At 40.8% G+C, this 60,948-nt stretch overlaps 6 protein-coding genes and 1 pseudogene across 8 annotated transcripts; 4 read left to right on the forward strand and 3 right to left on the reverse strand.

Annotated features, from left to right (window-relative positions):
- The first annotated feature begins 3,937 nt into the window (after positions 1-3,937).
- LOC144701073 (hypersensitive-induced response protein 1) lies at positions 3,938-6,831 on the forward strand. Its single transcript, XM_078572761.1, has 5 exons — positions 3,938-4,027; positions 5,031-5,228; positions 5,309-5,429; positions 5,499-5,687; positions 6,365-6,831. Exons 2-5 carry the CDS (start codon positions 5,040-5,042, stop codon positions 6,721-6,723), a joined length of 858 nt encoding a protein of 285 aa, XP_078428887.1. The 5' UTR covers positions 3,938-4,027; positions 5,031-5,039; the 3' UTR covers positions 6,724-6,831.
- An 18,060-nt stretch (positions 6,832-24,891) lies between these two features.
- Positions 24,892-28,619, forward strand: LOC144701077 (serine/threonine-protein kinase PBL34-like). 2 transcript variants are annotated; one of them, XM_078572767.1, is made up of 6 exons: positions 24,892-25,604; positions 26,092-26,432; positions 26,518-26,653; positions 27,281-27,417; positions 27,491-27,614; positions 27,955-28,619. In XM_078572767.1, exons 1-6 carry the CDS (start codon positions 25,442-25,444, stop codon positions 28,488-28,490), a joined length of 1,437 nt encoding a protein of 478 aa, XP_078428893.1. In that variant the 5' UTR covers positions 24,892-25,441; the 3' UTR covers positions 28,491-28,619. The 2 variants fall into 2 exon arrangements, with proteins under 2 accessions (XP_078428893.1, XP_078428892.1); XM_078572766.1 differs by having other exon boundaries at positions 24,893-25,604; positions 27,278-27,417.
- Positions 28,620-28,995: 376 nt separating this feature from the next.
- On the forward strand, positions 28,996-34,243 carry LOC144701075 (FACT complex subunit SSRP1-like). Of its 2 annotated transcripts, none has more exons than XM_078572763.1 (15): positions 28,996-29,195; positions 29,512-29,697; positions 29,987-30,092; positions 30,315-30,451; positions 30,937-31,020; positions 31,304-31,398; positions 31,484-31,592; positions 31,669-31,755; positions 32,647-32,739; positions 32,808-33,005; positions 33,069-33,214; positions 33,305-33,449; positions 33,518-33,769; positions 33,853-33,931; positions 34,010-34,243. In XM_078572763.1, the coding sequence occupies exons 1-15, from the start codon at positions 29,142-29,144 to the stop codon at positions 34,120-34,122; spliced, it is 1,884 nt and encodes a 627-aa protein (XP_078428889.1). In that variant the 5' UTR covers positions 28,996-29,141; the 3' UTR covers positions 34,123-34,243. The 2 variants fall into 2 exon arrangements, with proteins under 2 accessions (XP_078428889.1, XP_078428890.1); XM_078572764.1 differs by having other exon boundaries at positions 29,031-29,195; positions 29,336-29,697.
- A 34-nt stretch (positions 34,244-34,277) lies between these two features.
- On the forward strand, positions 34,278-38,312 carry LOC144701076 (isochorismate synthase 2, chloroplastic-like). Its single transcript, XM_078572765.1, has 15 exons — positions 34,278-34,572; positions 34,690-34,884; positions 35,397-35,623; positions 35,724-35,841; positions 35,931-36,047; positions 36,160-36,306; positions 36,381-36,455; positions 36,548-36,616; positions 36,774-36,892; positions 36,967-37,024; positions 37,108-37,218; positions 37,326-37,410; positions 37,585-37,682; positions 37,920-38,012; positions 38,132-38,312. Exons 1-15 carry the CDS (start codon positions 34,432-34,434, stop codon positions 38,240-38,242), a joined length of 1,764 nt encoding a protein of 587 aa, XP_078428891.1. The 5' UTR covers positions 34,278-34,431; the 3' UTR covers positions 38,243-38,312.
- Positions 38,313-38,384: 72 nt separating this feature from the next.
- Positions 38,385-48,240, reverse strand: AMY3 (alpha-amylase-like 3). The gene is made up of 13 exons (XM_078572762.1): positions 47,796-48,240; positions 47,543-47,679; positions 47,341-47,395; positions 47,144-47,266; positions 46,758-46,872; positions 46,111-46,460; positions 44,052-44,761; positions 43,120-43,309; positions 42,596-42,702; positions 42,050-42,299; positions 41,159-41,281; positions 39,390-39,557; positions 38,385-38,668 (listed from the first exon to the last, which is right to left on the reverse strand). Exons 1-13 carry the CDS (start codon positions 48,081-48,083, stop codon positions 38,513-38,515), a joined length of 2,772 nt encoding a protein of 923 aa, XP_078428888.1. The 5' UTR covers positions 48,084-48,240; the 3' UTR covers positions 38,385-38,512.
- A 1,695-nt stretch (positions 48,241-49,935) lies between these two features.
- On the reverse strand, positions 49,936-51,422 carry LOC144701079 (nuclear ribonuclease Z-like). The gene is made up of 8 exons (XM_078572768.1): positions 51,240-51,422; positions 50,993-51,155; positions 50,859-50,929; positions 50,685-50,780; positions 50,497-50,610; positions 50,351-50,419; positions 50,198-50,272; positions 49,936-50,128 (listed from the first exon to the last, which is right to left on the reverse strand). The coding sequence occupies exons 1-8, from the start codon at positions 51,405-51,407 to the stop codon at positions 50,048-50,050; spliced, it is 837 nt and encodes a 278-aa protein (XP_078428894.1). The 5' UTR covers positions 51,408-51,422; the 3' UTR covers positions 49,936-50,047.
- Positions 51,423-59,466: 8,044 nt separating this feature from the next.
- On the reverse strand, positions 59,467-60,201 carry LOC144701420 (glutathione S-transferase U18 pseudogene; annotated as a pseudogene).
- Between the last annotated feature and the right edge of the window lie 747 nt (positions 60,202-60,948).

Raw genomic sequence — 60,948 nt, forward strand, 5'->3', positions numbered from 1 at the left:
GGAGGGTAGTAACAGGAGTCCGGTGATGGCTTTTGTTGATTTTGGATTCATGCAGTAGATCCCTCATCAGCAATATTGTCACTCGTGAGGGATTTAGACGGCCGACTCAAACTGGCGATTTGAATGATTGATCAAAAAAATCAGAAGAACAGTCGAGAGAAAAGAAGCTGATCAATTTTTTTGCATCTGATAGTTTCTCCTTTGACGGGGAACGTTGCCTATAGCTGTTTTCTTTGGTAAGTCCTGACCGATGATCCCTCTGGAGCTAGATGGATGAGCAATCCGTTATTCAGCAGCTATCAGGCTTGATAAATAACAGTGAAGGAACATTCTTCCTTCGACAAATGGATCGGTAGAATACTCCAAGAGTCAGCAGAACGTTTGGTTGCGTCAGGGTCTTCTATCCGCAGATATGAATAAACAAACAATGTCATTCGTTTTCTCCAACAGAAGATGAATGAAGACAGCAACAGAAAACCCAATGAGACGAGAAAAGAGATATGACTTTCTTTTCCCTCTATGTTAGGCCTCCGATTCTTCTTCTCCGGTGATTTCCTTCCTCTCCCTCAGAAACAACATAGAACAATGAACACCAAAATAATTGTCAATAAGAACAACGAGATCTGGTTTCCTGAACAATGACTTCTCCTTCCCCCTCCACGTCCACTCTTCCCTTTTTTTATATTGGGGAAGTGGTAGTTGTGGAGGGGGGGGGGTGGGCCTTTTTGGGCCCCTCCTCTTAAGGGAGAGCCTATTGGGCTCCCCTTAACTGGATTCTTAAGGGGGAGAAGAAGTCCAACATGGATTTCCTCCCCCTAAAGACGACATTTAAATGTAATTAAAAATAAAACACGCACGAGGGGAGGCCGGTGCTCACGCAAGAGAGGCCTCTCGATAATCCAAAGACGATAAAAGAATGAAAAACATAAAGATACACGACGCAAAGCAATAAGACAATGTCGGTTCTCAAGCTTGGTAGCAAAATTGTAGATTCTTCGCGTCCGCTCGAGCTTCACGACGTGGCTGGCGACGGATCAGGGCGTGGTCGACTGGATGGTCCTCCATCAATGCGCCATAGAGCGAGGTTATGAAGTCAATCACGTACGAGGTAATGAAGACAAGGAAAGATGCGAGTTTATGAGTGATGAATCACATTCTGAAAGAGAAGAAACAATGACTGTCAGAAATAATAAGAATAACAATTTTTTTGAAGAAAAGCCAGTACTATTGTGAGACTGATACTTGGTGGCTCATGAAGAACAACCTATCGATTGGGTCAAATAGATCCTTAATTAATTTATATGTTGACACATTGAATTAATGAGGTTGGTGAATAATTATTATTGGGTCACTAAAGTTAATAACTAGAATGATACATGGCCCTAGAGGGTCACATGCATAAGATCATAGGGGTATTGGTGAATATGTTTTACTTATAGGCCAACCAGATTTGAGAACCCCCCCCCTTCTCCACTCTTTTCTCTTCTCTCCTCAACTAAGAGAGTGTCTTTCTGATGAGAAGATCTTCAAGATTTTCAAGGAGAGTTGAAGAAAAAGAAGTGGAGATTCAAGCACCAAGTGATCGCGTGGATATTTATGGATGTTGGATGCATTAACTGCTTCAAAACAATCTCAACTAGAGTAGGTTAAGGATGGAAAAAGTTCCCCAAAAGGTACATTTGATGTATTGATTTTAAAGATTGATTTTGAATCGATTATGGAATCATGTTTTACATGAGTGAACCAATACAAATAACCCAACACTACAAGCCTCGATCTTGATGAAGACGATGATTTCACGTAGCGAGAGACACATAACAGAATCATAACAACATCATTAAAATTATTAAACAAGGAACTTGTGCATGGGATCACATATGTGATTTCTTGTATCTTAGAGTGAGACGAGTCAAGATGTTCAAGTGTCTAGGAACTAGACCTATCCACAAGATCGGGGGCACGTCGAATATCCTCCTTCACCCGTGCGAACTTTGTTCACCCATTGTCGTCGTCCTTATGCCATCCTGATCATATCGAGAAAGTCAAAAATGTGTGTGGAGAAGGGAGAAGAAGGGAAAGGCCCCCTAAAAATTATTGGTTTGGGGGAGTTTCGTTCAGGGCATTCCCCTATTTGTACTAAGTTGGCATTTTTTATAAAAACCCTTCAAAACTAAGTAAAACGTCTGACATCCAAAATAATATTTGTGTGTGAATGATTCGAGGGTATGGTCCTTGTATCAGTGTAATTAACAACTTGAGCGACTGATTAACCTTTATTGGTCTTCCAAATTTATTAATTATATCATCATATAAATTAATTAAAGTCAGAAAGTATTCAACCTAATCGATTGGTTGAATATCCAACGTGTAGGGTGCCTAGCTACACCTTGAGATCTAGACGATACACAAGAATTTTGCATCAACTCACTTGTGGTACCTTTTTACCATCAATTATCGTACACATATTGTCCATCGTCCACATGATGCTCCTAAGAAGACTTAGAGTATGGTCAACTATCAACCCTTGATTGGTCATCCGAGTTAGTACTGGTGCATTTTGAAATCATCGAAGAACTATTCTTTAATATTTCACTACCTTGGCCAAGGACTTCATCTCATCAACTTTCTATAGTTGTCACCACTTATACCAAGGGTGGACGATTTTATCTTGACCTTTCAATCGTCTTCGTGAACTTCTTGATGCTCCTGAACTAAGACTATTTAGAATCTCATGATTAATGACATGTAAGTCATAGTCAAAGTAAAATTGTCCGTCCACAATACGTCTTTGGTGTCACAAGTCTAAGGATCACTTACACAACCGTGACGTGAATCAACCTAATTGACAATTTGGTATAATATCATTTAGGGATTCGTTTGGATCAATCTTGTAAACTCTTTCCACTAAAGGGCACCAACTGTATATATTTTGTGCCTCCATACTAATGGTTAAGGAAACTGTTATACTCATCATATGAGTGAGACTAAATTATGTTATTATATCTGAAATTTTGATGTCTTTTTTAGTATCATTCGAATATGAATATTTGGAACACATGTTTAAAGAATACCGATCTCCATATTACTATCTCATCATGATTCACTAAGTTCAATCATGTATTCATGGAATTCATGATAAGCATCATACATGCACTATAATGAATATATTCTATTAATGAACATGAAACGAGATGTGGAATGTGTGATCGGCTTGCCGACCACATATATTTTTATTGAATATAATTATTTAGAGGGAAACTCAAACAGTCAGCATTATCATACAGAAAATGAGAATGAATTAGAACACAAATTTGAGCTAAGAAGGCGAGTTAGTGATCAGTATTATATCAATTCAGAGTTTGTAATTCTTGGTAAAGATTTTATGTGTTTTAGCGTGTATCTATTTGAATTGAGTATATGTATTATGTTCATTGTCTGTGTATTGCCAAAGGTTTGGTTGTAGTATGATTGCCTAAATATTGTAAGAATTGTTGTGTCATATCCTGGAGATTCGATAGTATAAAACAAGAAAAAGAGATGCATCCTATAAACTAGGCCATACAACCGTGAAAACTAATACACAATATTGAGTTTATCTTATTCTCTCCATCCTATTCTATTTGGGAAATATTTTACTTCACCGGCGAATCATATTTTTATGAAAATTAGAATTAACATTAGAATAATATAGGAATACCTAATTAAGCCTTTCGCTTGAAGTGTTTAGACTGTTCATCATGCAATGTCCGCTACTATGTACAATGAAATGTACATGGGGGAGATATCATTATATAATGTGACGAAAAACCCACCCGTGACGGGTGGGTCGTTCCGTTCCGTTTCGTTACAAACCATCTTCCGTCAGCAAAAACTGATCTGAACCGTTCATCTAGTGTACCCGAAGATCCACGGATTAGGAATGTACGGGGTCCACTTTCCTTGTGCTTATCTGGCTATTTTGTCAGTAAAACGCGGGTTTGAAGGTTTGGAATCGGAGTAGCGGGGTGGGTGGTTGCAGCCGAGGAAGGTGAATGATCCTCTCTGATTTCGTCTTGATATTATTGCATGGGAAAATTCTACTGCTTGATTTTCGTTTAATCGACGAATTTTCATGTTCCTACAAGTTTTTTGTCTTGAAATTTCATTCCCCAGTTTTTGTTTCCTCGTGTCATCAAGATCGCGTGTTTAATTGAGTATGCGATCAAATTTTAAGGTGATATCACTTTCTATCTGCTATTGTGGTCGGATGATTCCTAATTTTTTCGATGTCCTCCTCTTCGTTTTTGCGTAATTTGAACCCATCCTTGCATATGTTCCGGATGATATGATGCACTTCCTGGCTTCATGATCTAGGTTTTCTCTTCGTTTTTTTGAGTTTTACTTGATTTACTTAGAATTGAACATGAACATCTGAGTTGCTAGTTTCGGTTGGGGACAGACGCAATCATTTTCGGAAATTTTCTGTTCGTGAATTATGAGTTGTACTGCCCTAAACCATTTTTTCTTCAGCAATTAGAGTTTGGTCTGTCCTAGTGTTCTTCCTGTCCTGTGGAACCGACGATTCTTGTGTTTGACTTGGCCAAGCTCTCGTGTCGCTTTCTATTCGCCCCTTGTGAACAAGCATAACAATTCAATGGAAATTTTATTGCGGAAAGTATTGCTGGATACGCTAGATTTGGCCTCTGACTTTTCTAATTTTCTTGCTTGCATCGTCGAACATCTGGTCCTTCTTGTCAAAGGAAGCCCTTTCACACCTTAACTTAACCGGGAAGATTTCTTCCTAATGAAGGGTCCCATCCTCCAATAACTTCCCTTATTTCGAAATTTCCCTTTAGTTTCTAAAAATATTGTTCATATTGATACATAAAATATCTCGTCCTATTTTTCTAAATAAAAGCTGCCTATGCACGAGACTTTCTTGTCGTATTATTCATGTTGATATCCGAGGGAAATCTTGGGATGGGGTTTCTGGGTTGCTTGATTTCTAATAACCCGAAACCAAAAACTTGTGTTCTCGACTGATTTCACAGTTAAAAACGATGGGGAATCTATTCTGCTGCATACAAGTCGATCAATCCACCGTCGCTATAAAGGAGACTTTCGGCAAGTTTGAAGAGGTGCTGGAGCCAGGATGCCACTGCCTGCCTTGGTTCCTCGGCAGCCAACTCGCGGGCCAACTCTCCCTCAGAGTACAACAACTGGATGTCAGATGCGAGACAAAAACCAAGGTTTGCTCCCCACCCATCATCATCATCATCATCAACAACAACAACAACAACATCATGATCATGATCATGATCATAATCAGGATGATGTGTTCGTCAACGTGGTGGCATCCATTCAATATCGAGCCTTGGCGGAGCGAGCCAATGATGCGTTCTACAAACTGAGCAACACAAGGGGGCAAATCCAAGCCTACGTCTTCGACGGTATGGCTAGAATTTAGATCAATCTCATCGTTTTTGATCTCTGATCAAGATAGCTGGGTCCTCTCTCAGTGATCAGGGCCAGCGTGCCGAAGCTCAAACTCGACGACGCCTTCGAGCAGAAGAACGAGATAGCGAAAGCCGTGGAAGAGGAGCTGGAGAAGGCCATGTCCAACTACGGCTACGAGATAGTGCAGACGCTCATCGTGGACATCGAGCCGGACGAGCACGTCAAGCGGGCGATGAACGAGATCAACGCTGGTACGCTGTTCTCCCCAGTGCTTATCCTGATCCATCAGCCATAGTGTTTGTCCAACCAATATCTGGTATTGGACAACCGATATCTGATATCCGGAAAAACTGGGATGGTGTCTGATATCGGATATCGGACGATATCCGTCCTTTAGGTGTAGACGGATATCGAAGACGGATATCAGAGGGGTAAGGATGTTCCGGATATCTGATACTGGATATCGGAATCGGTTATCGGATATTGATAGAAAAAATAATATTAATCATCACATTCGATGATTTAGGTGCATCCAACGCCATATACTTTTGATATATTTTCAACCTCGGTTAATATATACAGTGCAAGATTTTTATTTTCTTCCATACGGGATAACAGGATTCGGAGTTTACAATAAACTTTGAATCCTGTTATCCCATATGGAAGAAAGTAGAAATCGTGCGCTGTATATATTAAACAAGGTATAATATTTATTAAACAATATAGTAACATATTAATAAAAATTCACTATATTTTAAGCCAGTTATATATGTAATATATTTAAGATATTAATAACTCGTCCAATACATTACATTTGATTTTTGGTATCCAGTACAGCATCCGTTCCGATACCGTAATCTGATATTGGTATCGAGACGGGCGAATACTAATCAGCAACCTCTGACCTTGGGTGGATTTCGGGGTGCAGCGCAGAGGCTGAGGATGGCGGCGAACGAGAAGGCGGAGGCGGAGAAGATACTTCAGATTAAGAGGGCGGAGGGGGAGGCGGAGGCTAAGTACTTGTCGGGGTTGGGGATAGCGAGGCAGAGACAGGCGATAGTGGAGGGGCTGCGAGACAGCGTACTGGGCTTCGCCGTTAACGTGCCCGGCACCACCGCCAAAGACGTTATGGACATGGTTCTCGTCACTCAGTACTTTGACACGATGAAGGAGATCGGCGCGTCTGCCAAGTCGTCCGCCGTCTTCATCCCCCACGGCCCCGGCGCCGTCCGCGACATCGCGTCTCAGATCCGCGAGGGCCTCCTCCAGGCGTCGTCCGTCCCCTGATCCGTCGTCGCTTATTTATTTATATATATTTGAATAAATCTAAGTCGGAGATTGGATTGGATATTATTGTGGATTGAATAATGTCCAGGTGTTGGGGATTTGCTCGGATGGTTTGAATTGTCAAAGGGGGAGGAGATTGGCGCGGGGTATAAAAGAGGGGTTTGTCGTTGGTTTGAAGGACGGGGGAGGATGGGAGGAGAGGAGAAGGATCTTCCGCCGGCTCTTCGGCCTCCGGCTGAGGTTATCGCGAGGGTTTTCTCGCAGCTTGACTGCGTCGATCTTCTCCGCTGCTCTCTTGTCTGCAAGTAAGATTTCTTGGCTGCGGTTGAGGCTGCCGATCGGTTGAATTTTTCTTCGCCTTTTCCTGTATTGATCGGTTTGGAGCATTGGATGATCGGTTTTTCGTTCAAATTTTGGCTTGATTGAACGAATTGTTTCGAGATGACGTGTGAGGCTCAGTTGTCCGCAAGTAAGATTTCGTGGCTGCGGTTGAGGTTGTCGATCGCTTGATTTGTCCTCGCCTTTTCTCTACCGATTGAAGCATTGGATTATCGGTTTTTCGACCAAATTTTGGCTTGATTGAACATTGTTTCGAGATGACGTGTGAGGCTCAGTTGTCTGCAAGTAAGATTTCTCGGCTGCGGTTGAGGTTGTCGATCGCTTGATTTGTCCTCGCCTTTTTCTCTACTGATTGGAGCATCGGATGATCGGTTTTTCCACTCTTTCGCCCAAATTTTCGCTTGATCGAACGAATTATTTCGAGATGACGAATGAGACTGACTTGTGGGCAAGTAAGATTTCTGGACTGCGGTTGAGGTCGCCGACTGCTTGATTTTTCTTCACCGTTTCTTGTACTGGTTACAGCATCGGATCGAGTTTTTCTAATCTTTCGTACATCTTTTAGCGTGATTGAACGAATTATTTCGAGATGACGAATGAGGTTCTCTTGTCTGCTAGTAAGATTTCATGGCTGCGGGCGAGGTTGCCGATCGCTTGTTTTGTACTCGCCTTTTCTTGTATTGATCGGTTTGGAGCGTTGGATTATCGGTTTTTTCCAATCTTTCGTCCAACTCTTAGCTTGATTGGACGAAATATTTCTGGATGATCGGCTCTCTTGTCTGCTAGTAAAGATTTCTCATCCGCGGTTGAGGTCGCCGATCGCTTGATTTGTCCTCGCCTTTTCTTTGATTGATTGGAAGCACTGGATGATCGGTTTTTCCCAATTTTTCGTCAAACTTTTAGCTTGATCGAACGAATACTTTCGAAATAACTTGTTTTTTCGAGAAACTCGTGAACGCTTCGTCTCTGTCATCTTTCGACCAGATCCTTTGGATTCGATCGGTGAAATTCATCGGGTTTTGTCTTCTACTTGAGGGAGTCGGATATGAATTTCCGATTATCCGAGAACTAAGACTAGATATTATAATTTCTTCAAATTTTTCTTTCGTATAAAGTTTTTGATCTGCGGATGAGATGTGTGGGGACAAAGATATATGAGAAATTCGTATGTATATACTTGAAAACGACCCTGTACAGGCAGTGGTACAGAGACTCGGCAGAACTCAGAGAGGAGTGGAAGAACGAGTGCAGAGAAAGGCTGTACTTTTATGGGATGTGCTTTACAAGGGAGACGTGTCAACCATCATCCGCGTACTCTAAAATAGGTACACGTACCTGGTGTCCTTAACTTATGAATCAACTGCTGTGATCCTAAATAAGGGCTTGTATGTGTATAGAAACTCGTGTATATACCTATTTCTATAGATCATATGAAAACATAATCTACTCGTAGCTTGGTCCTTGGGTGTCATAATTTTATTTTGGGTGTCCAATTATTTTTTGTTTTCATAAGATAATCGACTACTCTTTGGCCGGTTGGGTACAAACTATCTTAGGAATTTGAGGCATGGGGATAATATTCTCTCATTGAACTGGACCTAATTTCCTTTTCATTGACTGTCCTTTGTTGATGTAGCCTTATTAAAATCTTAGACTTATAATTCCCTGTATAGTGTTATATTTCGACTTGAGTATATAATGATATCTCTCCCCATGTACATTTCATTGTACATTGTAGCGGACATTACGTGATGAATAGGTGTTAATTAGGTGTTCCTGTATTTTTCTAATCATAATTCTACTTTTGTCATAAAAATGTGATTTGCCAATGAAGCAAAATATTTCCCAAATAGAATAGGATGGAGAAATTAAGATTTATTAAATATTTTATATTAGTTTAGACAGGTGTATAGTCTAGTTTATAGGATGCATCTGTTTTTCTTCTGTTGTACTATCTAATCTTCACTAATGACACAACAATTCATATAATATTTAGAAATCAAACTACAACCAAACCTTTGGTAACACACAAACAATGAATGTAATTCCTATGATGTAATACAAAGGGTACCGGGATCGGACGGCTCGTATTACAACACACATGAGAGATAATGGAGCGTGAACAACAAAATGCCGTAATATGTGTTTTTGAAGTATGATGAAAAATTGATCGGCACGCTGATCTTAATACGATGATTAATTAAAGATCGGGAAGTGGACCGTCACGGTCAGGCTCCCAATGACCAGTTTGACTAACTATACGCTATGGAAGTGAGAGGCACGAATGCCAAATAGCGTCCACAACCTTCTTTGCTAATGAATTAATACCTTCTACAAGAAAGTTCCTACCTCTCGATAATGGTGGCTATTCCTATGAATTGGCAAGAATTTTGGCAATGGAGCAAAGTAGGGGAAGACAGCACTATAAGAGGAAATAATACTGCAAATGTATAGGAGGAAACGGCAGTACCTTTGCGGGTCAAGACCCGAGAGTTCGTAGCAAGTGTTAATTCGGATAAGCGCGGCAGCACACGTCGTGGTGGAGCTAGAACGAGGCAACCACTAGCACGGCGTGAGGACAATGAATGGAGCAGGGGTGGCACATGTGCAGAAGGTCCAACGCGGTGGCGTGCATGAGGGTGAGGCACGCTGGGCTGGATGCGCGGGCGTAGACGCTCAGCTTGGGGCGTGGGCCCAGACGCTTGTCATTGGGGCGCAGACGCTCTTATAAATTTTGCCTTTCTTTAGGGGAATATAGCGGATCCTCAATTATACTAAATATACAAATGAACCATGAACATGCCATTTTTTACAATGAATGGAGCATGTGTGGTGCATGTCATTTAGAACGAGGCAGCTCGGAGTCCGTTACACGAGTGCAGTGTCGGGCGCGCGAGCAGCCTCGGGCGTGCGGCGCAGGGTTGCGAGAGCACGGTGCTGGCGCGAGAGCGCGCAGCGTCAGGAGCGTGCGTGGTCTTGTGCACACGCGTCACCGTCACCATCACCGGCCGTCTGCCCCATATCTTGGAGTTCGGTGAATCTCCTCGAGTCGGGGCCCGCACGTACATCCGCCTAGGACACTATAGTCACATAATTTCATTTTCCTTTGGGATTTACCCGTCGGACGACGCCACTGATGACGTCATGCATCAGTATAACAGTTTCTTTAGCCATTAATATGGAGACACTAAATATAGATAGTTGTGCTCTTTAGTATAAATAATTGACATAATTGATCCAAATAAATATAGATAGTTGGTGCTCTTTAACATAAATATAGATAGTTGGTATTTTACCATACTGTCAATCATGTTTGTTGTGGTTTTTGTGTTTTAATGTACATTAAATTAAAATAGTAATCATGACTTTATAAATTAATAAGTTCCTTGAAGTTAAAGGTTTTTAAAGGTTTTTGAATGCTTTTAAAAAAAAATTTTAAAATATTAAGAGCTATTAATATAATTGTTAAAGAAATTGTTAAAATCTTCTGTATAATTAAAAATGCTTTTTAAATATTCTGAAAATGTTTTTAAATGTTTTTAAAATGTTTTAAATAATATAAAGGGCGTTTTAGGTTTTAAAGTATCTTTAAAACATTGATTTATATTTTAAAATGTCAAAATAATAATAATAAATAAATTAAAAGAATTTTTATTGAATGAGAAATGGTTTTTTTAATCACTTTTTTTGGGATTTATTTTGGGTTATAAAGGGCCCAATAAGGCCTAAATGGGCGGAGCCCATTAGCCTTAGTGGCGGACCCGACGGGCGGACTGAACAAGTTAAGTCTGCGGTTGGGTCCGCAGTAGAAAGTTTAAATAAAGATAAAAAAAACGGGGCGGGTGGGATTCGAACCCGCGACCTCCGCCCTGGCAACGTGGCGCTTGACCAGTGCACCATGTGTGCACTTTAATATAGAAATAAAATTTCTATATTTAACTCACTTCAGACCCGATAAATCGAATTAGGAAATTTGATTATTCCAAAGGTCGGGTCCGACGGTTTTCCAAAATTCATTTGTCATTTCTAAAAATCATATTTTTTCCGACTTTTGGAATTCCTATATTAAACCTAACTACTTTAATTAGCACTAATTACTATAATTAATTTTTTAATTAAGGAAACTTTCTATAAAACTTTGAAAGATCATAAAAATTAATTACAGCTCCTTTTTGAGCTCGAATTTTTTTAAAAATTCTCAGAAAATTACAATATACCCCTCTAGCCCTATAAATACCCCTTCAGAGCAAGGGTTGAGGCATCCACTTTGAAAACCATCTCTCTTGAGCTCTTCTTTGAAGAAGAAAGTGCTCCCTCTTGTGAAGTTCTTCCCCTGCAATCAGTGTGCTTGTGCTTCTCGACTCTCAAGGGAAGTTTTTCATTTTCATCATTCATTCATTTACTGAATAGGGTGATAGTTTCCTCCACAATCATTGAGTTAGTGGTGATTTTTATGAGATTTTGTGAAGGATAGTGAAGGGATTGATATTATTTTTGAAAGTGTTTAAGAGGAATTGATTTGTTGATCTTGAAAGTACTTATGAGACAGGTTTTCAGAATTGATCTTGATATCACATTTGAATCTTAGTGTGTTTGATCATTCATACATCATTGAGAGCGGTGATTGACCTTTGATCAATCACGGGGAGCGGTATATCATTTCTTCCACTAATCTGAACAGGTGTTGAAGATCGAGAAGGCAGGGAGGTGACGTTGGTGGCACCAAGGACGTAACGGTGATGAGGGAAGTGGACGTACGAGGAAGAGCTCATGACGGTCTACCCGAAGGCGGTTCGAAGTTGAAGCTCATGTACCAAAGAACGTGATGTGCCATCGGAAGACTCCTCTGCAGAAGCAACTCTGTAAGTTGGGTTAGGGTACCTTACAAGGGAGGATCCTTAGTAAGGTTATCCTGAGTCCTAATTTGGATTCGAAGGAACCAAGTAAATCTAAGTGTTTGAGAGAAAGAAGGTGAGAGTCAAATAAAGGAATCTTAAAAGCTAATTAGGCAAACAAAAAGTAGATAAGCTAATTCACCCCCCCCCTCCTCTTAGCTTTCAACAAGTGGTATCAGAGCAGGTTCTTGCTTAAGGATTGTAATTAATCCGCAAGACCGATCGGAAGCTAATGGCTGGTGAATCTAGGCTATTTCCTCCAATTTTAGATGGTACAAATTATGGAACTTGGAAAACCCGTATTGAGGCATATACCATGGGCAAGAAGCACTCTCTATGGAGTGCTATAATTATTGGGTTCGAGAAAAAGGTCGAAGAACTTTCAACCTTAGAACTCGAACTAAATGCATCCGGTAGGAATATATTATTAGCTACATTAGAAGGAACCGATTTCCATCAAGTGTCTAGTTACACTTTAGCTAAAGATATTTGGGATTATTTAAGAACATCTTATGAAGGGACAACCCAAGTGAAGGAAACTAGGGTTGGAATGCTAGTTAGGGATTTTGAACTATTTAGTCAAAATCCTGGTGAGGAAATTAGGCATATGTCCGGGAGATTTAGTTCTTTAGTAAATAGTCTAAAAAACCTAGATAAAACTTATTCTAACCTAGAACTAAATAAGAAATTCTTAAGTGCTTTAAATTCAGAATTTAGAGTCAAGGTTGTTGCCATTGAAGAAGCAAAAAATTTGTCAACAACGCCGTTAGTTGACATAGTTGGATCACTCATCACCTTTGAAATGGATGAGTCTCGGAGAAATGGATCCACGAGTAAAAAGGAGAAAAATATAGCTCTCTGAGTCAAAGAATCATCAGTTGAGGATGACGAGAGTAATGATGATGATGAGATAGTGTTGCTATCAAAGAAGATAGCAAGAATAATTAGGGCTAAAGGGAATTTTTCAAAAACCACTAAAAAGTGTTTTGAGTGTGGTAGACCAGGTCACTTCAAGGACGAATGCCCAAAGAAGAAGAAAAACAGGGATGAAGAAGATGAACCATACAGGAGGAAACCAACGAAGGTCAGAGGTAAGAAGAAGAAGGCTCTTCAAGCAACTTGGAGCAACTCAAGCGAGGACAGCTCAGATGGAGAATCCGATGAGAAGACCGAATCAACAAACCTTTTCATGGTGGCAAAGGGGAGCGATTCCGAGGTATCCATTTACGAAAGCTCTAGTGATGAATTGATAGAATTCTTAGAAACCACATGTGAAATTAAAATCTTCCGAAAGGAACTAAAAAGTTGCAAAATAGAAATTTTCAACTTAAATCAACAAGTTACAGATCTCAAGTATGAACTTGTAGAAAGTAGATTGGAAGTTCCTAAAGTCTTACAAGATGAACACTCCCGAGGAGAGTTGGAAGAAGTTTTACGAGAAACTTCTTCTAAGTTAGAAATATCCACTAGGGATTTGAGAATCTGCAAAAATGAACTTTGCAGCAAATTCCCAACTTGACGAAGCAAATTCCCAACTTGCGAAAAATCCAGAATTAGTCCAAAACATCAGAAAATTAGAAGAAGAAAACAATGAACTTAAGAAACATATAGATGTATTAAAAAATAAAAATGTGAATAAGAAATTAGATAGGAAACAACTATCTGAAATAAATGGAAAATTTTCAGATAGTGAAAAAACATTACAAATGTTATTAGGATCATGTAGACCCTACTCTTGCAAGGAAGGATTAGGATATGATCCTTGCAAGAAGAAGAAAAAGAAAACGATCAAGGATAAAGATGCACAATTAATGAAAATAGTGGAATCATATGAACCTAACAAGACGTTAGCCAAAGATAAAGATACATATTATCTCATAATGTTCTCGATGGAGAGAAATATGAGAATAAGAGACACTATGAGAAAGATGGGATTATTCGATCGTACTCTAAAAATAAATACATGGAAAGGGATCATAGATATAGATTCTCTCATAGCATAGGAGATTGGATCACTTGAGTCAGTAATTACACTCATACAAGGATCATATCCTCGAATCGTTTACACGCAAATGGTATTTTGGACGTCATACAATTTACTTAAGTTTTGAAGGATTTTTATAAAAATACCCACTTAATACTAATAGGGAAATGCCTTGAACGAAATGCTCCCAAACCAATATTTTTTAGGGGTCATTTCCCTTCTTCTCCCTTCTCTTCAGACTTTGTTGACACTTTCGATATGATTGAAACGTGATAAGGACAACGAAAATGGGTGAACGAAGTTTGCAAGGGTGAAGGAGGAGATTCCTCATGCTGTAGATCGCATGGATATGTGTAGATCCTGCACACTTGAGCATTTTGACTCGTCTCTGTTGAACTAAGAGAGGTGAATTAGTTCCACGTCTTTTTTATTTATATGAATTCCTTGTTTAACTCTCTCTTACTTCACTCAAAGGACAATAAATATTTTACCCTGCTTCGGGGCACTAATGTGCCCTTACTGGAGCCGCGCCTCGCCCGAGGAGTCGCACTGACTCCACTCTCACTTTGGAAAATGCAAAGTGAGAAAAACTGTTCACGATGTACAATCGCTTGCTCTGATCTCGAGTAATCACACACTAAAACACTTGCTCGGTGCCGATGTCTCCCTCGACCTCAATCGAGTGCCTTCTCAGCTTTGAGCTGCGTTCTGAGTCTCCCCCTCAGTCCACATTGTGCTGACGAAGTCCTCACGTCTCTGGCCTCCTTCCCGTGTCCAAGTGGATGTGATCTTCCTCCCTTTAGTGCACTTCCCTAAAAGGTAATATGATGACAATATCTTTGTTGACCTTAGGTCAACTTTTCTCCTAACCCTAGTTTTCTTCTGAATTCTATTTTCCCACTTTCAAGTCACAAACAATGTATCAAATGTCAATCAATGTCAACTACCAATAGATATAATCAAATGCAGTCAAAATCTAAAATAATATCAACTGGTAATAAATCTGCTCAATTGTGATAAGATAGTCGGATCAGATCAATTGATGTTTACTAATATCAGAAATATTCAAAGTAGTCAATCAGATCAATCAAAATTAAAAGATCAATTGTCTTAACTCAAATCAAATGTGATTAACAAATATCAATTCAAATAAAGCAATTAGAGTAATTCTGATCGAATGTGATTTAGCATATATCAAACTAAATCAAACAATTCAACTGTGTATATCCTGATCGAATGTGAATTAGCAGATATCAAACTAAATCAAACAATTCAACTGTGTAAATCCTGATCGAGTGTGATATACGAGATATCAATTCAAATCAAAAAGTCATATCAATTCTGATCCAATGTAATTAGATGATATCAATTTAAATCAAACACTTGTATCAAATCTGATCAAATGTAATAAATATATATCAATTTTATTTGAAGATCTAAATTAATATCTTCAAGAAATCAATTTGGATAGTTATTGAGATTTCACACAATACAAAATTCAAATTCAAATTCAAACGTAAGAGATGAATGGATAAATTTTCAAGAAATTTATTTAAAACCAATCAGAATTAGGGCGCCTGAAATTATTCCAATATTTTGAAATCAACATCAAAACTGATTTGAATTAATCAATGAACTCAAATCGATTTAAAGCTGTCAATAGATTCAAAAATCAAGAAGTCAAAGAAAGTTTCTTATATGATTTCAAATAATAGCAAACTTCAAAATCGAATTGAATTTTATATCAATTAATTTGGTAGTAAAAGCGATTTAATCTTTAATATATATCAATCAAGATTTCAATTAGATTTTAGATTTGATTTCACACAATCAAGAAACCGAAATTAATTTTTTATATAGATTTCAAAAAAAAATTCCAAGATCAAAATCGAATTTTCAAATTATGAATGATTAAATTTTGATTTGAGATTCTAACTTCTGAAAATCAATGATTTTCAAGAACCTTCAAATCAATTTCAAAAATCAAGAAGTCAAAGAAAGTTTGTTATATGATTTCAAATAATAGCAAACTTCAAAATCGAATTGAATGTTATATAAATTAATTTGGTAGTAAAAACGATTTAATCTTTAATCTGTATCAATCAAGATTTCAATTAAATTTTAGATTTGATTTCACACAATCAAGAAACCAAAATTAATTTGTTATTTAGATTTCAAAAAATCCAAGATCAAAAACGATTTTTCAAATTATGAATGGTTAAATTTCGATTTGAGATTCTAACTTCTGAAAATCAATGAATTTCAAGAACCTTCAAATCAATTTCAAAAATCAAGAAATAGGCGCCTGAAAATTTATCAATGATTTTTTGAATCAATAAAATATGGAACAATCTAACCAGGAATTTCTTGAAGAATAAGAATTTCCAAGCATGCAGATGATGAGATTCTCCAGCCTTGAATTTCTTCACAGCCAGCCACAACTTTCAAGAACTAATCAGTTGAGGAGAGAGATCACAGCTTTTCCAAAGAGAGAGAGAGAGAGAGAGAGAGAGAGGGCGCTCTAAAAGTTAAGGAAAAAAAATGCAAATGGCTATTTATAGCCTTCAGCCCTTATTGGGCCCAATTTCCATTGTCTTTTTGGGCTTCTACCTTAATTATAAAATTGTTACCCCTAATATACTCCATCACATATTTATCTATTTAATATATAAATGTCTATATATTACCACTATATTCAACTACTTAATTAATTTCATTTAATATCTATTATATTAAATCATCAAAATCCTTTTCCTAGCAGTCTCTCTGGGATACAAGAAATCATAGATGTGATCCGTGCACAGATTCCTCGTTTAATAATTCTAATGATGCCATTATGATTCTGTTACATATCTTTTTGTGAAATCATCGTCCTCATCAAGAGCTAGGCATGTAGTGTTGGGTTATGTGCCTTGGTTCATTCATAGAAAACATGATTCCATAATCGATTCATAATCAATCCTTAAAATCACTACATCAAATGTACATTTTGGGAAACTTTTTCCATCCTTAACATACTTTCCTTTAGATCGTTCTGAAGTTGTTGACGTGCCCGACCTCTATAAATATCCACACGATCGCTTGGAGCTTGGATCTCCACTTATTCTTCTTCAACTCTCCTTGAAAATTTTGAAGATCTTTTCACCACAAAAACACTCTTCTTGGTTGAGTAAAGAATAGAGTGGAGAAAGGGGGCTCTCAAATTTAGTTGGCCTATAAGTAAAATATATTCTCCAATATCTCTATGATCTTATGCATGTGGCCTTCTAGGGCCATGTATCATTCTAGTTAATAACTTTAGTGACCAAGTAATAATTATTGACCAACCTTATTAATTCACTATATCAACAAATAGAGTAATTAACTAATGATCGATTTGACCCAATTGATAGGTTGTTGCTCATGAGCAGCCAAGAACCTGTCTCGCAATAGTACTGGCTTTTCTTTAAAACAGTTTTATTCTTATTATTTCTAACATTCATTGTTTCTTTTCTTTCAGAACGTAATTCATCGCTCATAAACTCGCGTCTGCTCATAAAATTGCGCCTTTCCCTGACTTCGTTACTTTGTACGTGATTGACTTTGTAACCTTGCCGCATCGCGTGTCATGCCTTCGAAACATTCTTTGACATTGTTACTTCTCTCTGTCGCGCGTCGTGCCGCTCGTAAACTTGAGCCTTATGCTTCGTCGCTTCTTCTCTCCGCTCCTAAAGTCACGCTTTCACTTGCTTCTTATTGAAGTGAAGATGGTTTAAGTTTTTGAGAAATCCAAACCTTTCAATCACTCGTTTGAGTCAAATTCCATCTTGGAGGATTGTTCGTTCTTCAATCTCTTGTTATTGTAGGGAGCACAACAATTGACGGACGGTGCATATTATAGAAACAAGCATTGCGATTCGTACTATCAAAATCGCTAAACGACAAGTTATGTTCAACCATCTTGGGATACCTTGCTACACCATGCGCTCTAGAAGATACCAAATAGTGTTTGAACTCTCTCATAGAACCTTTACTACCTTTGGGTACTATATATGTATAATCCATGATTTGCGTGAGACTTTCAAATGACTTAGGGTATGGTTGATAATCAAACCCTAATCTGTTATTTGATTAGTAATGATGCATAACGGGGATCATTGGAGAACTTCTCCAACATCCTCAGTACCTTTCCAGGTATTTGCAACAACATCTTCTCCAATAGCCCCCATCTTTGTAAAAAGGCACAATTTTACCTCAATATATCCTTTGTTTAATAATAAATCAAAATGCATTTGTAACCATTTTTATTTGAGATTTTTTCATCTTCCCACATCCATGCCCATGACACACTATTAGCCAGCCCAAAGGTAATCATGAATATTATGTTCTTAAGTAATAGTTTCACGCATTTATGAGCATATTTACATGCATATAAATGCTTATAATGATTTATTGTAGATTTAGAATGAATTTCCTATATTTCTTGATTTATGGTATTTAAACATAGTTTTTTGACATTAATTTCATGCATTCAATTCAAAAAATATCCTTAATTTTATTTAAATATTTCAAGGGTTTTAAAGATTAAGCTTTAAAAGTGTTTTAGTAAATTTCTTTAATGTGTATTTTGATGAATGTTCAAAGTAATGTATCCCTCAATAAAGGTTGTGATCAACACACAAAAAAATTGTCTCATCGGGAGGTCTCAGACAAAAAAACCGTCCCCTTTGCATCCCTGCACTGATTCTGGAAGTCGGACGAACGATCTTCATCCCGTCTTGTTCATCGTCCACGTCAGGGATGATCTGGAACTATATTAGTGCAAGGATGCAGACGGGATGGTTTTTCCATCCCAGGACGAACAAATCGTCCCGTCCCCAAGGTTGGACAAAAATAGGGACAAAAATTCATCACAAGACCTTCGGAAGGGACGGTTTTCGTCCACTCGGACGAAAAAAATCATCCTGTTCGGAGGTCTCGGACGAAAAAAGCATTTCATCCACGTCCGTGCATTGATTTCGGACGTCGGACGGGACAATCTTCATCCCGTCTCGTCCATCGTCCATGACCCGTACGATCCAGATTTATACACGTGTTGGGTTGGACTGTCCGTGTCTAAGTCTCATATAAAGTGCGGTACTGTTCGGGTTAGGGAAGGTCCTTTCATGCAACTAGTGTGAGATTGTGTGATGCGCGGTGGGAATGTGTGAATTGTTTCAAATATTTAAATAAGATGATAGTAAATTAACAGGTTGGGAGTTTGAATACTACTAGAAGAATGGTAACTCTAACATGAAGGGTTGCCTGAAGCCATAAAGTGTGGTTCGTCGAATACTTCTAGAAGAATGGTAACTCTGACATCTGCATTTACACAATCTCTCAATCTCTAATTCATCAAACCCAGTTGACTTTTGGCATTTGATTCCCCTCGTACACTGCGTGCTGAATTCATTCCATTGACTTTTGGCATCTGATTGCTCTCTTACGCTGCGTGTTGCTCTAGACAGAGTTCTATAGTGACTATCAACATTTTAAAGACAGTGTGTGACAAGTTGTCTAAAAACCCTGCTATTTTTCAATATTTTGAATGAGATACATTTATAGTTTTGTGGGAGCATTGTTGGGGTGGTTGATTGTCACTGTGTGAATACCTAAGTTTGTCAGTGCCTCAGTATTCCAAAATACTGAGCAATGTTGTGAATACATTGAGATAGGGTTTCTTTCTGTTGAATTTTCATCTCAACATTTGTTCCCTTTGGATTTTGTATCTCTATCATAACCTTCATATGTTGATCAGATCCAGCCCTTTTGTACTTGTGATTCTGTTCAGGTCATTTGTGTACTACCTGGAGGTTAATACTGATTAATTCTTAATGCGAGTGTCCTCAAAGATTACTTTCCCTGAATCTGAAGATCTTCATTTCTGAAACACCAGCTATGAATAAATAAAGCTGAATATACAAAGTTATCCCTAAAATGTTGTGTGACATTACTTGATCCACATGATTGAAATTGACTAGTTCTTTCTCCATCTGATTTATGGACGTTCACACTTTCTTTGTTTTCTTTAAAATAAGTAAGCTCTATTTTATCGTTGATTGAGAGAAGTCTGATCAACTTTTAAACAGCTTACTCCAGATCTGTTATGAAAATCTGATAAGAAGGTAATCAATTTTTTTTTACAGGTCAGATATCTGATCAAATTCTGGTTCTGGTCATTAATTAGAAGCACATCAATTTTCATTCGACCGCCCCCTCCATTCTTTTTATTAGAATCATAAATATTATGTTTATATTCTAATCAGAATTTGATATCTTATTCTGAACTATGTATGATTTGATATCTGATTATTTTTTTACCACTGATCTGAAGCAAGGGGGCTGATCATCTTATGAAACTATGGTTAGGATGGGATAAGAGTCCAATCGAAATCATGTATCTGAATATGATCTACATCTCCTCTGACATCTCCAGATTCTGATTATTAATCCAAATTAGTATGATCATATTTTGATGAGCTTATCAGACTCTGATCAGGTTATATATATTACCCCTTTTACTTCCTATGTATTACATAAGGATATCATAACTAAAACTATCGATGGTATTTTTAGTTTTCATTTCTAAAAGAGAGATAGATGTGCCCCAACATAGGCATGTCTTGTAATGCACAAAGAATGGTTATATGCATGAACATGAGGATATTTTCGAAGATAAGAATATCACATTGTTACTCATTACATAAGAATATCATGACTAAATATGTTGATGTTATTTTTATTTAAGCTATCTTACACTGAAATTTTAAAGAGAGCGAGAGAGTAAAAGAGAATGATATGCCCCCAACCTCACAAGGGTAATCTTCTTGAACACAATGATATTGTAGAACACATAGATATATCATTATAGATTATCTTTTAGGACATCATAACTAAAACTATCAATGATATTTGTACTCAAGCTTTCTTATACTGATTACAATAGTTTTTTTTTATCATGGAGGTGATTATGCACATGGAATGAAACTACATATTTGGCAATAATATTGGTTAATTGAAATTAGTGTTTAAAAGAAAGAAAGAATATAAGCTGCGACGAGAGAAATATGGTAATAATCATAACTATTGTGCTATTTTTAGTAATATTTTGATATATTTATGTGCTTCTTTTATTTTAAATGATTATAAATGCATGTTATTAATGCATAAATGATTTATACACTTTAAGAATGAATTTCCTTTTTCTTGATTTTATGGCATCTTGACATGGTTTTCTGACATCAATTTCATGAATAAAGTAAAATTTAAAAGGCAGAAAAATATTTATTTTGATTTACGCAAAAATTTCAATGTCTTTATTATATCTTTAAAATGATATTATGATTTTTTCTATATTTTCTAGTATTTGTATTAATTTTGATGACATTAAATTCATAAATAAAATACTTTTGTAAGTCAGAAAAAATTCCAATATATTTGAATATTTTAAGGAACTTTTTGACTGTTTTTTAAGTAGAAAAAACAGTTGTAATTTTCCACCGAAATTTGAGGAGAGAAAATCAGAGGAGAGAGGAAATCGGATGGTTTGAGTTGTTCCAATTTCAAACAATGATATCTAATGATATAGAAGGATTTTTGGGCTGAAATTTTGAAGTTAATTCCATATTTTCATCCTCTATTTGTCCAGTATATTGGATCTACAAATACAAAGCACATCCTTGAAAAAAAAGGACCTTGAATTTTGTACTCCAAGAGCAAATGATTGAAGGAGTGACATTCAGATAAAGACAGGTGAATAAAAAACATCACTCAACTCATTGGGTACGAGACAACGAGGTTAGTTTGATCTTCATCTTTGTTGACTCAAATCTTCATCCTTTTTCCTTGGCTCTTTGCCAATAGCCAAGGCTTTCACTAACAAACACGTTCCCTCCGACTCCGCTAGTCGATATCACCGATTTGTGATGAGCTAGAAAAAAGGAATAAATCATTTTGGATTAAACAAAAAAATTTATAATATTTTGTTACTAAGTAAAGACTTGGGTAAGGATCAAACACAAAGAGTTAGAAATCAATTAGAGGGTTGTTCCATGTGAATATGGTTTTAATAGGTCAAAACAAAAACCAACTCCGAGAGAAGCGATTGTTCTTTTAAGCAAATGGAGTAAAATTTTAAAGATATTTTTGAGAAATTTTTTAAATATTTTAATGTTATGAAATCACAAAATAACTACTAAAAATAACTTACGACAGTTTTGACAGAGGGTGCAGGGTATGGCTGCAAGAGCACCCTCAACTTGGCGCGGAGACAAGAAACACGCGGCAGATCTCCGATTTCAGGTTTATATAATATTTTTAGTTTCATTTGTGGTGTTGGAAAGCCATGGGTCTTTGCCATAGAATATTGTTTTAATAAAGCCAGAAAATTTGAATGTGAAAGTACGAAACTTCACAGAATGCACAACCCTCTGGTGTCAAAGGATGCACCCTTCTTTAGTTTCCTCCAAATTGGATGCCATGCTTCCCTTCTTCACTCAACTTGACTCTCAAACAGAGGGGATCCAAGGAACACTACTTCACTAAAATAAGTCAACACAGAATTTGGGTTTGAAATTCAGGGATTGTTACAGTGTGGGAGAAAAGGGGTATAAGTAGGAATTCCATATACTCAATGAGAGAAACCTAGAATGTGTGGCCAGGATTTGGCAATCTGGATAGTCAATTTTGTGTCCCCGTTTTTAGAAAAGAAACATCAACCCCGCACTTACATTTCTCATTAAAAATAGGCCCCTCCTATGATTGGGCTTAAGCTCCTTCTGGGATCCAGATTGGCCCTGCTCCATAGCGGGCTTCATTGTTCTTTGGCTCCCTCTCTCCTACATCATTGATATATCATTAATATTCTAATTACCTAAGTCATGTAATACAAGAAAAATAATTCTTAATTAGTGAGAATCAAGCGGGGTTTGTTCATAATCATTAAATCCCATGAGTTGGTACCAATTAAAAAATAGAATGTTAATTTCATTTTCAACATTAGTAAATGATAATTTTTGTGCATATTCTTGATAAAAATAGTAAAATAAATAATGAAAGATCTATTTGTCACTGCACATTTGATGTCATGAAATCCCCCCCCACTCATATAATTTCTAGTCCCTTAAAAATGCCCCTTAATCATACTAGAGAATCCAAACTATTCTAGCAAACAATAGTGTCGAGGATGAAGTATTATAACTATCATCACCATCTTAAAGTTTGGTACCTTTGAGTAGTTAGCTTTTTGAAGGGAAGCAAGTCGATTCCTCTTATTTTGGAAAGTGATCCTAGTGTTGAGATGGAGAAATCTGCTTATTTATGCGGGTATGATGGTATTGGCAGATGTGATCTTACACTGCTCATTCAAAGATGGGACTTACTCCTCAGCTGACACTCACTCACAATGTTCCTTAACACTAGACATCTCCAATATCTGACATCATAGACAAATGTAGGGGCATACAAATTTTTCTTCCTGTGCTAGCATCAAATATCTATTTTTAATCAAGAAAACAGAATTATTGGCTACCTATCTACTATGATGTTAATGGGAGAAGATATTTGAAGGATGACCCAAAAGAATGTGTGAGGGTAAATAAATGAAAAATGTGTTTAAGGAAACTGCTACGTCTTATGGACTCCAAGATTCTAGAATGAAGTTGGGGGAGGTCGAAGTAGAAACAAGAAAGAAGAGCTCAACATCATTGCAAAGAAAGAAAGAAAGAAGTGAGGAGAGGAAAACAAAACAGTTTAGTTTGTGACTCATTGAGATTAAATAAAATACTTCATGCCCACATTAAACATAAATCTTCTAAAATATTATATTATTATATGCTTAGCAGTGAAATCCAATAATTATAATTATAATTTGTGACTCATAAATATTTTATAAAACACATCATGCTCATGTTATACCTAATGTTCCTGAAATATTAATCACAGTGTCCCTAAATTAAGATAATATTATAAATATTATCTACTTGGCGGTCAAATCTAATAATTATGAATATAATTTGTGATTCATATATAATTAATAAAATATTGAATGTCAACGTTCTTAAATATGAACCATAAGTCCCCCAAGTTTGGATAGTATTGCGTATATTTAAATATTTTTGCAATTAAACAAGTATAAAATATGAACTTAAGTTTAATATAATGCTCCTAAGTTTGGATCATAAATAATTAATACAATATTGCATGTCAACGTTCTTAAAATATGCAACATAATGCCCCTAAGTTTGGATAATATTACGTATATTTAAATACTTTGGAAATTTTTAAATGCACTTTAAGGCTAATAATTTGCGCAAATTGGTGCGACGCAATTTTTCACACAAATTCACATCGGGCGACATTCCCTTATTCTGGTTTGGTCTTGTTCGGGTTTGATCGGGTCAGATCAATTGGTGAATGTCAAAGAAAAAGTGACCATCAATGTAACCTACATTTGTTATGTTGGTAACAAATGCACGTTCACTTCCTTTCCTTCCCCCTCTTTCTCCATCTATATCCCTCTCTAGGTCTTTCTCTCTCCATACCTCTTTTTCTTCAGGGAGGACCGTATAATAAATAAATAAGAAGTGTCCAATAGACGAAGAACTTGTGCCGGGTTGTCGCAACCCAAGCAAAGATGAGAAGCTCGAAAACATATAAAATAAATATTTGATAATTTACTTCCAGTCCTGGTCCGATATTGACCAGTGGACGAATTCGAACTTGACCCGTCCACCCTAAAATGGCAGACCTACTACGGTCCCCAGTCCTAAGTGTCCAACCCTACACCCGGTGCTCAAATTAAAAACCTTAAAAATCCCAGAGCCGCCTGATCCATGGACTCCTGGGTACATTAGATGGACGGTTAGGATCAATTCAGATGGAATTGTAGCCGTTTCAGTGGACCGTTAACTACAATGGTTTGTACCAGTGGTAAAACCCTCATCTCCTGTTCGAGCAGACCAACGAGCTTCTTCTTCTCAATGCAGACGCCGCGATCGAGAAATTCGAATGGCAGAAACTGAGAACGACGATGGAAGAAGGTTGTTGGCGATCTTCTGCGATGGATCGGGACTAACGATTCGAGATCATCTGATCTATTCTTGTGCGCTCAAAGAACCACAGACGAAGTTTATTAGATGCCGTCCGCATCTGGAATACCTTTTCTGATTTCGTCGCCGACCAGCGCTCCCCGATTTGACTTCTTCAGCTCCGGCGGATTCTAAGGAAGCTTCCTCGGCCGAAAAATTGTGGTGAATTGGGGAGATTCTTCCGTTGATAATGAAGATTTGTGGTTGAATTGGAAGGATTATTCCCTCGAGAATGAAGATTAGTTGTTGAATTGGAAGAATTCTCCCAAGGAGCGTGAAGATTTGCGGCTGAATTGGAAGGATTAATCGTTGGAGGGGGAATATTGTGGATTTGTTGGTGGTGATTTGAGGGAAGACGATATCTTTGGCCGTGGTTGTGGACCGACTCGTTTGCTATGGTGGCTGAGGAAAGGGAAGACAAAGGGAAGGCGAAGGATAAGAGAAAGAAAAAGAAATCAGAAGAAGAAATTGGATGCTGGGCCATGCTCTTCTTCTCTGGATGCATCCCTTCCAGATCCCAAGTCGACTCCTCGACCAGCAACGGCTGCCCCAATTCCGGTAAAATTCAAAATTATTCTTTGTTTTCCATCGCACAGGCTTGCATTAAAAACTAGTGCGATGTTTCATTTCATGATGAAATTTCAGATCGATGACAAATTTTGTGATTTTTTATGGTATGTTCTGAGAAGGATCGTACATTTTGGCAAGCATTCCTTCTCATTCTCATAATTGCACAGCCTAGAACAAGGGATCCTGTCTTCTTTCTAGACTTTTGTTCTATTCATTCAGTAGGCAAAACCCAATAATTATTCTCGTGGGATAGTTTTTTTGGTCTTGTACAAAGAAATCTTTCCCTGTTCAAAGATCAAATCTTCAGATATGTCATCCGGTTTATTCTACCTTAGATGGCAAAGTAGAGAATGAAGGGAGTGGAAACCAGCCGATAATTATTCTCGTGGGATAGTTTTTTGGTCTTGTACAAAGAAATCTTTCCCTGTTCAAAGATCAAATCTTCAGATATGTCATCTGGTTTATTTTACCTTAGATGGCAAAGTAGAGAATGAAGGGAGTGGAAACCAGCCAATGCCTGCTGTAGCCTCTGGTTCCACAAGCGCCAGTAACTCAGAAACAAGTTCTTCGTCTGCGCCTAAGCTCTCAGAGGCTATGAAGGTGACATCACGGCTGAGGAAGTTTGCCTTCAATGAATTGCGATTGGCGACAAGGAATTTCAGACCAGAGAGCCTGCTTGGTGAAGGCGGGTTCGGCTGCGTGTTCAAGGGGTGGATTGAGGAGAATGGAACTGCCCCTGTGAAGCCCGGCACCGGTCTCACTGTGGCTGTAAAGACACTTAACCATGATGGGATCCAAGGGCATAAAGAATGGCTGGTGAGATAATCTTGGCTTAGTGGCTTATACTGTTTCTGGTTTATTGCTCCACAGTCCTTTGATTTTTGGACGTTTGTCCTTTCAGGCTGAGGTCAACTTTCTTGGGGATCTGCTCCACCCCAACCTCGTCAAACTCATAGGATACTGCATTGAAGATGAACACAGATTGCTGGTCTATGAATTCTTGCCGCGGGGAAGTCTGGAGAATCACCTTTTCCGGAGTAGGTTGCTATCTCTTGGATCATTTTTGCAGATCTGGGTGGCTCTGAAAATATTCTTTCTTGCCATCTCTCTCTCTATCCCTAACTTTTTCTCTCTCTATTCTCTAGAATCTAAAATCGACTCTGTCTCCATCTCTTATTCTATAGCTCAATCTCCAATTCTCCATCTCTCTCTATCTTTACTTCTCCATCTCTATCTTCATCTATAATTCTCGATCAATAATTCTATATCTCTATCTCCATCTCTAGTTGTCTATATGTACATCTATCATTTATAATTATCCATCTCTATCTCTAATTCCACCTCTAGTTGTATAGATGTATCTTCTACCATTTCTAATCATCCATGTCTATCTCTATCGTTCCATCTCTATCCCCATCTATATCCCCATCCCTTTTCTATCTCTATCTCTATTCTCAATGTCAATCTCAATCTCCATGTCTATCTCTATCTCTTATTCTAATTCTAATTCTGCTTCTCAGCCCCACATCTCTATATCTAATTCTCAATCCCCCTCTCTATCTCTAGCCCCATCTTTATCGCAAATTCTCAAATCCCTTCTCTCTCTTAATAGACTTCCTGGCATCAATTTATGATCTATGATACCTGCATTTTGTACACAGAAGGGTCTCAGCCGCTTCCGTGGACAGCAAGAGTGAAGATTGCTCTAGGCGCTGCCAAGGGTCTGGCATTTCTTCACGAAGAAGCCGAGAGTCCGGTGATCTACCGCGATTTCAAGACATCTAACATCCTCCTGGACGCGGTATGCAGTAGCCAACCGGTGGATTTTTACCATTTCTTCCCACGCTTCTCATTAAATATCTTTGCCTCGTCAGGATTACAATGCCAAACTCTCAGACTTTGGGCTCGCAAAAGACGGCCCAGAAGGAGACAACACCCATGTCTCCACCCGCGTGATGGGCACATATGGCTATGCAGCTCCAGAATATGTGATGACAGGTAAACCCATCTATCCATCAATATTATTAGAATTTGGGCCCAAATTTTAATAATTTTTCTTTCCAATATATATATATATATATATATTAGAATTTGGGCACATACCACTGTGCGAAAAGCTATAGCTGATAGCAAGGGCACTACTTCGTTTCTCAACATTAAGCAGGATGTTGACTTCCAAAACAATTTCCTCTGACCTTCATGTTAGAATTTGAGCGTTTAACGCTAAAATCTGTAGCTGATAGCAAGGGTGCTACGTATCTACTCGACATTTAGGCAGAATGTTGATTTACAACCTGTATCTATCTCTCTGGCTCACGGGCTACTTTGCATTGACCAGGGCACTTGACCTTGAAGAGCGACGTGTACAGCTTCGGAGTCGTGCTTCTGGAGATGCTAACAGGGCGAAGATCCATGGACAAGAGCCGGCCAAACGGAGAGCACAACTTGGTGGAATGGGCGAGGGGGCAGCTAGGCGAGAAGCGGAGCTTCTACAAGATGGTTGACCCGAGGCTGGAAGGTCAATTCTCCATAAAAGGGGCCCACCGGATCGCCCAGGTGGCGCAGCGGTGCCTGGCCCGGGACTCCAAGGCCCGGCCCGTGATGAGCCGGGTGGTGGAGGCCCTCAAGCCCCTCGTCGACCTCGACGACATGGCCAGCTCTTCCTACTTCTTTCAGAGCATGCAGGCCCAGCGAGCCGTGGCGGCTCAGGTCAACGGCTCGACTTCCAGAAAGGGGCTCAGCCCGCAGACATCATTGACCAGAGACGCAGCCCATCGGCACGCGAGGAGCCTCTCTAATAACGGCCTCCCGTCTCCCTTCCACCAGGCGACGGAGTCGTTTAGTCAACGCCACTCCTTAGAGCCGATCCGTTGACCTTCTTCATTCTTTTTCCCCTTGGCAGAGATGTTTCTGACTGAGTCGGACGAAGTCTAAGATTCTTGCTGGTAAACGATATATAAAATTCTTGCAGGGAGTGAAAGTATTTTTCTAGCTTTGAACAAATGTTGATTCCATTTTAAAATTAGGATTCACAGTTTTGAATATGGATCTACATGAGAATACGTTTTTATAAAGAAATTTAAATGCCAAAGTAAATTCATGTAAAAAAAATCACAGAGAGAGAGAGAGTTAGAGACGGAGTTGGAGAGAGAGGAACCAGAGACCAAGAGGGTGAGATACATAGACAGAAATAGAGAGAGAAAGTAACAATAAAGGATTGATAGATAGATAAATAGATAGGGAGAGAGATAGATAGACAGATTAATATACATATAGATAGAGAGAGAAAGGAATACCAATAGTAAAAGATAAAGAGAGACGGAGAGAAAGACACAGAAATAGATTGATAGAGATGGATAGACAGATACATATACATAGAGAGAGAGATGGGAGTTGACTGTTATCTTCAGGTCAACTGAAATTGGCTAATCTCCCAGAGTGCGAAAAAATCGCTGCAATCTTGAAGCAGGACTAAGCAGGAAAATTGCAAAGGAAGTACAGCGAGCCATCCTTCAACCGAGGATAATGTCGGATGGCCATCTTTTCAGCAATATCCTCATCGGCGGTCGCGGCGGAACGGTGAATTCCGCATCAAAATCCCCTTTTTTTTCCAATTACGATTGCTCTCTCTCTTACGATTCTTCCAGTTTTGTAAATTTCAATCTCCGATTCTTCTTCAATCTGACCCGATTTCGCCGATCTCCGACTCGTCTGCGAAGCTTCCCACGGCGCTTGATTCACCAGATGTATAGTCCAGATCTATTCCCGACAGAAGAAGATGAAGAACAGAGTAGAAAAAATCAGATCGGGAACTCCATAAGCAAAATTAGGACTAAAATTAGAACAACTGGGGATTAATTGCGTACATCCTGTTGAATTCTGGGAGTGATTGTAGAACCCAGGCCAGCTCAGGGTGCATTCAGGAGGAGTCGCTTGGAAGAAGCAAGGAGGGGGGAAGGTGGTTGACATCAACAAAGACGAGATTACTGGAGCTGCATGGATGAAAGTTCCAAGGGGCTACCAGCTCAGTGTCCGGGTCAAAGACGGTCTCTGCTACAAATTTATAGGATTCCGTGAACAGGTATTACGATTTTCCTATGAATCTCTTTCTCGTCAATTGTCTTTGGTCTTGTTTTTCTGTTGATTTCGAGTTTAAATTCCTGCAAAAAATTTTCTTCCCGTCGGGTGGCAGGCATCATTTCTAAAGAAAATTACTTTCCTTCTTCCTCAGATGAATATATTCTGTAGTTGAACTTCCCTGCATTTCGGCATTTTTTTAGTGAAGAGTGCAGGAGCTGAAATTAATATTTTGCTTTGTAGTAGCCAAAAATATTTGATTCTGTAACTGAATTTTCTTCCCTCGGGAAAAGGACGTGGGCAATTTGATTAGCTTCATTCAAAAAACCTTCGGAATAACAACGGAAGAGAAGCAGCTTGCTGTGAGTGGCCAAAACTGGGGAGACGTCGACATCAGTGGTCAGTCTTGTGTCTTCTAAATTCTGCTTCTCAGCAATATTTTTTTTTTTAAAATACGACAGCTTAACATAGATTTATTTTTTCGATGCATTATCCCAACGAGGATGAAAAACAATCAAAATTCATATTTTTCTGAGACCCATGGACTGAAATTCATTTTTTTTGTTGCTCAATAAAATGAAAAATGTCGAAATTAAAAAAATTTATGGTCTAATTGGGCAGGAAATATGCTCACTTTTATGGTGGGCTCGAAACAAGCTTTTGAGGTATGCTTGGCGGATGTGGCTCAGACTCAGCTGCAAGGCAAAACCGATGTCTATCTTGAGCTTCATGTCGATGACACGACTGCAGCCAATGAGGTTGAACCCCTTCTTTTATTTTTCCAGTCTCCACTAGGAATGGTCTGATCACGGACGTTGGGCAATTGTGCGGTGCAGTTTGAATTTTTGAACTGTCTGCTGGGCCAGAGAGAATGGGCAGTTTTGATCAGTTACTTATAAAATAAAATTGTAAATTAATAAATGACTCATGTAGGAACTCAACAGGTTTATATTTCAAAGACATTTCAAAATGTTATTTTTGGCTTAACTGTGCTGAATTTTTTGGTCAACTATAGTCCTGTGGCACGGCAGTGATGAGCAGTTTGTACTTTAGGGGTCCGGGGCAGTCAGAAATTGGCTCACGCGGGCCGAACTTCTGCACCACACCACCCGACCATTCGTCATCACGACATTCATTAGATTCGAAAAAAAAAGGAGAAACCAATTTTTCCATCATGGCATAGTTTAGAAAACCCAAAATTACCTTACTTTTGTAAAAATAAACGTTTGATCCTTCCTTCCAGAAAGATTCTTTGGTGGACCTGAGCTTCTACGTACCAAATTCAAGTACCCAGTTCATCGGAGACGAGAATCGACCTGCTGCCCAGGTCAAATCTCCCGCACCTTATTTCTTTCCCTCTGTCATTTCCTCTTTTTTTTTTGAAAAGTTATTTAAGGCGGTCACCCGACAAAGCAGTTACCACCCAGAGTCACATGTGGAGACAGCTAACCCTCCCTTATCCAATTACCCCTGTAGCGAACCATGATGCCATGAGGCCCTCAACCTTGTGGGCTAGCCCGTCCTTGGACACCAAAATACTGCCCTTTATTTTGCATTTCTCCGAGGACGCCTCTTTTTATTAATTTTTTGGCCCCAAAATTCCAAAGCAGGTGTTCCTTGAGAAGATATCTGCAATGGCCGATGTGGCCTCCTCCAGCGAAGAAGCCGTTGCCACTTTTGAGGGCATCGCCATTCTCACTCCGAGGTCTGGCCATTGAAAAAGCTCTTTCTCTCTCTAGATTTAGTTGAAGACTGACTCTCCCTCTCTCTCTCTCTCTGCCTGTCTTCAGGGGTCGCTACAGCATTGATCTTCATCTCTCGTTCCTGCGATTACAAGGGCAGGCAAACGACTTCAAGATACAGTACAGCAGCATCGTCCGCATCTTCCTCCTTCCCAAGGCATCGAAAACAAAATATGTTTCTAGATTCCCCCCTCGGAAACTATTATCTTGCTGATTCACCCCGGTTTTCTCAGGCAAACCAGCCTCACACTCTGGTCGTCGCCACGCTGGATCCTCCCATCCGTAAAGGCCAGACCATGTATCCGCATATCGTCATGCAGGTATGTTGATGTATTTCTCCAATTACTATGAAATGGGTTAGCATTAATTCATACTGTTAGATTTGCGCTCTTACCAACTGTGCTAAAAGCTATAGCTGATAGCAAGGGCACTGCTTTTCCTCTTTAAGCAGGATGTCGCAGTGTGTTGATTCTGGGATTTGAACCTGCCACCTGGCTCTGATACCATGTTAGATTCAAGCGCTTAAAGCTGTAGCTTTAAGCGCAGTTGTTAAATGCTCGAATCAAACTCATATGTTTCAGTGGATCCATGAAATGGGTAATGTCCATGTTTCATACATTTCGACAGATCCATGAAATGGGTAATGTCCATGTTTCATACATTTCGACAGATCCATGAAATGGGTAATGTCTAAGTTTCATACATTTTGATAGATCATGAAAGGGGTAACGTCAAGTTCACACATTTCAATAGATCCACGAAATGGATAACGTTCATGTTCATATATTTCTATAGATCATGAAATGGGTAGCGTCCAAGTCCATAGATTTCTATAGATCACGAAATGGACAGCGTTCATGTTCATATATTTCTATAGATCATGAAATGGGTAGCGTCCAAGTTCATAGATTTCTATAGATCACGAAATGGATAGCGTCCAAGTTCATAGATTTCTATATATCATGAAATGTGTGGCTTCAAGTTCATAGATTTCTATATATCATGAAATGTGTGGCTTCAAGTTCATATATTTCTGTAGATCATGAAACGGGTAACATCTAAGTTCATACATTATAGATAGATTATGAAATGGGCGTGATCACACTTTGACCGATCACGCATTTCATTTTCGATGGATGACAAAATGGGCATGTAAATCGATAGATCATGAAATGAAGAAGGCGAATTCATACTTGATTCCTTGCGTGAAGTTCGAGACGGACTACGTGATCGAGAGCAATTTGGCGCTGAGCAAAGAGCTGCTGGCCAGCAAGTACAAGGACAAGCTAGAACCATCATACAAGGTACGCACCTTCGTACAAATCAACGATCGCCGTTGATATCCTCGAGCTCTGATCTGATTTTCTTCTAGGGATTGATCCACGAGGTCTTCGCGGTTGTTCTTCGCGGGTTATCCGGCGCGAAGGTGACGAGGCCGGGCAAATTCCGAAGCTCCCACGACGGATTCGCGGTGAAATCGTCGTTGAAGGCCGAAGACGGGCTGCTCTACCCTCTAGAAAAGGGCTTCTTCTTCCTCCCCAAGCCGCCCACTCTCATTCTCCATGATGAGGTAATCTGCATCCACAAGAGCGATCGTCGATCTTCTTCTTTCCGTTGTTTTTTCCGTCTTCAGATCGATTGGGTGGAGTTCGAGCGGCACGGCGCGGGATCGACCAGCGTCCACTACTTCGATCTCTTCGTCAAGCTGAAGAGCGAGCAGGATTACCTGTTCAGGAACATCCAGAAGAGCGAGTACAGCAATCTCTTCAATTTCATCAGGTTTGGTGGAGGGGGTCGGGTTTTCTCTTCGTTTTTCAGTTTCCCGCCAAAACCGGAATTCAAATTCAAATTCTTCGACGGAGTTTTCAGCGGGAAGGGGTTGAAGATCTTGAACCTCGGCGAAGGGAAGCACGCCAACGGCGAGCCGCAGGAGATGGAGGACGAGGACGACGCCGTCGATCCGCACCTGGCGAGGATCCAGAGCGCGGCCGCGGACGACGAGAGCGACGAGGAGGTTCGTTTCTCCTTCGATCGATCGATTTCCAGCAAGAAATCCTCCGATTTCTCGGAAAATTCCTCCAGGATGAGGATTTCGTCGCGGACAAGGACGACGGGGGATCGCCGACGGACGATTCCGACGCGATCGAGAGCGGCAGCGACAGCGAGAGGAAGAACTCGCCTGCGGCTCCAAGAACAGCGCCGAAGAGGCGATCCAAGGAAGGGAACGAGGAGGAGAAGAGGAAGCGGCGGGCGAAGAAGACGAAGAAGAAGGACCCCGACGCGCCGAAGAGGGCCATGTCCGGCTTCATGTTCTTCTCCAACTCCGAGAGAGACGTGCGCGCTGCCTCCCTCCGCCATTAATTCCTCGCAAATCTCCTCGAAGATCCTCCTAAAACGACGCTTTCCTCTCCTTGCAGAACATCAAGAAAGCGAACCCCGCCATGGCCTTCACGGACCTCGGTCGAGCACTTGGCGAGCGCTGGAACAAGATGACAGGTTTTAAACCCCCTCCCCTTAAACCCCTTGAACCCCATCCAGCCGTTGATTTTGTCTGACACGTGTCGCGCATCCCAGCCGACGAGAAGGAGCCGTACGAGTCCCTGTCCCGCGCCGACCAGAAGCGCTACAAGGCCGCGATGGCCGGGTATAGATCGGCGGCGGACGGCGAACCACGTGGCAAGATCTGATCCTTCTAGAATCTCTGCGGATAAGTCAACGAAGAATAGTCAGCAGTCGTGGATCCCAGGGTGGAATAACTGTCTACAGTGAATGACATGATTTTTAAAAAGTCAACGATTTATTATCTGAGGGTGACTTGCGCAGTTAAAGGGGCGGCGGTGTGGGCCGCGACCTTAATGGGCCGAGTTTGAGATGCCACTATAAAAGGAGGTCGTTAGCCCGTAAAGCGTACGACTGGCAGTTGCGCGAAGGAGACGGAAGAAGCTACGAGCAGTGCGAGTTCCCGATCTGGTTCGTCTTCTCCGGCGAGATCGGCAATGGCGGAGGGCGCGGCGAGCGTGATGAAGTCGTTCCTCTGTTCTGATCTCGCAAGGCAAGCGCAGCCATCGCCGGCGGTCTTCCTCCGCCAGAGAATTTCTCCGAACTCGCTCCGCAGCGCGAGAACGAATCCTGTGACGGTACGCGATCTTATTTGCGTTTGATTGTGTTGATTTCTTGTAATTCGGAGTTTTTTTTCGGTTGATTTGTTGTTTTTCACCTGCGGAATGATCTCGTGCGAAAATGTCTGATCGCAGAGGCTTCGGTGCTGTCATTATATGAACGGCTGCGGAGGGAGGATCAACGAGGAGCAGCGCGATGCGCGAGTTTGCCGGACGAGTAGTCTTCCGGCGGTGTCGTCGCCGGAGGCGGCCATGGCGGAGATCAGATCGGCGGTGACCGCGCTCGCAAGCAGCTCGCCGGATTCGCGCTCCGGCATCATCCGCCTCGAGGTACGAGCTGGCGATCCGACCGGAATGGACGGTGTAGATCAGGATAGGCTCTGCGTACTCTTTTCTTTCGTCGATTAGTAGTAGAGTAGTCGCCTCTCTCTCTCATCGAGATCAAGCCTGGCCAATGGCAAGCGGATTCGCATCGCAGCGAAACCTCGACCGCTCGTCCAATGAGCCATCGCCAGGTGTCCAGCCGGCGATGGTTCCCTCTTCCGTGGACAGACTTTCCCGCCTTCCTTTGACGCGCGAAACACTTTAGAAATCCGTCTTTCCTAAATTGTCAATTCTCCCCAATTGCGCCCTCATTAACCACTTGACCCCTCCAGGCTGTTCATTCTTCCTATCTCAAGTGAGAGCGACCTTCGATTTGGCGAAATTATCTTCATTAATGCCTCCGCATTCATTCATTTCCGTATGATTTACTACCAACGATCTATTCCAAACTAGGTTTCGCTGAGATCTCTAAAATTCCGGGCGATGTTTGAACTGGTTTCTTTGATCTGGGATTCTAGGTGCCGATTCAGCAGAGAATTGAGGCCGTGGCGTGGATGCACGCGCAGCAAACTCTTCCCCGCGTGTTCTTCTCGGGAAGAGAAGGGTGGGCCCCAGACGAAGACGGGTCTCCCGTACCCGCTAGATCCGAATGGAACGAAGTGGTCGGCGTCGCCGGCGTCGGATCGGCCGTCTACTTCCGCCAGTACCAACCCTTCTCCTTCGAGGACTGGAAGTGCATTAGAAGGTACTCTTACTCTTCTGTTTTTTTATTTTTCTTTTTCCGTATCTTAAACTATCGCTTGAATAGTTAATTAGGATCTAATTTTGACCCCTTTGATGCGAAGGTTCCTCTCAAAGGATTGTCCTTCCATCCGCGCTTACGGGGCTCTGCGGTTCGACGCCACGACTACTGTGTCGTCTGAATGGGAACACTTCGGTTCATTCTTTTTCTCAATTCCGCAGGTAAATCGTTTCCCTTGTTTCGACACAGAAAACCCATTTGGTCATTATCCAGGCTGAAGTACCTTTTAATTACAGAATTCATATGGCAGGTTGAATTAAATGAGCTTCAAGAAGGATCAAAGCTTGCCATTAATGTAGCCTGGGATGATGGTCTTCATTGGCCGTGGGAAAAGGCCATGACTAGTCTGCTCAATACAATGGGACAGGTGAGAAAGATGGAATCACTTGATATTCTTCCTCGTTCCCCTCACTCGTGACGCGTAATATTATTATTATTTTTTAAAAAATTTCTCCTAATTTGTATTTTCCATGAAACAGATTTTGCCTTCCTCCTCTAATCTTCAAAGGCAAGTCCCCACGGCTACCATCGTTGCCAGCAGTCACACCCCAGGCAAGGCTAGCTGGGATACTACAGTGAAGAAGGCATTGCAAATGATAAAATCAGAAAATTCTGCTCTAAAAAAGGTATTAAGTCATCTTTTATTTATCTATTTTTAGTTTTTCTCTGATTTTTTTTTCATTTATTTCCACTCCTCCAGGTCGTTCTGGCAAGAAACACTAGAATTCTCACTGATATGGAAATCGACCCCATAACATTATTGGGATGTTTACAGGTCTGAAGAATTTTCTTTTTTCACATTCTCGTTTTCTGGCTATTTTTCGTCTTGAGAAAAAAGCCCATTTTGTAATCGTTTTTCTCGCACAGATGGAAGGAAAGATGGCGTACCAGTTCTGTATTCAACCAGCCGGAGGCCCTGCATTCATTGGCAACACCGTCAGTCCTGCCCTTTCCGTCTAATTTCTGATTTCTTTTTAATTTCGCAAATAGTTTTACCCTAAATAAACGAAAACTATTTGCGACGATTTCAGAACATGATATTTAAACACAAAAAGAAATTAAACTTTCCCCCTTTTTTTGGCTTCTGTAACAGCCAGAACGGCTATTTCGCAAGGAAAAATTGCAAGTCTGGAGCGAGGCATTGGCAGGGACCCGTCCCAGAGGAAGAACATGGAAGGAAGACCTTGAAATTAGACAAGATTTATTATTCAGGTAAGCGTTTTATTTCTCATCCCTTACGTAAGTACATAAAATTTTAATGCATAGATGTTATTAACGCGCCGCAGCTCCAAAGATGACGTGGAGTTCTCCTACGTGCGAGAGAGTATCAAAGCGAAATTAGAGGCAAGCTCGAACATGTTCCTAAACTTTGTTCTTCATGTTGATGACCATATGGTTTCTGATCTTGATAATATTCGCACGTGCAGGCCTTGTGCGACGAGGTTCGCGTGGAATCAACCAAGACGATAAGGAAGCTACCGCGCGTGCAACATCTCTGCGCTCAGTTATCCGGCAGGCTGAAGCGCGAAGAAGACGAAGTAAATAATCCAAAAAAAAAAAATTAAAAGAGAACCGTAAATTCTTGCCAGATGCATGAAATTTTGCATCCATCTTAGAACGATACTGACGCTAAGTTTTTGGGCAGTTTTACCTGTTGACTCATCTCCATCCCACGCCGGCTGTTTGCGGATTGCCGGCAGAAGCGGCGCGCAGATTCATAGCCGAGAACGGTGGGTGAAGTTACATTTTCAGGCTCTGAATTTTAAAAATTTTGGGAAATAATTTTTTTTGTGTTTACTTTTCGTCGACGGAAATTCCAAGTCGGCTTCGATTGGGACGTATTTTTCAAGGAAGGATGAACACGGTCGTTGAATTTTTCATTCATGGGCGTTGACTTTTTGCAGAGGCCTTTGACCGTGGGATGTACGCCGGCCCAGTGGGCTGGTTTGGGGGGGAGGAGGCAGAATTCGCCGTTGGCATCAGATCTGCCCTGGTGGGAAAGGTTGGCGGTTTTCAATAGTTGACATTTTCTGGTAATTATTTAATAATTCATATGTTTCTGGGCCGGTTAAATTGCACGAAATTCCGACGTAGACCCGATATTTCTGGTCAGAAAACGGGAACAAACCGTACAATTTATATATCCTCAGCTGAGAAATAGCTTGTTTAATTTTCCCCCATTTTCCAAGAAAAATAGGCCAGAAAATGACCCTAAAAAAATCTAAATCATTTTTTAAAGGGGCTCGGCGCGCTGATCTACGCGGGAGCGGGGATCGTCGAGGGAACCATCTCCTCCTCCGAGTGGGCGGAAGTTGATCTGAAAGCCTCCCAGGTCTTCTCTCTCTCTCTCTCTCTCTCTCTCTCTCTCTCTCTCTCTCTCTCTCTCTCTCTCTCTCTCTCTCTAGAGATGTATAATATATAATATTTACTAAAATTTCAAGAATGGTGCAGTTTACGAGACTTCTTCAGTGCGAGGAAAATCAAAAGACGAAGCGAAGAACAGAAATGCGGCGGGAGCGCCGGAGAGGCTCAGAGAAGCCCCTTCCCTGTGCAGATAAGTAACCCAAACTTACACTTAATCATCTACCTATTTATGTATCTACCCATCTATTTATCCATCCACCTTCCAGTCTGTTGTGGTAGTTAAATACGAAGTTCGCTGGGCGGTCCCTCGCATTATTGATTCCAAACAACGGATGAAGAATGAAAAAAAAAAAAGATGAAATAAAAATGGAAAGGATGAATGGCCAGAGGAGTTGGTCGCTCCTTATTCGGACCCCCTGTATAATATAATAGGGAGAAATATAATATAGTTTAGAATAGCTAGGAAGCTCATGCGGCCTCCCAGATCTTATACTCGTAGCCCTCGGCGGCGACGGACCAGTTCTGCGGGCCCTCCGGCTCGTAGTACCCAGGCCCAATTTTCATCACCACTCGCTCGTCGATCTCGGCTGCGTATACGTCCCTCTCCGCCTTCTTTATCTTCACCTGCACATCCAAAGTCTCGGTTAACACACCCATGTAGTGCAGGGACACGGACGGGATGATCTTTTCGCCCCCTGACGAAAAAATCGACCCGTCCGAGGATACGAAAGAATTTCAGGACGAAAATTCGTCCCATGGACAACTGGACGGGATGGTTTTCGTCCCGTGGGACGGAAAAACCGTTCGTCTGGAGGTCTCAGATGATGGACCGACGAATCTGGACGGAAAACCACCGGATTCACATCCGACGGTTGAGATGTTGCCGCGTGATCTCGCAATGACAATTTGCATCAGAGTCTCTGTATTTTTACGTGAGTGCAAATGGACGTCACTCAGAAGTAATTGTACATATGTCCCTTTGCATTCTATCTCCTAAGTAATTCCCTAAAAAACTTGAAAAAATCTATATTAATATATTAAAAATACAAAATGGGTTTTTTTCGTCCGGGATGAATTTCGAGACGAAAATTCGTCCAGGGAGAACTGGATGGGATGAAAAACCGTCCCGGTATGACTGGACGGCTGTTCCATCATCTGTTCCGTTTAATCCCAACAGGGTGGGAACCGAACAGAGCGAAACTGCAGACTCTATGACGGAATGACAGGAAAGCCTACCAGTCCCTTTCCGTCTGCCACATTCCGTCATCTATCGATTAACCCATGATTGAGAGCGACAGAGAGACAGAGAGAGAGAGAGACAGAGAGAGAGGGCAAGAGGACGTACGGTGCTTCGGCAGTGGAGCATGTTTCTGTTCCTCAGAGCAATCAAGGTGGCGATCTCGTGCTGGTAGTGGGAGATGATGTGGTCGTAGAAGACGGTGGGTGTTCCAGAGTGAGTCAGTATGTAGGCGTACCCCTGCATCTCCTTCCCCGAAGGAAATCTCCAGTGGCCCTGCACATTTAAAGTTTATTATTAACCCGACCAGATTTTTGATATCAATTCTATCCTCCTAAACCATCTTCCTCTCTCTCTCCCTCTCTCTCTCTGTTTGTTTCCCATTCAAATGACTGTCCTTGGTCTCCGAAGAGAGCTCAGGCATGAAGGTCCAGGGTAAGCAAAACCTGAAAAAAAACCCTCAAAAGGAAAGAGAATCTATCTCTCTTTAAACGCCAAGGTACTTTTAAAAATATAAAAGCTGTTTGATGTATATCTTGTTTGGCCGTCGATGTAAGATTTGTCGCCGCAAATACTTGAGGCAGCTACACCTGAGGTGGTTAATCTCAAAAACGAAAAATTCCTCGGGTTGGATCGAAAAACAGGTATTCGATCATTTTGCGTTGATGTAAAACACTCGAGAAGGGAAAAGATCAAGATATCCCAGAGTGGATCATTTTGCGGTGTTGGGCATCATCAAAGAGCTGGAACACAAGGCGTGTCGATCAATTATGTACAAGATCACTACAGGAATATATTATGTATAACATCACCATCCGAATTTCACTAATATGAAGGGTCTAACTGTCAACTTCTGATAGTATCTCCGGAGAGCGACAGGAGGGAGATTTTGATTGATCGGAATGTAAGGGATGGGACTGTGAGGCCCTGATGGGAGGTTCACCGATTAGTCGGGTGTTCATCCCTTTTATATTTTAAAAAAGAAACTCTGATAATGTGGCTGAAAGATCTTGTTTGCACTGTGTTTTCATGTTTTATCACCAGGGTGTGCTGATCACAAACCGTTTAGAAGGATAAGGATAATCATGAGTCTTTTCCAAATGTTTTTGTTTGTTCAGAGTCATCGGATTTCACACTTAACAGGAATCCTTTAATTGGTTAGGAGGTTGGAGATTTTTCATCTCACAGGCTACCAGCAAGAAAGGTCAAAACACTGGAATTAATACCGACATCTGAAGTTTTCTTCAAATAAGACTAGCTATTGATTTCGGGAGAAAATTGTTCTCTTAAAAAACACATTTAAAAGGATTCGTCGATGAACAAACAATTTGAAGATTTTCAGTCTCTCTTGCGAACCGGCTGCCAACCGGCAAGTGTATGTCAGAGTGAATAGCGATATCTATTACTAATCATGCATATAGTTATTTATATTAAAAGCGGACCAAAGAAAATGAGGTAATGATTGTAAAGTTGAAGGCTGAAAAATAGATACTACCCGGATAACATATGTTTTCAGAAATCAGATTTCTTTCATTCCCACATAGAAATTAAAGAAGCGAGTCTTCAAATTAGTTTAAGAATCGGTCGCTGAAAGGTGAAAGTGTCGAAAACAAGGCTTACTTTTATCAATATACGAATAAATGTAACATCCATGATCTCTGTGATTTGTTTCTTCAAAAAAGAAAAAAAAACTGAACTCTACGATTTAATTTGAAGAAAGATCAAACTATTGCAAGTTATTGTAAAAAAACAATGTGACATGTACTGGACCTCAAATAAAACTAACACCCATGATGTATGATTTGAATTTTTTAAAAAAAAATCAAAAAAAGACCAAAAAATATGAGTAATGGAAAGATTCATCGCAAGAAGCAAACCTGAGTAGAGCCCGTGTCGTGGTTCTCTATAAACGTGACGGCACGGGATGCCCACCATCCTATCACGCCAGGAGGCTTTCCTTTTTCATCTGATAATCTCCAATATTCACATTTCTCCAAAGCCTACAATAGGTTGCCCAAAACAGTGAGGTGTGAAACCCTGAAGTGGACCTTGAATTGGACTCATATCCAATCGGAAAAGTAGTTCAACCCGGCCGCAGAGAAATATGATGTCTTTCTATGCATGAAGTGAGATTGAGTTTTTAGAATGTGAATAGTTGATCTGGAGAGAAATCAGTCGGAATGAATTCCTCATCAACATATAGTTGATCAATTGTACTCTATTCCTTATTGTTAAGTCACAAGTAGTAAGTTTCACACGAGAAGATCTTATGTCTCATGGATGCATGTTCTGGTCACCTAAACTCATTTGTACAATTCAAATGGTTCGGATGTTTCTAGTGATTTTATGGCATCAATTAATGGGCATGAAACTAGGTCAGCCTTTATATCATCACTATCTGTGCAAACATTTTTTTGCTTGAAGTCATGACCACACCACTAAGTCAAGTTTTTCTGTGGTCAACCATAAAGAAAGACCTAAGGTAAGTAAAAATGCGGCCGAAAAAAAAATGTTGGATTCGCGAAAAAGAAAGAGAGGTTGGAGATAAATACGAGATAAAAATGTCGCAAAAAATGAAGTGATCCAAACTAAGCCATCCAAACAAGTAATATTTAGTGTTTTAACATCCAAACCGGTAGAATAAAATATTAATGTATCGTCACAAAGAGACCTAATGAGTGATCAGAAAAAAGGGAAATAAGTTTTAACTTCCAGCAACGAAGATAATAAAGACGAACGCCTTGAAAAATAATAGATAACAAACTTACAGCGTGAAGAATCCCCTTGGTGGTTACGTCGAATGCGCTTGCATTTCCTCCGGTAGCGTTGATCCAATCGATAATTCTTTGTCTGTGGCCGTCTTGACTGTAGTCCATCTGTCCATACGTATAACTCAGCGAGTCCCAGTATTCTCCAACCGCAAAGTATGGTTCACTCGCTTCCAGGTAGTCTTTAACATAGCCTCCCCAGAAGCCCCTAACAAAATCTAATCTCCAACCATCGTATCCAATTTCTTCCCTGAAAAAAGTCAATCATAAAATAACATTTTATTTGACGAATGGAAAACACGAGAGTGGAAAATAAAATGCAAGGCAAGTGCTAAATGACGCAATATACAGTTTACACTAGGGGTTGAGACTAAAAAACAAAGGGTTGAAAATAAAAACGTCCTCCAATATACAGTTGAGATTCCCAGAGACACTTTTTAGAAATATCCATTGGATAGTTAACTTTTCGTAGGATGTGTTCCTCAAAAACGATGGCATCATAACAGTCTAATAAAAAGAGAATAAACGTCATGACCCGCTTTGTACCTAAGCCAATGGAGCCATTCTTTAATATCGGTCCGCACGAATTCCTGAGAATGGTCAATATTCGGAGCAGCATGGAAAATATCTCCACTGCTTTTATTGCCCCTACCCTGCAGAGAACAAGAAGTACTGAGAAAAAAACCATTTTTATAGAAAAGAGTGAGAAAATAACGTCAACGCATGAGTCCCTTTTTATGGTGCTAATAGAATCCAAAAGCATTTAATGAGTCATTACTAACAGCGGATAATTAAGTTAAATCTTCTTTCAGGTTCTAAATGGGTAACATCATAAAAATTACTATGTAAACAGCCCCTGGACCCTATTATAATGAAATAGAGGTTCAAACCACAAGTAGAAACGTATCCGACTGTGGACAAAACGAGATAAGTGATTCTAGGAACTTCACCCCCAAGATCAATTTCTCGTTCATAAATATTATTACATTCGGGTTGTGATAACTGCTCGCTGCTGATCTTCCCTCTTTTCTTTTAAAAAAAAATGTAACTTGAACCGACCAAACAAGTACCTGAAAATGGGGATCATCTGACACAATAGCATGATCATCCCATGCCAAACGGCCGCCAAAGACGTTCCATATGCCATTACTATTTTGAGCATGAGCACAACGGTGATTTAGGACAACATCACCAAGCACTCTGACCCCCACTTCATGAAACTTCTTGACAAGGCTCTTCAGCTCTTCGATGTTTCCGTATCTGATATATACCACACTAACATGTCAATATGAATGACCAGTATCTACGAAGCATAGAATTTAGTTTTAGAATTTCCCAAACGTTACATCACTGGACGCATAACTGTATTTGGTGCATATAAGCATCTGTCTCTTTTCTCGATGGGAGGCAGGCTTCTCTTTAATGCAAGAATTGCTTACAAAAGTGAATATGACAAGATGCCACAAACCCATTGAAACAACATCACTTACTACACTGAGAGATACTATCACATTACATGATAGAATACAGTAGCGGAAGTTCAACAAACACGACAAAGCTCCTCTCGTTAATTTTCCAGTGTTTTATGGGGAGACATACGCATCATATCACTGCATCAAGTAATATGATTTAAGAGTGCTAAGACTCCCTAACATTCTTAAATCTATGTTTCTTTCTTTAGAAACTTCTGCAGCTCTCAAGACTTAAAAACTCCCGCAGCTCGTAAGACCTTGATGGAAAAAATACTGTTTTGGCACTAAAATACAGTATAAACAGTTCGCAGGAAAAAACTGATTCCTGATCCCATAGAAATATGACTGATTTGCAGGCATATGCACACCTCCCACAGTTATATATCCAAAATAGCACGGTACTAAAAAATATTACAATTTCAACAAGACAAATAGGGATAATGCAACGTCTTTTGTCAGCTGAAAAAAGATTAAATAAATTTTGTCAACATGCAGCACAAAATTATTTCAAAACAGCATTGTCAACATACCGTGAATTCAAATTGTACAAATCCTTCGGCATGTAACCTTCAGGCGACACAGATTCTGTAGGAGGCGGCAACCATATTGTCGTGAATCCCATCGCAGATATTTCCTCAGCTTTGGCGAAGAGCTCAGTGTACCATTTTCCAGTTCTATGAGATTCCCAGTTAAATCCCTGAAGAAGAATTTCAAAACCAGTTCCTGTTCCAGAAGATATCTGTACTGGTGGCTTCAGCAGTTCTAAATCAGAAATAGGCTCCTCAACATACACTGGAATTGAGCTTCTGAAAATGCCATAGGCCTCAGCTGCCAGTTTTTCAATTTCCTGAAGAATGTTTTCCTGTGCTTCTTTACTCTTGGTGATATTACCTTTCTCGGCAGAGATGTCAGTCACCAAGCTCCTAATCTCACTTATGATGTCATCGGTGTAAGAAACAGTTTCTAGCTCCTGATCCATCGTCACATCTGTTGTAGATGCCTGAGCCACTGCATCCGCAACTTCTCTTAAAATTTTCTCTTCAGTAGAGAATACAAGCTCTTTTTGATCAGCGAGAACCGTTTTAGCTTGCATGCTACTCTCAGTTAAAAGAGGGATATAAAAGTCATCGCCCACATCATTCAACCAGTTGTACTCGTTGAGCTTGAGTACGAAATGCAGGCATGAAAAATCATAATCCACGGGGAACTCCCCCCAATTTCCGCTCTCATTTTTTTTTGGCTGAAGAGAAGATTTGACCAACAACAAATAAGAAGGATTTCTCATCCTCAGCGAAATAAAACGTTTAAAAAGCAATAAACGAACCAGGTCGTGAATTAATTTTTTAAATATTGATTCATGCGTGCAAAGGGAACAAGTTAACATACCACATAGGATATACATAAGAGGGTAAACCCTACCGTAGCAAGAAAATGTACGTAAAAAGTGAAGATTGATTGACATAGGTGCATGTGTCATATAGAGTTCGCAAGTTAGGATGCAACAGGAATGAGGTTTGGCCATGAATTCGCGGAAATGTTCTTCCACGTAGATGGTTCAACGTGAACATCTTTTTGGTGAGAAAATATCACTTCGTAATAGTCAGAACTTCTGATATACGGCTAAACCCTTCGGCTGAATAAAGAAATAAGGAGCATGAACCGATGAAAACATAGAGGATGAGAGCCACCATACAAGATTTAAACACAGAGACCCCAAGCATAAATCCACGTCAACGCATGTAATTAAATCAATATTCGTTGCAAGAGCCATTACACAGCACTCTGTTTGATGGGGAATACAATCTTCCCGTTTCTCTATTTCTTCATTTTTCAGATTCCTCAGGCAACCATGTTTTAATACTAATCCTACAATATCAGAAGAGAAAGCCCATCGTCAGCTGCGTACGATGGCTTCCACCTATTCATTGCCTTTCAGAAAATTTTAAAAACATTGAATTTATTAATCCGAATTTCATCGTCCCTGGTACATGGAAGATTAAAACCTTAACCCAAGGTTTCGTCAATTCCTCTTCACGGTTATGTACTCTATTCAAACTGAATCCCATCCCTGGGTCATTACGTTTCTCGCTGTGAATCATTACGAGTACAGGAACCCAAAGGCACGAGATATTCAAATAACTCAAACTTTGCATCCTAGTACAGCTTCGAGTAAACCTATGTTTATATCCATCAAATTTACTTCGTAATATCGACCAATTTCACATGGAGATATTTCAGAACTACCGAGAAATTTTTGAGAAAAGATTTCCGAAGGCATGAACTCTCTAAGCTAGTAACCGAAACTTTCAGTTTCACGAATTAAAACTAGTGAGCTCCTTATTCAGCCAACTACGGACTAAAAGGAGCTCGATAGTCAAACTTTTGTGCGTGGAGTATCCAAAAGATCAACGAAAAACCTTAATTTGACGACATTCCAAACCAAAGTTAATAGACCAACGATCTGTTGGCTGTCTAAACCAAATTAACCATTATTACACCCTGATTAACGATACAGACACGTTAGAAAAAGAGCGCAACATTGAACGACTCTTGAATAATCCAGTTAATGATAACATTGAGGTCCCATACCTGGAGTAATGTTTGTAAAGCCTTTCCCCTGAATACCCTTGTACCCACAGGGTGTGGGGGTGATGGAATTTCCCAGTTTCTATTCTCATCTCTGCAAACTCCCCAGTGAACAACTACGTGGCCAGGAATATCGGTGTCAAAATGGACTATATTTCGATCTTCTTTGTCGCTTTTCTTCACACAAACTGTGAGACGATTCTGAACTGTTTCCTCTTGCACAATTGGAAACTCCTCACTGTACTCTTCAAGAAGATTAACTTTTTTTTTGGCATCATTTTTTTCGTTCTCATCCACCTTCGTCGCCGACCCATCTGTTTTAAGAAGTAAGTTCGATATTTGGCTGAAAGACCCTGAAAAAAAAAGCGTGAATTTTTTATGAGCCTAACGTTTCTTTAGGAGGGGTTTTTTTCAAATAGAGACAAATGTAAACTTGCTATTTTATAGGGTAAGATCAACACTCTTGAAATAAACTCAAGACTAAGTATGAGAACCTTTCCACGGCATAAGCTAAGGATCCTGCAAGGCATCAAGCGGAGGTAGGAAAAAATATAACGGCTTCATTTCTTGCGTTGTCTATTTCTAAGGTGGGAGTTAGGAATGTAATAATAAAATGATTCCGAGCAAAAGGGTTAAAGTAAAACAAAAACCAGGCCAAATGCTGAAGCCAGTTTCCCCACTGACGATCTCATCATCTTCCCAAACGAGGAGAGGAACTTTGAAGTCTCTCCCTTTGTACTGATACCACGCTCCCCTTTCTTCGTCCTACATAGCGATAGAATAAATGTATAAGAAAATGCATAAGCGCCGCCATTACGATGGAAGTTAACATTTATTACAACCCAAATGCATAATATTCGATATCTAAGTCACGTATCAAACAGTGAGCCTGTTTGATGCGAGGTGAGAGTGAAGGTCCAGGAAAATGCAAAGGCAAGGTCATGACGAACAAATGAAGACCATAAGAGGCTCAAAACAAACAATCTGACGACCCAGTCTACGAGGTTATTGCAGAAAAAAGTAAATAATAATGCACCTTTAGTACAAAATGAATTGCAGAAATAGATAGACTGGGCTTCACATCAATCAGTAGCTCGTGAAGCATCTCTCCTGCTGACGCAGAAGCAATTTTCTTCAACGGCGTCTCAATTGCGTAATCCTGAGGCATAACGGGCAAGTGATAAATAAAGACATCAAAGAATCTAAGAGAGTGGGATGAGAAGCTAACATTACCTTTATGGGAACAGAACCCGGCGGTCTCATCTCAGGAGGAGGCTGATCCCATTCACTAAAATTAAAAACATAATAAAATTTCAAAAATTCCATGAATAATAAAAGGAATCCTGCCCAATCTGTGATAATTTAATCGAATTAAAGAGGGAATTTAAAAGTATCAGACGACTAAAAAAGGAACACCTCATGTCGGGGAGCCTACCTGCCCGCCTCCTCGATGTACGTCACGCCCCAATGAAGAATCCACTTTCCTTCTAGACTACACTGAACGATCAGGCGCCGGTAGCCGTCCCCCTTTTCCCCTTTTTTATCCAGCCTCACCGAGACTTTACCCTCCACCTGAGACATCAAAGCTCGCAAGCTTATTCAATAAACAAGATTAATAGGCAAACGAACCGAGAAAATCTAAAGAAATGAGTGGAAAAAAAAGACAAAACGACTATTCTTTCTCCTACCGTCTTCGTTCTCGTCAAAGGAATCGTCCGCTTGAACAGAACGTCGAGGTTATCGGCGTCGGCAGCTTCCACAATTGGAGTCTCGGTGAGCCCCGCCATGATCGGACGAACCCTGAGAGGATTATGGCGGCAGAGAAGGCACCCCGCAGGCCCAGCAATCGACGTTGCCTTGTGAAAGTAGCCCAATCGACAGGCCCTGCCCCCCTTCTTGGGATCATGGGGAAAGCGGAATCTGAAGCGCTCCCGCCGAGATCGATGGAGCAGCGGCTCAAGCCGCACCGTCGACATGGGAAACCGATCCAACGAAGAGGGCCAGCGAGGAAATCAGCGAGAAATTCGACCGCCAAAGCGAGGAATGAAGGCGAGGAGGAAAAGGAAGGCTGATATTAATGGCGATAGAGCTTCCCCCGATTGATCCGATACGTTAAAATTGGCGCACAAGTAAGGATAGATCAGATACTCAGGTGCCTTTTTTACGTAGGGTTGGGATTTTTTCTTGGCGGTCCCCGCTGCGCTTTTAACCTTTTCTTCGATCCTCCGTCCTCATCCGTTCCCTACTTCGGGGAGGCCCCATCGCCGCCTCTCTTCTCCTCGCCTCCCTTCCACGTGTCCTCACGTGACTGCAGGAGAACCGGGATTTCCATCATCAGACGCGCCAATCTCATTTGAAAACCGCCTCATCCGCCTCCAAATCCGACTTTCTCTACGATCGGAGATCAAATCGATCATCCTAGGACTCAAGAAATTTTCTAAATCCTTGTCGAAACTTGCTAAATTAACTGGCTCCACTCCCAATCTCCTTTTGCAAACGATCGGCGTTGAAAATTGAAATCGATCATCCTAGGGCTCAAGAAATCTACTAAATCCATGTCAAAACCAGCGAAATTATCTGGCTCCAATCCTAATCTCCTTTGGCAAACGATCGGTGTTGAAATTGATCATCCTACTGGCGAAATTATCGGCTGATACCGAGGGGACGACGCGATCTACTCTATAATTGACTGGCTTGGATCTGCCTCCGATCCAACTGTTCTTCCGCAAACAATCGGCGTTAAAATCGATCATCCTTGGGCTCAAAACAACCGAATCGTAAACAAAACTAGCGAAATTGTCGGGTGATTCCGTCAGGACGACGTGATCTACTCTATCATTTACTGACTTGGACGAGCCAACTCTCCTTTCGCAAACGATCGGTGTTCAAATGGATCATCCTAGGGCTCTAAAACATCCGAATCCTTGTCAAAACCTGGCGAAATTCTAGGCCGATACCGTGTGTACGACGTGATCTACTCCGCCATTAACTGACTTAGACGATCCAACTCTCCTTTCGCAAACGATCGGTGTTCAAATGGATCATCCTAGGGCTCAAAACATCTGAATCCTTATCATAACCTACCATGTGTACGACCTGATGTACTATATCATTAACTGACTTAGACAATCCAACTCTCTTTTCGCAGACGATCGCTGTTCAAATTGATCATCCTAGGGCTCAAAACATCTGAATCCTTATCAAAACCTACCGTGTGTACGACCTGATGTACTATATCATTAACTGACTCAGACAATCCAACTCTCTTTTCGCAAACGATCGCTGTTCAAATTGATCATCCTAGGGCTAAAAACATCGGAATCCTTGTCAAAACCTATCGTGTTTTCGACGTGATCTACTTTATCATTAACCGACTTTGACTATCCAACTCAACGATAGATGTTACAATGGATAATCCTCAGGCTCAGAACAACCCAATCCTAATCAAAACCTGGCGAATTGTCGGCTGATGCCGTATGGACGACGCGATCAACTCTATAATTGATAGACTTCGACTCTTCTTTCGATAACGATCGGCGCGAAAATGGATCATCTAAGGCCTCAAAACAACAGAATCTTAATCAAAACCTGGCGAATTTGTCGGCTGATAAAGTGCGGACGACGTGATCTAACCGCGTGGTCGATTTCGTCGTCTTCTTCCTTCCGGATAACGATCGAGACGATGTAGATTGGAGCTCGTCCCGCCATAGCAGCGACGGGCTGAAACTCTCCCGCCATGTGCAGCTGCCGCCAACGGCTTTATCGTACAACCGTCGATTACGTGGCAAAAAGCCACCGCCCAATAAATAAACAATATATATACCCGGCTTTTGTGACTACCTCCTTACTTTTTTATTATTGTTGAAAAGTCCCATTCCACAGAGGGTCCGTTCAGGACGGGACGGGACGGTCCAGATGACGTTACAGGGACGTCGTGGCGTCATCCGGCGAAGCCCTCGGTCAGCGCGAAGACTAGTCCGGGGAGACGAGAACGCAGATTCTCGACGGCGGCGGCGATCTCCTGCGAGCATGAAGAAGCGCTGAAGAACGAACAGGAAGAGGAAGAACCCTAGATCTTGGAGAAACTTACGTTCTGGGAGTATCTGCTTGAGAAATGGATCAAGATTATGGCTTTGTTCCCGAATCGATCAGCGCGGCTGGCGATCTGCGGAGTGTATTTGAAGAAATTTTCAAAATCGAGAAGATCATGAATCGATGATGGTGGAATTCGGTCGAATTTCACCTCGGAGATGTGGACATGGCCGCCGTTCCTCGATTCCTCCGCGGTCGTGTTCTCGTCGATGAATGTGCACTGGTAGAAATTGACAAGATCCATCGTTCAGATCACGAGAGGTAATGCAGAAATCTACGTTTTTTTTTCTGGATGACCTCCATAATCAGGATGCGCGCCCTCAGCACGTCGGCGTTCCGCGGATCGAGCATGAAATCCGATCGGGTGTCTCCGGTGAAAGCAATTTCCGGAGTTTCCACGGCGCCGGTGACCTGTTCGTCAAGATCCAAAAGAAGGAACAATCCGAGAATCTACGATGAAGAACACTAGTTCTGATCTTACGAACCTCCACGCCGGAGAACCTCAGATTCCTAATCTCCGCTCCGGTGAGATTCGAATAGTCTTTCTTAAGCTTCTGCCTCACCGTATAAATCAAATATCCCTGTAGGCGGGATTCAAGATCAAAGATCAAATCCGATCCAGCGGAATTTCGCCTGAATCGAAGGTAGAAATCGGTAACCTGCCTCGGAACAACGTGATAGGTTCTGAACGGCCTCACCTTCAGATCCTGCGTCAATTGGAACTCCTCGCCTGGACGGAGTTGGTTCAAATTCAGGGACGATCAACGCAGGCCGAGACGGGGCAAGGCTTTACCGACATTCAAAGAGACGAGATTGTGCTTGAGCTCGGTCTGATCCATGGCGCGGTACAGCTCGAAGAGCCGCTCAACGATCTCTCTGATCGCCGAGGGCACGAAGATGAACGGAGGCTTCATCCTGTACGTGGCGCGGCTGGCCACGAACATCGGCAGCGCTCCCTGAAGCCATCGCCATGGATTGGAGGAAGATCTTGAGCGAAAATTTGCGGGAAAAACGGAGAAGGAGATTGATTGATTGATTACGATGTGATCCATGTGGCCGTGCGAGATGAAGAGAAAGTCTGGGGAGACGGCGCGACGAGGAGATCGGCCGATGTCGAAGGCGATCTTGAGCGTGGGGAAGACGACGCAGGTCTCCTGCCCTCCGACTGAAATCCCCTCGATGGGGTAACCTTCAACCACCATAGCCATCTTTTCTGAGAGGGAGATTTTTAGAGTATTTATACGTTTCAGACCGCCTGGGGAAGAACGCTGTCTGTGTTTGTGACACGTGTCCTTGATTATGATATTTTTCGCTGATGTTGCCAAACACTAGCGCTGTAGGACGGATGCCGTTTCGTCATCCGTTCGTTCAAAACGTCATCCGGTAACGACGGACGGATGACTGAAGGGAGAGCTTTTAGTCATTTGTCATTCACGACGGATAATGGATGACGAAAATGACGAACAGATGACAGAAAATCACGAACATTTGTCATTCATCTCTCTCTCTCTCTCTCTCTCTCTCTCTCTCTCTCTCTCTCTCTCTCTCTCTCTCTCTCTCTCTCTCTCTCTCTCTCTCTCTCTCTCTCTCTCTCTCTCTCTCTCTCTCTCTCTCTCTCTCTCTCTCTCTCTCTCTCTCTCTCTCTCTCTCTCTCTCTCTCTCTCTCAATTAAAGAATGGTCGAAGAGGAATGGAGACCAAGGAAGGAGGTGAAGAGAAGAACACTGACTCAATGCTTGCTGAACAACTAAATTGAAAAGAAGGGATTAAAGAAGAAGAAGAAGATCTGTTTTTAAGTACACCGAGAGCCCGACTTATAGATGTTTAGGGCGCCCCTTGAACGACGGGTGTCTGGGACAGTGTTTGTCCAACCGATATCTGTCCGGTATCCAATATCTGATATCGGCAATCAAACCGGGACGGTGTCTGATATTGGATATCGGTCGATATCCGTCTTTGAAGTGTGGACAGATATCGGTGACAAATACCAGTGATCCACGGACGAGACAGATCTCGGACATCGGATATCGGTAACCGTTATCCAAATATTTTTTCCGAATCTGTCACAATCCCATATGGTAGATTTCTAAAAAAATTTAAGGTTTAAAGTCGGTCCAGTCGTTTTTCATATATACCCTTGTATTATGTTGCGCACGCAATGGATGTTGCATGTAACATTATTAGAGAAATGCCCCTCTGACCTTATATTGTCCAAATTTGAGTCCGAGAACTATACGAAAATCAAAATTTATTCATTAAGCCCCTATAAATAATTTATCTGGATTCATAATCGTGCAACGTGTAACCTAATTTTTTCATGTGGACTAAGGAATATTTAAAATATTTATCTCGAAATTAGAAAATAAAATAGAAGGTTATTTTTATTAAAGGTATAGCATGTATGTGGAAGATGGATACCTATCCACCAATAAATACATGATAACATGCAAAATCTTTTTTGGAAATGTTGAAAATTCTACAATTAATGCCCACACTATGTTGATCTAAAACATCATTTAAAGACTTACAGACACACAATATAGCCAAATTTTAAATTATTGAATTAAGTGCAAATTTAACATGGTTTAAATACCTAATATTTGCATTAGTGAATTAAGTGCAAATTTAAGTGTATATTAGTAATTTTGAAGTCTCTACATTGGGTAAGTGCAAATTTTTAATGTTGGAAAAATCAGAAATTTATAGGAAAATGTTGAAAATTTTTAACAAAAGATGCCCATACTAATATTTAACATGGTTTAAATACCTAATATTTATATTAGTGAATTAAGTAAAAATTTAAGTTTGTATATTACTAATTTTGAAGTCTCTACATTGGGTAAGTATAGATTTTTAATGTTGTAAAAATCTAGTATTTTATAGGAAAATGTTGAAAATTTTTAACAAACGATGCCCACACTATTTGGATCTTTAATGTGGTTTAAATACCTAGTATTTATATTAGTGAATTAAGTGAAAATTTTAAATATGTATATCAGTAATTTTTAAGTCTCTATATTGGGTAAATGTAGATTTTTACTAGAATGTTATAGGAAAATGTTGAAAATTTTTAACAAAAGATGCCCACACTATTTGGATCTTTAACGTAGTTTAAATACCTAATATTTGCATTAGTGAATTAAGTGAAAATTTAAATGTATATTAGTAATTCTGAAGTCTCGACATTGGGTAAGTGTAAATCTTTAATGTTGGAAAATTCAGGAATTTATAGGAAAATGTTGGAATTTTTTAACAAAAGATGCCCACACTATTTGGATCTTTAACATGGTTTAAATACATAATGTTTATATTAGTGAATTAAGTGAAAATTTTATAATACTAATTTTAAAGTATCTACATCAGGTAAGTGTAGATTTTTAATGTTGGTAATGTCTCCAAAATACGTTGGTGCTCTTGTCGGCCTGCCGCTTGATCATTTTTTCTTATTGTGATGGTTCCTCTCACGGCACAATAAGCATGCATAGTACCCATCACCAATGTGTTTGAAGTAGTCAATGATGACTGAACGGTTTGAACGAGGGTGGGTCTGCATGGCACGAGATGTTCCCGCGCCCGTACCTTCAGGACAATTGGGTCTTGCCCTAGAGCAGTCTTGGGGTGGGATGCTACCTCTACGTGGGTTCATGGTTCTGAGAAGCATAATTTGGTTAGCAACAATTGGTTCATACATCAACGCATGTTGATGAGCTATGCTTAAAACTCTAAAGAAGTTATCAACTACGTACGCAAAAAATATGAGATACAATGAACATAACACAATAAAGAAACTGAACACTATAAAGAAATTGGAAACTCTTTTAAAAAACAGCCGCAGCTGCACAACTTTCAGGATAAACTTGCAAGAAGAAAGGTTATGCAATGATGAGAAGAGAATAGAAGAGCAGAGGGGATGAGGAAAGAAGAAGAGAATTGGAAAAAAGACAGAGGAGATGAAGGTAGAATTAAAAAAGAAAAACATCAGCAGCATCCAGCAAGGAAAATTTCAGTAAAAAACTTGAATTGAAAATTAAAGAAACTATGCGAAGAGAGAAGGAGAAGAAGGGAAGAGATTTGAGAAAGGAGAGAGGCATGGAGGAGAGGACAAAAGAGCAAAGGAGGGGAAGAAGATGCCCTTAAAGAGAACTGAAGAGAAGAGAGGAAGAGGAAAGAAGAAGAGAATTGGAAAAATGACAGAGGAGACGAATGTAGAAGTAAATAAAAAACAAAATACAGAGAGAACGAGTGAGAAAGAGAGACTTAGTAAGTGACTGAAAGTTAGACTGGAAGACACAGAGATAGAGAGAACGAGTGAGAAAGAGAGACTGAGTAAGCGAGTGACTGAGGGAGATAGACAAAAAGAGAGGAGTAAGAGGGAGATATTGAAAGACACAGAGACAGACTGAGAGAGGATGATAGAGACAAAGAGTGAAAGAGTGAGACAGAGGGAGAATGAGTAAGGCAAAGCAAGAAAGAGTCACAGAGTGAGAGAGTGACAAAGGCAAAGAGAGAAAGAGTAAGACAGAGGGTGAGAGAGACAAAGAGAGAAAGAGTAAGAGACAGAAAGCAAGAAAGACGAAGAGAGAAAGAGTAAGAGATAGATAGTGAGACAAACAAAGAGAGAGTAAGGGAGATTGAAAAATAAAGACAAAGAACAAGAGATAAACAAAAATAGAGATAACAACTGAAAGAGTCGGAGAGATAAAGAGTGAGAGACACAGAGGGAGAAAGAGTAAAAGATAATGAGAGAGAAGTAGAAAAAATAAGAGAGATTGGGGGACATAGAGAATGAGTGATGGAAAATGTTTGGGTCCAGATGTAGTCAGAGAGAGGGACACACACACACACACTAAGAGAGATAAAGATACTGAAGACAAACATATATGAAGAGTGAGAAGGACAGAGAGTGAGAGAGAGACACATTAGGAAATAGAGTAAGAGAGAGACTGAAAGACAGAGAGACGCGAGATTGAGAAAGTGACACAAAAGAGTTAAAGAGACAGAGAGAGTAAGAGAGAAAAGTAGTGAGCCAGAGCAAGAGACAGTGAGAGAGAATGAAAGACATGGAGAAAGAGAAAGAGTGAGAAAGAGGGAAAGATTAAGACAGAAAGAGTAAGAGATAGAGTGTGTTTTAGATATAGAGAAAGAATAAGAGACAGTGAGACAGAATGAAAGGTAAAGAGAAAGATAAAGAATGAGAAAGACAGAGAGAAACTAAGAAATATAGGGAGAGAGTGAAATATGAAAACAACATGCAACCCTGTGTATATACAACTTTCTTCAACTAGAAAACTTGGTATAGTGTGTAAACAACATACAACAGATGAATTAAAAAAAACAAACTGAGATATAAAATCAAACAGCTGAATTAAACGCCATCTTCAGCGAAGATAAAAACATGAATGCACATAGTCGTGAAAATAACATGGTTATTGTTGAAAGATATCAAAAAACGAAATGGTAAAAACTAGAATGCAAACTTGCAAAGGCTAAATTAATTGAGGAAGATAAAAACAAATTAAAGCTACATATACTTTAATTTCAAATAAAAGTCTTTGAATACATGCAACCAAACTGGAAATTTCAACATTTTAATGAACATGAAGAAGATGAAAATTGCCAGGAGAAGAAGAAGAGAAATAGCGGAAGAAGAAGAAAAAAAATTGACTTCCAGGGCAAAGGGAAAGAACGGGAAGAAGAACTTACCACCGTCAGCCGTCTGTCGATTCCGCCTTTGGCGCCGTCCGCCGTCTGCTGTCCGCTAACCGCTAGACCATCTGCCATGCACAAAGGTGACAAACAAAATTTGTGTATTTTTTATTCAAAACTTTCGAATCGAAAGAGATTCGAAAGTCTCGAATAAAAAAAACATGAAATGGTGTTTTAGGTGTTGGATATTGGAATTTGATATCCAACATCGAAAACCGATGTCGTCATCTTCCCCCTGAGACGTAGGCAGATGACGACATCGAGACGGATATCGATATCGGATATCAAAAAAAATGGATACTAGAAATTCCCTTTCTGGTATATGATACTGCATCCATCCCGATACCGTCATCCGATACTGGTATCGGGACGGGCGATCACTAGTATGGGAGATTGGCTATAATGATGGTTTTCTGGGAGATGATGGCGCATGGGGAGATGTTTCACTGGGAAGAAATGATGGCATGCCGTTTGGTCTGTCATGGACTGACGTGTCATCATGAGATGGCTTGACACCCCGCCGACAAGCTCAACAAGGGAGTGAGGTTGAGCTTGGAACGGAGACGAAGAAACAGTTTTTTAGGTAGACTTTTTGTCAAGATGTCAGCAAACTGCCTATGGCTTGAGGTGAACTTGATTTGCAGAAGGTTGGCCGCCACGAGTCCATTAACGAAGTGAAAATCGATATCCACATGCTTCATGCGTACATGAAATACAGGATTCCTTGTGAGATAGGTAGCACTGAGGTTGTCACACCACAGGATGGGAGGTGGTATTGAGGGGAGATGGAGTTCACGCATGAGAGACTAGATCCAGATAAGTTCGGATGTCGCATTGGCAAGTGCTTTGTATTCAGCTTCAGTGCTAGAGTGAGAAAGGGAGGCTTGCTTTTTGGAATTCCAGGAGATTAAGTTGGTGCCATGGTAGATTAGATAACCACTAGTAGAATGCCAATCATTGATGTCGCCCGCCCTGTCGGCGTAACTGAACACACTTAAAGTAGAGTGTGTGTTAGAAGAAAAGGTGAGAGTGTGATGAAGAGTACCTTTGAGGTAACGTAGCAGATGCTTGACAGCCTTCCAATGGACCGGTTGAGGATCGTGCATGTGTTGACATGCTCGGTTGAATGTGTAGCAGATGTCCGGGTGAGTAAGAGTAAGATACTAGAAAGAGCCCACGATTTGGCGATAGAAATTGGCATCGTAAGATTTGGAGGCAGAAGACAGAGGTGCGGAGGGAGAAGGAGTGACAGTAGGATTTCAGTGGTGCATGTTGACGCAGTGGAGAATCCTTGAGAGATATTTAGATTGAGAGAGAAGAAGTCCTTGGGAGTGCGGAATGAGTTCAAGACTAAGGAATTGACGAGGGGGGCCTGGGTCGCGAATGGCAAAGACGTGGAGAAGATAGGAGAGGAGTTCGTAGATACACAACGAGTCAAACCCGATAACAATGAAATCGTCGACATAAATTAGGAGTAGAGGCGCGAATTAGAATGATTTTAAAAAAATAGAGAAGAATTGGTGCAAGACCCGGTAAAACCAAGAGAGAGGAGGTAGGTAGAAAGTTTAAGGAATGCCCGGGGGGCTTGTTTTAAACCATAGAGTGATTTCTTGAGAAGGCAAAGATGGGAGGGATACCTGGGGTGTGTGAAGCCAGGTGGCTGTCACATGTAGACATTTTCTTGAAGGTCATTGTGGAGAAACACATTCAAGATGTCTAGTTGATGAATGCAATTGAGAGAAGTAAACAGATGGAGGTTACCTTGATGACGGGGCTAACCGTCTCCTCATAGTCGAGCCCAACAGTTAGACGATATCCTTGTGTAACAAGTCTAGCTTTATAACGATCAAGAGACCCATTGGGGTTAGTTTTATACTGATAAATCCATTTGCAACCGAGAACACGCGTCTGGGTTTGAGGCAGGACAAGAATCCGTGTCCTGTTGCGGATGAGGGCTTGATATTCTTCAAGCACGGCTTGCTTCCAAGAGGGGTGACGAGCAGCGATAGCGTAGGAGGTAGGTTCAGCGGGAAGAGTTGTGAGTGTCAGAGATGATGGTAGGGGAGAAGAGGTGGGAGTCGGGGTAGTATTGGTGGGAACATGCACTCTTGAGGCATATAAGTCACAAAGAGTTCGAGTAGGCCGAGTTGATGTGTCAGAGGAGGGAGGAGCGGATGTCGATGGTGCATGGGCTGAAGGAGATGAAGGTGGTGTTGATGAATCTGGAGTGGAGTTAAGAGGTTCATGAGACAACGAAGTGTAATTTGAAAAGGTAGTTGGATGTGGTGATATCGATAAAGGCTGTGAAATGGGTCGAGCTCCGAGAATCCCCGAAGCAGAGGAGGTTGAGTTGATGGTTTGGGGAGTAGTGAGGAGATAAAAGGGAAAGTGATATCAGACGTCGTCGATGATGTTGTCCGGTCAGATATCGGGACAATGCTGGGATACCCAGATGATGTCAGATGTCGTCAGTGACATCGTCTGAAAGATAAATTCCCTAAGGGGAATGTAACTACGTGATGTAATGAACCCTAGGGGGATGTATGTGTAGGCCTCGACTCGTGGGGTTCGCCGAGCTCCAGGATGGGCGATCGGTGAAGGTGATTATGACCTTTTGACCCTCGTCGGAGTGACGACGATGACTACGACATTGAATGGAATAATTCCGTGGACGCTCGCACGTAATGGACGGGCTCGACCCATGCCTAAAAATTCACTCGAGATGTAGTTTTCTCGTTATATCTCTCACCTATTCTAACCCAAGCGCGGTGGAGTGCAGCCAAAAATATACTGAAAGACGTAATATAACTAATGAGCAAGGGGAACGACGTACCTCATCGGCGGTGTTGATCATTGTCAAAGTCTTAGTCGATGCAAGGGGCCGGTACGGGTAGGCACCATGGAGGCGTGTTGGGAGGTAGCACGGGATAGCTTGACACGTGGAGTCGGAGAGCTGAGGCGAGGAGGGTGATGGGCGGCAAGGTAGCTCAAGCGATCGACCGAATAAGGGGGGCACAACCTTGGGTCGGTCGATGCCGGTAGAGTCCGGTGGTGGATGCGAGCTGTAGCCGACGGGTATCAACATGGCGCATTGATCCGGCAATACCATGGGTCCTCCCGCTGAGTTTGAAGCGTGACCAGACAGGTGGCGTGCATGTGGGGTGGGAGACATGGTCGTTCTGTTTTGTTCATTTAAAACGAACACAAAATTCGCACAAACGAACCGCACAGGGGTCTGTTCGGTGTGATGTTCTTTTTATGTGCGAAAATTAGAACAGATGTTCAAACAATTCGCACAATTTGCACAAATTCGCACTAACTGAACAAATTTGCACAAACGAACAAATTCGCACAAAACGAACAAAATTCACATGAAAAAGAACATAATTCGCACGTAGACTCAAAAATTGCATAAAATGATTGGAAAATAAACAAAACTGCACAAAATTACAAAAAAATGTTATGCATCTGGCAAAGTATAGCCAACTTGGAGACATGTAGACAGAAGGGAGAGGAGACAGTTAAGCAAATATTTATCACCACATCAGACGAGGAGCTCTTCTCACTTGGACGGAGCGCAAACTCCAAACCTCGCAAAGGCGAACTCCACAAGCTTCTCTGTCTCCGGCATCACACTCTTGACTTCCTCCTCCTCGCAAAACCCATCCGCCCATTCAATCAAAGAAGGGAACTTGTCCCCGTCTAGAACCTTCACTCCCGATAACTTCTCGATGACGCGTACCCAGCCCAAGAAACTACTAAGAACGATAGCCACGTACCCCCGCGGCGTCTCCTCCTAACCACTTCCCCCCCCCCTGCCACAAGTCCTCAAAGCCTCCTCTAGCAACTTCACGCCCTCAAACACTTGCCCCAATAATGCTTCCTTCTCCTCGCCTGACTTCGTCTTCAAAAACTCCCATAGCAGCGGAATCCACTGCAAGGAAGACAAGACGAGGGGAATCTCTAAGTTTAAAGTAGAATTTGGACGTGGGTTTCTCTTCAGATAAAGGAAATATCGTTGTTTGGTTACCTTATCGTTGATGTAGGACGCCCAGAAGCGAGCGATGGCGCGGTCGTAGGAGTTGGCGGGGAGAACCGGGTGGGTGTAGGTTCATGTCTCGTCAACGTACTGCAAGTTGACGAGAGACTCGTTGATTGGTTTACCATTGTGGAAAAGAACCGGGATTTTCTGGTGGACGGGGTTGGAAGTCAGCAGAAGCTCGCTCTTGGGGTTCATTGTCTCTACGATGAACTCGTAGTCCACCTTCTTCAGGTGTAGCGCGATCGTTGCCCTCATCACGAAGGGACTCGGCCATGCTCCTAGAACCTTCACCTCCTCTGTCTAGTCCATCTCCAACTCTCTCTGCTTCACAGGTTTCTTTCTTATCTTTCTCTCGAGATCTCTGCATTAAATAGATGGAGATTACTTGGCAAACAAGATAGCATCAGAGAATTAGAAAGAAAATCTTATAATTAGAGACAGAATTAGACAGACGAACAGAAAGAGGGAATTAAAGACAGAGAAAGGGAGAATTTGATAGATAGAAAGGAAGAATAAGAGAGACAGAGAGACAGAGATGATCAGAAAATTAGAGGGAGAGAGAGAATCGGAGATAGAAAAAGAGAAAATCAGAGAATGATAGAAAGAGAGAAAGAGATAATTAGGGAGAGAGAAAGAGAGAATTAGGGACCGAGAGAAAACTAGAGACAGAGTTAGGGAATGAGAGAAAAGTAGAGAGAGAGAAAGCGAGGAAAGGAGAGAATCAGATAATTAGGGAAAGAGCAAAAGAGAGAATCAAAGATAAAGAGAATACGTAATCCAATTGTTTCAGCAATCAAATACTAACAAATACAATTGAACTAAAAAGAAGACAAAACAATCAAACATCATGTTCACGAACTGAAGAAAGACACATACCGAAAAATCAAGAGAGAAAACGAAGTGAAGTCATACATAAAAATGTACCAATTACTTAGAAAAAAATGTACCAAATACTTAGAAAAAAAACATACCAAATCCCGCCTCCTATTCCCGCCTCCACTT

This window comes from Wolffia australiana, chromosome 3 (assembly GCF_029677425.1).
Source record: "Wolffia australiana isolate 7733 chromosome 3, ASM2967742v1".
Taxonomy (NCBI): domain Eukaryota; kingdom Viridiplantae; phylum Streptophyta; class Magnoliopsida; order Alismatales; family Araceae; genus Wolffia; species Wolffia australiana.

Coding starts and splice junctions, on each gene's coding strand:
- LOC144701079 (XM_078572768.1), bottom strand. CDS start 51,407: ATGGCTATGGTGGTTGAAGGTTACCCCATCGAGGGGATTTCAGTCGGA. Junction 50,611..50,684: donor TGAGGTTCTCCGGCGTGGAG/GTTCGTAAGATC, acceptor CTTGACGAACAG/GTCACCGGCGCCGTGGAAAC. Junction 50,273..50,350: donor GCCATGTCCACATCTCCGAG/GTGAAATTCGAC, acceptor TACACTCCGCAG/ATCGCCAGCCGCGCTGATCG.
- LOC144701075 (XM_078572763.1), top strand. CDS start 29,142: ATGTCGGATGGCCATCTTTTCAGCAATATCCTCATCGGCGGTCGCGGC. Junction 29,698..29,986: donor TTATAGGATTCCGTGAACAG/GTATTACGATTT, acceptor CCTCGGGAAAAG/GACGTGGGCAATTTGATTAG. Junction 33,770..33,852: donor TCTCCAACTCCGAGAGAGAC/GTGCGCGCTGCC, acceptor CTCTCCTTGCAG/AACATCAAGAAAGCGAACCC.
- LOC144701076 (XM_078572765.1), top strand. CDS start 34,432: ATGGCGGAGGGCGCGGCGAGCGTGATGAAGTCGTTCCTCTGTTCTGAT. Junction 35,842..35,930: donor TCTTTTTCTCAATTCCGCAG/GTAAATCGTTTC, acceptor TTCATATGGCAG/GTTGAATTAAATGAGCTTCA. Junction 36,456..36,547: donor CATTATTGGGATGTTTACAG/GTCTGAAGAATT, acceptor TTTCTCGCACAG/ATGGAAGGAAAGATGGCGTA.
- AMY3 (XM_078572762.1), bottom strand. CDS start 48,083: ATGTCGACGGTGCGGCTTGAGCCGCTGCTCCATCGATCTCGGCGGGAG. Junction 47,680..47,795: donor CTTTGACGAGAACGAAGACG/GTAGGAGAAAGA, acceptor TTGATGTCTCAG/GTGGAGGGTAAAGTCTCGGT. Junction 42,703..43,119: donor CAGATGATCCCCATTTTCAG/GTACTTGTTTGG, acceptor TGTTCTCTGCAG/GGTAGGGGCAATAAAAGCAG.
- LOC144701077 (XM_078572766.1), top strand. CDS start 25,442: ATGGTGGCTGAGGAAAGGGAAGACAAAGGGAAGGCGAAGGATAAGAGA. Junction 26,433..26,517: donor AAGGGCATAAAGAATGGCTG/GTGAGATAATCT, acceptor TTGTCCTTTCAG/GCTGAGGTCAACTTTCTTGG. Junction 27,418..27,490: donor CTAACATCCTCCTGGACGCG/GTATGCAGTAGC, acceptor TTGCCTCGTCAG/GATTACAATGCCAAACTCTC.
- LOC144701073 (XM_078572761.1), top strand. CDS start 5,040: ATGGGGAATCTATTCTGCTGCATACAAGTCGATCAATCCACCGTCGCT. Junction 5,430..5,498: donor CCAAGCCTACGTCTTCGACG/GTATGGCTAGAA, acceptor GTCCTCTCTCAG/TGATCAGGGCCAGCGTGCCG. Junction 5,688..6,364: donor GATGAACGAGATCAACGCTG/GTACGCTGTTCT, acceptor TTCGGGGTGCAG/CGCAGAGGCTGAGGATGGCG.